Source organism: Toxotes jaculatrix, chromosome 12 (assembly GCF_017976425.1).
Source record: "Toxotes jaculatrix isolate fToxJac2 chromosome 12, fToxJac2.pri, whole genome shotgun sequence".
NCBI classification, from domain to species: Eukaryota; Metazoa; Chordata; class Actinopteri; family Toxotidae; genus Toxotes; species Toxotes jaculatrix.
In genome coordinates, this window is record NC_054405.1 from 13501525 (window position 1) to 13572189 (window position 70665).

Below are 70665 nucleotides of genomic sequence, written 5' to 3' on the forward strand. Positions count from 1 at the left end.
ATATGATAAGCCACTACTGAGCATTGCTTAGATGTGACAAGCCTAATTCAACAAAACAGCTATGTCCAGAGAAGCACAGACGACTACCATTCTGCCACATCCACTCTGACCTGCCCCTCTCGCTTTAACATCCAAACATATTTGTAAAATATACTTTTAAGTTCAAGGTTGTTACAAATGTATCCAAAAAAGACTTGTTTCGGCTTCTGAGGGGTTTCAGAAAAAGTCTGACAACCACTGCAATAAACTGTCCAAGGAACAGAAGAGCAGCAGATAAAGGCATGTGATGACTGCAAATAAGAAAAAAAAAAAAGAAGTAAATCAACATTTAAACATAATGGACTCACCAGAGAAAACAATCTAAGGGGGTTGCAGGGGTTGCTATTTTTTAATCAGACTTTAGCCTATCTTTGAGCTTGTGTGAGGTCAATAAATTTCAGTTGCAGGTAAATACAAAGTTTTAATTTTTTGTTTGTTTTTTCCTTCTTATTTTGTTGTCGGAAAAAAAAAACAGTTTTAGACACTTTAAATGTTACGGTTCTTATCCATCACACAATGCCATCAGAATCTGCATCTGAATGTTCCCAAATTCATTCTGCAGCATGAGACAAGAGTCCCAAACATACAGCCAGAAACTATCTTCAGCAACAAGAAGAACAAGGAGTTCTGCAACAGTCTGGCCCCAACAGGGCCCCATCTCGACATCATGGAGTCAGTGTGGGATTACAAGAAAAAGACCGAAGACATTGTGACTTACTAAATCCTCATAAGAACTCTTGCAACTTCTCCATTATGCTTGGAACAATCTACCTGCCAAGTTGTAAACTTGTGTGTAAGTGTTGCCAGGATAACTGCTGTCGTTTTAAAGGCAAAGATCACAGGAAATATTGATTTTATTTTGGGGTTTTTTTCTGTTTACTGTACTTTGTATGAAGTCACTTGATCAATGAAATCTAGTCATGGCATTTTGAAAAAGAAAAACATCCTCCCTTGACTTTTAATGTCTAAGATCTGCACATGACTGTATGTAATTGTGATGGTCTGATAAGTTTTAAATTAAAGAGGAAAAGACCCTCCCCATTACGTCAGTGCATACGGCCAATCAGCGCCATGGGAATCTCTCTCTCTCGCTTAATCGCGCTCCGTGCCTGCGCTCGTGCGTGTGTCTGTGTCAACTAGTTGTTAGCTAGGGCTAGCTGCTCAGATAGCTAGCTTGTTGAAACATTTTCATATAGGCACTGTGTGTGCTAAGAAACAGCTGTCGTTCATCATGAGAGAGGACCTCCGCTTCCGCTGTATGTCCGGCAGCCTCTGATGCCAAAGAGGATGAGGAACTGTCTGAAAACAATGATAAGTTAGCCAACGCCAACAGAAAGTGAAGCTACTGTTTTTGGACAGACGATTGCTTCGCTCGCTAGCATCCAGAGAAGGAAACCTCTGAGATTTTTTTTTCGCAAGGACTGGATGCGGAAGGAGGATATAAGGCAAGCTGGATAGCTAATGCTAACTGTAAGCGATGCTGGCATCCAAGTGTAGAAAACATTTCACTGTGAGCACAATTATCAAATCCATCAAGCTAACGTTAGCCAGTGACAAACTAAACTAACGCTCACCTAGCGACCAGCGGTTAAGCTAACTTGTGGTTGTAGGCTGGTGTTAGTCACCCAGCTAACGACAGGGACATTACCCAGGTTGAAATGCTGATCTATGCGGCCTAGCATTAGCCGGTGACTAGCGTCAAGCAATCTAATGATGTTTAACGTTTGTCAGCTAGTCTGCAGTGGTGTACCGCTGCTATCGATTATGTTTTCATATTCACCGAGGTGATTGAAGGCGTTGGCGTTTAAGCAGATCTTATTTTATCGATCAGAAACGCACAGATATATTCGTAAGCTAGGCTAAATTGTGTGTTAGCTTGCTAATGTCAGTGAGAAAACTTAATCTAGCTGGCACAGCACTGGCCTGGACGTTAAAAGATTGAGTTTTAAGCTCTGTCTTCGTGTCCGAGACCTGTAAAAACTTAAAAACTATGTTATGTAGCTTTTCTGTTTTTTTGTTTTGTTTAGAAGACATCTATTGACAAACGTTACAGTCATTTTAATCATTGTAATGCGTGCCAGTCTCAGCTTATGTCAGTCTCACATTTCCTTTTAGTGAACAAGTAAAAACACTCTACAACTCCACCTTACCAGCTGGTCAAATGATTATTACTAATGTAGAAATTTTGAATGATAAATGATCAAGTTTTATGTTTGAGTGTTTTGATCTTTTGCTAAGTGTATGCAAGACCAACTGGAAACAAAGATGAATTTATATAGTTCCATAAACAGGTGGAATTTAAGGAAGTAATTAAAGTGAAACAGACTAGAAAGACATGTGAAGGTGCTCATCTCCACAGCTGATCTGTACATGTGGACAGCTGACAGATTTTTACAACAGTTAAACATGTTCTGTGATTTTTCAGTGTAATTTCATGAATGGGTTATTGCTTGGCATTCGTTTTTCCCCCACTGAATGCGATGTTTGCAACATAGCTTCATATAAGGAAACAAACCAGTTTTGATCTTTCTTGCAGATGAATGTTCTTTCATACATTCAGTGGGTTACCAATGTGCCAAAAAGTCACTCTCCTGATTACCCAACAAGGATTAGGCTAGAGTGTGGCAACATCGGTGCAGGGAGGGAGCACATACTGGCACAAGAATATGCAAGGATTCTTGACCTCAACTGAAATATACATATCCAAGACACAGAACTATTGTCCTTGATGAAACAGTCTTGGTTGACCTGCCATCCCCAATGGAAGTGCCATCGTAGACAAAAGATACTGTGGCTCGAACTGCTGCACAGTTTTTTGAGCTACAGCCTTGGAGGAAGCATTTCAGCTTTTGGTTGAACCGGAAGGTGGAGATGGGTTCCCAGGCTCTTCAGATATTGCGGCAGGGTGTGTGGGCTTCACTCACAGGAGGCTGGTATGTGGACCCCCATCAGAGCACGTTCTCCAACTGCTTCCACCTCTACCTTTGGATATTTCTTCTGGCCTTCCCCTTTCTGCTGTACATGGTAAGCACATTAGCATCAGCAGGTTATGATAAAATAAATAATAAATTAAGGAACCACTAAATTCTGGCATATATTCCTATAAACAATGTTATTGAGCAGAATTGATGAGACCTGGGTTGCAGCTGTACCTTTGGACTTCAGTGGACAATTTCTGTATTTAGTCTCATTTGCTTTCATTGTGTTTTCACTACCTCTTAGGCTCTTCCTCCTAGCTTGGTGGTAGCAGGCGTCTACTCTGCTGTGGTGGCAGTCTTTTTCACAGCCATTAAGGTGGTGAACTACCGGCTTCATGCTATGTTTGACCTTGGGGAGATTGTAGAGAAGAAGCAAGCCTCACTCACAGCTGAAGCCCCAAGGACAGAAGAAGGAGATGAAGGTTCAGGTGTTCACGATGGGAATCAACACAGGTAAGAGGACATTTTCTGACTACTTTTGGAGAAAACGTATGAAATCACAACACTGTGAAATGCTGAATCCTTTTAATTTTATGTTTAACTTCTTCACAGGGATAGTCATGTTGGTGTAGAGATGACAGTTTTTCGGAAGGTCAACTCAACACCCCCGGTGCGCTGTAGCTCCCAGCACTCGCTGTTTGGATTAAACCAGGTGTCGGTGAGGCTTACCATATTTTAGAGTTGCATACAGTCTTCTTTCTTCTCCCTCCATTATTACACCAGTTCCACTTGTTAGTGAAAATGTTTAATTTTTTGAGTTCCCCCGCCTGTCTGCTGGGCAAAAGTTTTCATTAGATCCAAATGTTGTAATGGAATTTTAAACATATGCTGACGTTGGTTAGCCTTGTGCTGGTGGTTAGTGGGTATATATTTTGATTAACTGCATTTTCCAAATTTGTTTTATTTATTTTTTTTGTTCTTATTTTTCAGGAGTTCTTGCCCCAGCTGGAAGATACGGGGCGCACTAAGGGTAAATAAATGAATTCTGTGCCACCACTGCATATCAGAATTGACAGGTTTTTATTTTAAACAGTACTATATGCAGTCTTTGTGTATACTTTCCTTACACAGTTAAATATGTGTGCCAGATCACTGTGAGTTGAATATGCACTTTTGCTTTTTATCGTGACTTCTTTCTTTTTACCTCAGATATCAGAGAGCTAATGCGGGAACAAGGAAGCAATAATGTGATTGTTACATCAGCTCACCGTGAGATCCTACGCCAGAGTTCCCAGGACACCATTAGTAAGTCTGCTCCTGATCACTGACCAGAAACAAGCATCATGCAAACTAAACGTCTAATGCCTGTCTGTATGAAAACTCACGTTCAGTAGCCCAGGCAATAAGCATACCAATACTTTACACATTCCATTGGAGGCTGTTAGCTCTTACTTCTGTCTGTTGGGATGAATGGGAGTGCATACATCCAAAATTTATAATAAAGAGGTAAAACTGTTGGTCCTTAGAAGCAGAATTTAAAACGTATCTGTTACAGTCTGCCAAAGTGATTGTCAATTTTGTGTTGGTCTGTCTTACTGTACAGGGGCCCCCAGTGTGGTCCAGTCCTGCATTGCAGCCGGTCTGGGAGGTGATTTCCCAGGTCTTATGGGAGTATCTGGAGTGTCAGCTGGGTTTGGAGAACCTGGAGACTGCTTGTCTATCCCACCTTCACCCTCCAGTCAAGAAGATGGAGGTGAGAAAGAACAGGTGCAGGAAGTGGAGGAGTTACCAGAACAGATGTCTCAACGGAGTCCTGAGGACAATGGGCTGGGGGCTTATTCTCCCCTTGGCCCCTCTGCTGAATCTGAGAGCTTGGGGGATACTCCCCTTAGCCCCCTTATAAAGAGCAGCTTAAGCGAGGAGCTGAGTGAAAATCTCTTGGGTTTGGGCCTTGACCCCGTGGCGTTTGCACCTGGGACTGAGCACCCGGGCAGCCGCAGTGGGGTGGCACTAGCTGCCGGATCCACGGACAGCTGTTTCAGTGCAGGTGGAGCCACCACAGACCGTGAGACACTGAGTACTGTTAGCAGTTATCGCAGTGAAAAAACTGATTCCACTCAGCTGGAAAGCCCTTCATTCAGCCAGCCACGGCCTACAGATGGACAGTCGTCTGCCTCAGCAAAAGCGACAGGCTCTAACGTCCCTGAGCCCACAGAGGATCCAGCAGAACAGGGTGGCAGTGATACAGACAACCTGTCAGACAGTGTGTTACTGCGCTCCCCTTCCAAAGAGTTCTCCCTCAGCCAAGGGCTAGACAGGACACTTGTTGAAGGAGAGGATTTACCCCTTGTACCTTCTGAAATTGCACAGCCCCCTCCTCTCCAGAACTCTTCCCCTTCAAGTAGTGGCCACTCAGATGTTTGTGATTTAGACAGAAGTGTCCCAGTTCCTCCTCTACCCCCACCTCGGCAGGCCAATTCAGTGCCCTCAGGGCTGGCCCTGGGTCTAGTGTGTTCTGAGCCTGCTTTGCCCATATCCTCTACCCCCTTCTTACTGTCTGACCAGCCTGCTCTGCAAGCCCAGCAGGTTGTGCGCCCTAAAGACTTAAAGCTGCTGCGGGCCAGCGGCAGTAGTGTGGGGCACAGGCCAGGCCGACGGAAAGCTCCACGAAGGCGAGTGGGAGCAGGAAGCAGTAGTTTTGACTGTGGCTCTTACAGGCGTCATCACAATCATAGACAACACAGAGATTACATCCCAGTGCGCAACCGACTGGGTGCCAAGGCATACAGTGAAAGCTTATTTGAGGATTCTAGCGACGAGGATGATGGCAGCGACATGAGCGCCGGTTCTAGTCTGGGCTCTCAGCGCCGGTACAGCTCTGACGACGACGACGACGACGATGATGACGACTCAAGTTCCTCTACCTCCTGCTACTCCCCAGACCTCGCTAACACTGGCATTACATCCCCACTGCCCCCTGCTGCTCAACTGCCCACTCCAAGAGAAGGGGATTTACCTGAAACTGCTGGCCCTTCTCATTCTCGTGCTGCTCAGCGCTCCTCTAGCACAGCTAGTGCTAAGACTCATGCGAGAGTGCTAAGTATGGATGGGGCAGGTGGAAGCCAGAGCAACACGGCAGCTCTGCCTTCTACTCTGCTTACAATGCCCTCCACCTCCACCCCTGCACCTCGGACTCTCACCATCTCTAAGTCTGATCTGGAAGCCCGCACTATTCATACAGATGGCTTCCCTGGAACTCACCATCATCGGCTGGACTCTCTTGGAGGCTCTTGGACTGGCAACCAGATGGGCTGGAGGGCAGGAGAGCTGGTTGAAGAGGGAGCTGTGGGAGGAGGTGAGTTGGTGTAATAATCAGTTGTGCAGAATTTGTATTTTAGCCATATCCTGTTCTAGTTTTCAGTGCAGGTGGTGGGAGAATCTTGGTATGCAGCATTGTTTTCAATATGTTTCGGAGTCTCCATCTGATTAAGAAAAATAGCCAGCCAGGAGAACCTCGGATATGAAGCCAAGTTGTAAGGCATCCACAGGCATCCACTGATTTAAAAAAAAAAAAAAAATATGTTACCTGGTATTTTATTTAATCTACACACAAGTTAATGCCATAGAAAACAAGTCCCTTATTTTAGCAGTATTTTACCATATTATGAATTGTCAAAAAAGGTTAGCAACTTAAGCTTTCTCTTGAACACTTTATGAATCGCACTACCTCTGTTTCCAGTGTACCCTTGTCATCAGCATTATTTCGAAAAAATAAAGGGTTAGATGGTGAATATATATCAAAAATTGGCAAAATTACCTTCATTTAAATTGGAAGGCATACATTTGAAAATTATATACAACTTCCAAACTGAAAAGTATGTTTTTGTAATTTAATCTACGAAATGATAAGATAGTGTCAACTAAGGAAGGATAACATTTACTGAAGTTGTGAACAGTATTTACATATAATCGTATTGTATCATATTGAAATTCGCTCCCTGGCAAACCTCAACTCTGAACAAATATAATTGTTTGAAAGAATGTGATTTACAGTCACTGTCTTTTCAAGGTTAATCTGAGTCACTAATGTGAAAGTAAACCCCTCATTTAATGACCGCAGATCAGTGCTTACCTCTATATTTGTGACTCAGCCTTGTAGTTTAGAAACCATGAAATAAATTCAGAAATCATGATCAAGACAAAGAGCTGCCTTGCTACTCCAGACATTACTCATATTTCGTTATGTGTTGGCATCAGACAAACGTGAGTAATAACCTTAAATTAAAAAAAAAAAATGAGTGAAAACCTAGGAAGGAAAATAGATCATTGGGGGAAAGCAACAAGTTACGGTAAATAGAAGAGACAACACAATATATATTGGTGTCAGGGTATCCTGCCTTGTGTTATAGTGTAGACGCCTTTACTCATATCAGAATTAATACACTTTGATGAAAAATGAAATTATTCTTAAAGGGCAGTCTCACCGACCACCTTCAGTAACCAGTTTCCTGGGCTACCTGAAATATATTGATTAAAATCTTTGGCTAATGTACTTTAACAACTAATTATTTGAGACAAACACTAATGGAGCTTATTCTTTTTACACTACAAATGATCACCAACATTAATGCCTCATTAAGCTTCATTCTTGTTTTTAACAGGAACTCTGTGGGGTTTTCCATGCCTGGATAAATGCAGAAGAAACAGAGTTTGATTAATTGTTAAGCTTTGTTCACTTTAAGACATAACATTTCAGTTTCAGTAGTAGTTCAGTGTATTTGACCATTTCTGGTTTGCAGAACTATATAAAGGTAACAGGAAAATTCAGTGACAGGCTAATGTTACATATTGGAGTCCATTTTTGATGCAAATGGTGCCTTGCGTGGTGTACACTGACACTGTAAGGTAAACCGTGGCATTGATGTAACTGATAACCCTTCGACAGCCATGGCTCCCGAGGATGGGGGCAAACACGACTCAGTCAGCAGTGTAAAGAGGACCCAGGCCATCCGCAGGAGACACAATGCTGGGAGCAACCCTACACCACCCCCATCCACCATGGGATCCCCTCCCAGGTTAGTCGAGTAAACACACCTGGGTGAAGGCTGTAGCTGATGCCTTGCCTCAACTGTGCCTTTAATTTCTCCAATATCTGATCAAAGTTCACGGCAAGTTTACAGTCTAATGAATGTAAGAATTAATGATCCTAATAAAAATTGCTGTTTGGGGAAATATTTCTGGGGATTTGCCATAAAATTAATATTCTGAGCAAGTTTCAGAGAAATTAATGATAACACATTAATTATTTGAAACGACCACTCAGGGAACATACCAGCTTCAGTAGAACTGATTGACCTTAGGCTTAACACTGCCAAAATTACATGTTAAAGCTGATGTTTGACAATATTTTTCAGCATTTTTTTTTTTGTTCCTATAGCCTGCAGGACCTTCAGCGGGCTCGGACCTCCTCTCATTCACGGACTCGCACGCTTCCCTCAGCCTTACAGTTTGCCTCCTCGCTCCTACTGCCCCGCAGCGGCATCCACGAGGCCTCCACCTTTGACGACACGTCAGAGGGAGCGGTGCACTATTTCTATGATGAGAGTGGTGAGTCAGGGGCTTTAAAGGAGTTGTTCAGCATTTTGGGGAATATAGTTAGTTGCTTTCATGTTGAGAGTTAAATGTTTTGTTTTGAATTAATGGAGTTAAAATAATGCACCAATGTATCATCTGTTAGTTCCTCTGCTTTGTCTACGGGTTATTCCCTGTTGAAAGTATTCCATTTCATTCCTCTTTCTGTTGTGTAACAGGAGTGAAGAGGTCCTACACGTTTGGACCTGCTGGAGGCGGCTATGAGGACCCCGTTCAGTAAGTTCTAAAGTTTTATATCCCTTTTTTTTAAGACTATAAGAGTTCATTTGCTATTAGAAAGCCATGACTAAAAGTTCCAATTAATGTTGTGAAATTTCACGCTTGCAGGGAAAGGGAGAGGCAGTCCCAGTCCTCAAGCTTCACCTCCACTGAGGTCCAGGAAGGCGCACCAGTCTTGACCATGCTCCAGCCCAGACCTGTGGTTTTACAGGGCATGCAGGTGCGCAGGGTGCCTCTGGAAATGCCTGAGGTTAGCAGTCTTTGATGTTTGTTGTGGCAGATTATCTTAGGTTGAATGTCATACAAAGAAATCTGGACTGTACCTCAGAGTAAACTATCACAGATTGTCCTTTTTCAATTCCTCCTCTGAATTCATCACCTGTTTCTCACCTCATCTTTAGTTTGATCTGGATCACGAGTCTCTACAAGAGTCCCAGGAAAACACTCTGATGATTGAGGAGAAAGCCAAACCCAAACAGTATTATCGCTTTTGGGTGCTGCCCGGGAAGTGGCTGAGGGTTCGATATGATCGACTGGCTCTTCTGGCCTTATTGGACAGGTAAGCCAGGCTGTTGGAGCAGACGAGGGATGATAGCCTGTTTGTTCTACCTCGTTCTTCAAACCAAAGCAAAGTCTTTTGTACTCAGCTGTCCACGACATGAGTGACTGACATGCAATGAATAATGTATGTGTGCATTTGTGTGTTTAATCTTATTTTCCCCATTTTTTTCTATCTTTTGTGCATCTTTGTGTCATTTCATAAAAAAAAACTCCAGGCTAGAAAGGGAACTATCAGTGGTGCATTTCAAGTAAATATTTGAAGTGTGTGCAAAGCAAGCAGCAAGTCATTTTCTGTGAAACAGGTGCACAAAGACTGTTCCAAATCCAAACCAGTCACATGGTCATGCACGACTATTCGTTTCATGGTTTTGACTTCACAGTGCAATTGAAACCACAGTGCTTCTGAGAACAGGCAGCCGATCATTGATGCTAAAGTGGTTATCTGTGATGAGACACAGCTGTTTATCAAGAACTCTTGAAGATAAAGGCAGAAAACAGAAACGGGATTACGATAATGTTTACTCTTGTAAATATAACATTTTCTTCTGCAGGATGCATTTTAATACTCTGGTTTGGATGTGGCTTTGTGATTCTACAGCACAGTACAATTGTGCAGCACCAATGTTTTACTAATTAAACAAAGCCCAGAGTCCCTTTATTACCATGTGCCTGATGCCCAACAGTATAATGGCTTATTTTAATCAAGGTGTGTTAAAAACATATTACACGCCCCAGTAGTTTTCATTTCACGTTAATTACCTTTATCAAGTAGCATGATATGTATATAGAGGGCAATGAGACAGTGGAGTGAAGACATGATTGACAAGTTTTCCAAATGTTGATTTTCTCTGAATTCTGTTGCCAGGAACCGCCGCGTGGGAGAGAACGTGTTTGCTGTGGTGCTGGCCAGTCTGGTGGCCTTCCTGGGGTTCCTACTGTTGCTCCAGGGCTTTTTCAGGGACATCTGGGTCTTCCAGTTCTGCCTGGTCATTGCTAGCTGCCAGTACTCCTTACTGAAGGTACCTCACCTTCGATTTCATTAGCAAAATGGGTTTCGCTTTTCATTTTCGTTTGTTGTTGTTTTGTTTTTTAAATTGAATATTTATTGATCTTGTTTCTGTTACAAATATCTTTAGATGGCCAGTTTCAGTCGCCTTTTGTCCACGACCAAAACACTCAACCTCCATGCTCACACTGTACAGTTTGATCGACCGGCCAAAACGAGGGATGCTCACTCTGAACTAAACAAAAGAACCCAAATCAATTTTGATTTTCAATCGTGACAATGACAGTAATGTTTTATTCCAACAAGATGTCTGCATCCTCCAAAATATTGACAAATTAGAGACAGACACTGCCACTTTGTGCTATTCTACTTTGAATGGGAAGCGAGAAGAAAAAAAACAAAACAGACCTACAGATGGCTGCGAAGATGTCTGGAGACAATGTTGGCTTTCTGTTTTCGAAATGAAGTTCTGCTTTATTTGTATCACAGCACAGCCTCTGTGAAGGATACAGTAGCAACACGATGTAAAATACTGCTCTAATAATATTAAGACCAGCTCATTTTGGTTTACAACCCATCGTTTAACAGCAGCCATGTGGGAAATCTGGTCGCGGAACTGCTCAGACCACAAGAGAGCTGACCAAAATTTCAGATATGCCAGAAATCCATCTGATCATTCAGCAGCCAGATTGTTGATCTTCCTGGCAATTAATCAGGCACTGCGACACCCCCGTCACACTGAACATGAAACTAGAACCCGTCTGGCAAAAATTCTGCTCAGTTCTGGTTTGGGAAGATGGATTTAGGTTAAAAAATCAGGCTTAATTCATAGTTTTAAAGTGTTAAATGTATCTTTTCCATGCAGTATTTAAGCCACAGTTTTTTTTGGGGGGGTTTACAGCGTACAGTGCAGTATAAGAATCAAATTATCTTATTATCTCATTTCTGTGTTTTATGCAAAATATATGTAAAACCTGTGAAGCCTAAATTCCCTCTCCTTTGTTTTTTCTTCGTTTTATTTAGAGTGTACAACCAGATGCAGCTTCTCCCATGCACGTGAGTACTGGTTTCATCTTTGTATGACATTTCTCCTCGTTCTCATCGTGGAAGTGTGACTTTTGTGACTGTGTCTTTTTGTCTGTTATTTTAAAGGGCCATAACTGGATCATTGTGTACAGTCGGCCGGTCTACTTCTGCTTGTGCTGTGTGATGATCTGGATCTTTGACCTATCTGGGCGCTCTGGAAGCCTGCAACCCTTCTCCCTCTATGGTGTCACCTTCTTCTCTGGACACTTCCTGCTCTGTGTCAGGGATATGCTCATTGGTTAGTTTTTATACATGACTGGTTACATCAGCATTGTACAAGGTGCCCAGGTTACCACTCACACTAGGATTGTGAACACCCTGTGTCTGTTTTTATACTGAAGTGGTAATTTAATAAGAGAATAGCCATAAATCAGTCATACATGTTCATAATGAATGGGATGGATTCATGGGTTTAAACTTGGTAGAGAAAATTCTAAAGGTTCACCAAGTTAATAAACATTCATGTGTCTTGTTTTGTGTCTGTGGTTTATGTCCACCATCTTCACATTTTCCTGAACATGTTTTCCTCTTTTGTCCGACAGTGTTTGCCTTGTGTTTCCCGGTCATTTTCCTGTTTGGGTTGCTACCTCAGGTCAATACCTTTGTGATGTGTCTGCTGGAGCAGATCGACATGCACATTTTTGGTGGAACTGGTAAGAACATGTCTACACAAACAGGATGATGATGTAATACCTCGTCAAGAAAATAAGGAAGTGTTAAAACATCTGACCACTTTAGAAACATGATTAGCTGTGTTTTGGTTCTTCCTGATTTTCTCTCACTGTGTCTCTTTCCTCAGCCACTACCAGCCCCCTCTCATCTCTGTTCAGCCTCATACGCAGCATGTTGGTGGCTGCTCTGCTGTATGGATTTTGTCTTGGTGCTATCAACGTAAGTGGAACAGAGGCACTGTACATGAAAGTAGGGGTGCTTTGGTGTTTCAGGTTTAGAGCTTCTGGTCAGAGTAGGATTTTATATGGACAGACCTTAATTTAATATTGTTTTGTTTACTCTTTTTCTTTTTTTTATTCTTTCTTTCTTTTTCATCAGGCACCGTGGGGGGATGCCCATGTGCCAGTACTGTTCTCTGTGTTTTGTGGCCTACTTCTGGCCTTGTCCTACCACCTCAGCCGCCAAAGCAGTGATCCCACCATCCTGTGGTTAGTATATGGCTTCACATTATCAATCATGGCCTAAGATGTCATTGAACGTCTTCAACGTGACATGCAGTGTATATTTTTATTTTTGCACATTTTGCAAAAAAAGAAATTCTCATTAAAATGTTTAGTGTTAGACCTGTTCTTGTTTTAATTATTTTTTTCCCCTTACTTTTGAAATAGCGTCTCATGTTTTCTCTACACAGGAAGCATTTCAGATGAGGTTTTCAGACAGTTGGTCTGACAAAATAACTATTTTAATCAGCACTACTGTTTACGTAGGCTGTGCAACTTGTTGTCTTTTACTTGTGCTTTACACATGTAAGTGTTACCTGAAGTGCAATTTTAGGCTCTAAGTCTGTTTTCTGCTGTTTTACATATATAACTAAACAGATTGTGTTTTGTGTTCTGAGTACTGCCAAAACACAAGTAACCTACACACAGGAGAGAGCATGAATGCATCCTGCGTAGATAGTGATGAGAGGTCACTGCTGACATACTGCTTTCACTACGCTGCCTCATCCTTCTTTTTGTACGTTCTTTTTTATTTTACCGCTTACATCAGGTCACTGGTCCGGTCTAAATTATTCCCTGAGCTGGAGAACCGAACACCAGAAGAACCCCCTGTGGAGATCAAGGACCCTCTTCCTGACAAGCTTCGTAACTCTGTGGTAAAGATCACACCACACTTTCCTGCACAGACTGGCAAGTTGACTTTTGATTTCAGTGTCATTAATATTAAAGTCATACCCCTGTGCTTTCTCACTTTGTCTTTGTAGAAAGAGATTCTTCATTCAGACCTCGTCATGTGTCCCCTCATGGCTGTGATTACCTTTGCCATCAGTGCCAGCACAGTTTTCATCGCTCTACAAGTTAGTTGGAGCGGGGTTTATTATCCTATTCTTACAACACATTTCTCACAGGATTTCACTGACAAATGGCCGTATACATTTCATGCTAATTTTGCTCTTTTCGCTCTTGATCCACAGCCTGCTCTTAGCTTTGTCTTGTACATCCTGGCCGGAGTCGTAGGCTTCATTACACACTATCTCCTGCCGCAGCTCCGCAAACAGCTGCCGTGGTTCTGCCTGGCTCACCCTGTTCTTCGCTCCAGAGAGTACAGTCAGTTTGAGGTCCGAGGTGAGTGTCTGATTTCTCTTTTATGTTTGCTCATATAAACAGAAACATGTACGTGGAAGAAAGAAGAAAACCTACTATGAATTGGCACATTATAAGTATCCCCACTGGAAAAAGCTGCATGGGGTAAATGAAAAACAGTAAGATCTCTAGTTGAAGTGCTCTTGTAGCGTTCAAACGCTAAACCTCAAACATCTCCTTAGGAGCTTTATAGAGTGCAACATTACTAAACTGTGTAATTATTTTTAAACAATTAAAAAGGTGAGTATTCGGAGTAACACTGACAGACTAAGAATCAATAAATCAGCACTACTGCTTAAGTAGCTGAATTAAAACTGAACAAGCAACAATAGAATTTTATTTCCTCCATCTTAAGGCAGGTTTGGCAGTGTAAAGTAACTTCACACTGCATACATGATGGTGCAGCCTGCGCCCTCCTGTACATCTTCCTTCCAGGCATCATATATCATCCTGAGCAGATCCATTTCCAGTATTTGATAACTGTTATGGATGTTAGAAATAGTACACCACACCACCCATTGTGTAAACATCTTTTCAACTTTTTTTTTTCAGTTTAAATAATTTTCTGCCAGATTTCTTTCACAGCCGCAAAAAGCTTTAGGGAGAAAACTAGAGTTTGGGCTGTGGATTTTCACAAGAAGTGTGTAAGATCTTTTTTTTTTCTTCTTCTTTCTGTTTGCCCCAGATGCTGCTCAGTTAATGTGGTTTGAGAAGCTGTATGCGTGGCTCCAGTGCGTGGAGAAGTATTTCATCTACCCAGCTGTGGTGCTTAACTCCCTAACGACAGAAGCTCGAACTGTGGGCCAGAACCACAAAGAGCTGGACATCTAGTAAGCCTTTCCTCATTCTGTCTCCTACACTATTTCACGTCCATACATTACAGTGTTCTCCAGCTCTGCTCCCTGGAGATATGTACTGTTAGCTGTGTGTTGGAACTGTAGAACATAAAATTAATAGACATGCCAAACCACCCCCAGGCGTATTGCTTTCTGCAAGGTGTGCTCAGTAGCACAGGATACAGAAAATATATTCCCTCAAGCCCCCCCCCCCCCCCCCCCTTTTTTTTCTCTTCTTCAACCTGTAAACCAGCCAGTCTGTGCAGTAGTCTTTGTAAAGGTGAATACATTTTCAGTTGAATTGTAGCACATGCAGACAACTGCTTGCATCTGGGTTTGGAGGTCTCATAACATTCCTTTACTTCATGGTGTTAGCCGTGTATGTCAGTGTGTGACACTGATTCTCTCTCTCTCTCTGTCTTTCTTGACGTCTCCAGCAGCCGAGCTCTCTTCATCTCAGTAGCAGGCATGAAGCTACTGCGTTCGGCCTTCTGCGCCCCGTCGCAGCAGTACGTCACGCTGTGCTTCACCACACTCTTCTTCCACTTTGACTATCCACACTTCTCAGAGACCTTCCTAATCGACTACTACTTCATGTCCATTCTCTTCAGCAAGGTCAGAACACGCTGTATCAGCTTCGAAGTTTGGTCACAAATAATATCAGTTTGTTTCACTTTATTCTACTTGACATGCAGTTTGTTAGCCTCGGTGGACATGTGTTGTGCCTCTGTAGTATCATGAATACTGCTGGTGACATGTTTTCTCAGTGGGATTTTGTTTTCTCCTGTGAATTCTCAGATGTGGGACCTGCTGTACAAGCTTCGCTTTGTGTTGACTTACATCGCCCCCTGGCAGATCACCTGGGGCTCAGCCTTCCACGCCTTCGCTCAACCCTTCGCCGTGCCCCGTATCCTTCAGTTTGTTTAATGTTCTCACTGCAATGTAAATGTAAATTCTAATTCAAGTCAAATCCAGATAACTTTCCACAACAAGTTATCTGGATTTGACTTTGATCATATGAAGGACATTTCACCAGTAGCTATGTTGTTGATGACAAATCCTTAACTTTTGTTACTTCAGACTCTGCTGTGCTGTTTGTCCAAGCCATCTTTTCTGCCATATTTTCCACCCCTCTCAATCCTGTCCTGGGCAGTGCTGTGTTTGTCACCTCATACACCAGACCTGTAAAATTCTGGGAGCGCGACTACAAGTATGTTTTTGATCAATTTCTCAATGCAAGTGTGAAACTGCTTTTTGTACAAACCAAATATAAGGTATTTCGGCTGAGTTGTAATGCCGGTCTGTCGTGTTTGCAGCACCAAGCGGGTTGATCATTCTAACACCAGACTTGCCACTCAGTTAGACCGCAACCCAGGTAATGCCATAATGTTCACCATCGCATCATCTCTAACTGACTCCTGTTTATTTGTGCTCTGTAGCTATGGTGACGGTCTTTTCTTTTCTTAAAGGTGCCGACGACAACAACCTGAATTCGATTTTCTACGAGCACCTGACACGATCTCTGCAGCACAGCCTGTGTGGAGACCTGCTGCTGGGCCGCTGGGGCAACTACAGCACAGGCGACTGCTTCATCCTCGCCTCGGACTACCTCAACGCTCTGGTGCACATCATCGAGATCGGCAACGGCCTGGTCACCTTCCAGCTGAGGGGTCTAGAGTTCAGAGGTGAGCAGCAGGGGATGATGGGGTTGACAATCTTAGGGGCTTGTAGAATGAGCTCAGTTTAATTGCTGTTGTTTACCTGCTGGTTTGAACATGTCATTTGAGTATTTGTTTTCACAGAGTAGCATTTATTTATAGAGACTGGGCCGCTGTAGCTCAATCAGTAGTGGCAGCTGACAAGGTCAAGCTACTGTGCACATTGAAAAACATTGCAAGATTTAACAAGCTGAGTGGTACAAGCTGAATGGTACTGATCATCTGTACCCAAATAAACCTAAATATCATAATCTAAAATGACAAAATCTGAGTTATTTTAAGATATTTAGATTTTTAAACACACAGAGAGGATGTTTATTGTAGTCCATTAAAATGATAGTTTAATTAAATTATATTAATTCAGGTTAATTATACATTTTATCAATTTGTCACAGATACTTTATGACTATATATAGGAAAGTACTTGTGCAACTGATCCTCATCTGCTTCACATCTGTCCAGGCACCTACTGTCAGCAGAGGGAGGTAGAGGCCATCACAGAGGGGGTGGAGGAGGACGAGGGGTGCTGCTGCTGTGAACCTGGACATCTGCCCCACATGTTGTCATTCAACGCAGCATTTGGACAGCGCTGGCTGGCGTGGGAGGTGGCCGCCACCAAGTATGTACTAGAGGGGTACAGCATCAGCGACAACAATGCAGCCTCCATGTTGCAAGTGTTCGACCTTCGGAAGATCCTCATCACGTACTATGTCAAGGTAAGCCACTGATCAGAGGAGTTCTTTTTTGCTTCCTGTTCTTAGATCATGCTTTCTGCTTGAGATGATGACTTGCATCTTTTTTCCCCGCTGAAGACTGTTTTATGAGCCTGCTTTTCTGTATGTCTACAGAAATCATTTGAATCGTGTTTGTTCCTTCAAACAGAGTATCATCTACTATGTGAGTCGATCCTCTAAGCTGGACGAGTGGCTGACCAATGAGACCATTCAGGAGGCTCTGCGGCCTTGTCTCGGGCCCAACTACGTAGACAGTGACCCCACCTTCAACCTGAACATCGATGAGGACTATGACCACAGGGCCTCCGGCATTACCCCCTCCTCATTCTGCATGGTTTACCTGGACTGGATTCAGTATTGCAACAGCAGGCGTCAAACGGTTAGACCCTCTCCAACATTTACACCACAATCTCACTTGGATCGTGGTTGTTTTTTTTGTCTTTTCCTCTTTCTTTTTTTTTTTTTTTTTCTTCTACAGCTATCCACATCCTCATCCTTGCCTGAGCTGTAACCAAATGTAGCATGCCCACATTTGTCCAAACATACAAGTAAAACCACTTGCAACATTACTTTGCAAATCAAGAAATTAGTGCCACCCTTTTGAAACTGAATACAGAAATGTGAAAATGTGGAAAGTTGATGAGATGGGGTTCTGCATTTCTCTACATCTGGTGATGAAACTTTATGAAATTAATTCAGGAGCTGCTTGTTTTGTCTGGAAATGTTACTCCTTTCAGCCCTACACATCTTTAATATGACAGCTAGTGCCATCCCTTTCCATGCCTAGTCTTTGGGGTTTTTGTTCTTCATGGTGTACAAAATAAAAATTCTAAAAAAAAAAGTCATTAAACATGCAATATTTAATAATTAATCTTAACTTTTCTATTGTGTTGTAGCCGGTTACTTGTGAAAAAGATTCCCCACTTGTCAACCTCTGTTTTGGGTTGTGTATCCTGGGAAGAAGAGCTCTGGGCACAGCCTCCCACAGCATGTCAGCAAGGTAAGACCACCAGGCTGTAATACCTCATCTCATACTGTGACTAATAGCACCCGTCACTGCCCACATATGTGCCAGCAATATGCAAGAGTTATAGTTGTTTATCTGTCTGACAGCTTGGAGCCGTTTCTCTATGGCCTCCACGCACTCTTCAAGGGAGACTTTCGCATCACGTCTCCAAGGGATGAATGGGTGTTTGCAGACATGGACCTGCTGAATCGAGTCGTGGCTCCAGGAGTGCGGATGTCGCTCAAACTGCATCAGGTGGCATTTCTCACACGACAATAACAAAAAAAAAAAAAAAAAAAAAAAGCAGCCCTGAGCCTAAAACTAGCTCTAGCCCTGTCTTTGTCACTGAACTGAGACCAACACTGTAACCTGTGTTCCCCTCCAGGATCACTTTACATCTCCGGACGAGTATGAGGATCCGATGGTCCTTTATGACGCCATCACTGCCAACGAGGAGAAGATGTTGATATCACACGAGGGTGACCCCGTGTGGCGCAGCGCTATTCTAGCAAACATGCCTTCACTGCTGGCACTGCGCCACATCATGGACGACGGCAGCGACGAGTACAAGATCATCATGCTTAACAAGCGGTTCCTCAGCTTCAGAGTCATCAAGGTGACATCTCTTCCTGTGTATTACTTGGTGTCTTGTTATTTCTGGCTTGTTTTATCACTGTCTTATTTAACTTGTTGTCGTATTAATTTATTGATTATTTAAACTTATTTTTCTGTAAAATTGAACTACTTTATGCTCAGGATTGTTTTCACACTCTTAACTGGATAATGGTTACGTTATTTATATTCAGCCTGCCCGCCTCTGCGCTCCACTCCTGACCTGTCTTTGTGCTGCCCCCCACAGGTGAACAGAGAGTGTGTGCGTGGGCTGTGGGCGGGGCAACAGCAGGAGCTGGTTTTCCTGCGTAATCGTAACCCAGAGCGTGGCAGCATTCAAAACGCCAAACAGGCCCTGAGGAATATGATTAACTCTTCATGCGACCAGCCCATTGGCTACCCCATCTATGTGTCCCCCCTCACCACCTCGTACGCAGGGGGGCACAGCCAGCTCCGGTCTGTGTGGGGAGGACCCGTCAGCCCACACAACATTTACACCTGGCTTATCAGTAGCTGGGACAGGTACATGGTCTGAACTTTATGTGATACACACACAAATCTTTCAGTGACGGCAATGCTGCTGGGAACATCTTAACTCTAATACATGCCTCCCTGCAGGTTACAGAAAGGGTGTGGTGCTGGCTGTAATAGTGGAGGAAACATCGAAGACTCAGACTGTGGAGGCGGCTCCACTTCCATCTCCACCAACCCAGCCGTTCACACCACCCAGAGTACACCAGCCTCCAGCCTTCCCCAACCGCACATCACCACTGTCCAGCCCTCCATGGGTGAGATCTGAGAGAAACTACTGCTGTCCTCAGCCTGCTGAAAAGCTACAGCTGCACATTTTTTTATATAGAGTTTTTATGTAAAATGTATACATGAAATGGGTTTACTTGCATTTCAGGTACAGACAACCCTGTAGGTCCAACCCAGAACTGGCCTCACCACCCCCAACCTCTTCCATTAGCTTTGCTCAGTCAATCTGAGGGCAGGATGGAGGCAGGCCTTCTCACATCCCTACAGCGTACGTCCTCCATCCAGGGGCTCCTGGGCCAGCAGCTGTCCAGCTCCCAGCTCTCCTTCAGCAGCACTGTGGCCCCGCCTCCTCTACCAGGCCCCGAACGCTTCTGCCCGGCCAGCCTCTTGGAGAACTCGGGGCACAGAGTGGGCCAGCGGGCTGGCCTCGGCCAGGGCAGTGGACTACACTATGAGAGCCACTTTGGCAAATGGAGTTTTTCAGGCAGGAAGGGCTTTAATGGACCAGCTGCTGTGGAGGGGGAAGGAGGAACAGTTCAGACCATACGCACACAGGTGAGGAGACTGTCAGTATGTTTACTGTTGACACATATGTAACTCTAGTCAGGTTCATGTTCTCCCCAGAGAATGGTCTGTTCTTTTTTGTAAAACACCTGAGAGAGTTCAAGCTCTGGCTACTTTCTCACCTTGACACAACTGTCCAATCACAGCGTGAGGTGAGTGTGAATGTCAGGTTGTCTGCGGACAGACAGTGTCAGTTTGTGGTGTTGGTGGGGGACCATTCTGTGTTTTTTCCAAGTCCTGTTTTTGTCTCTTATCCAACAAAGAAAATCCAGCTTCACGGTATTAGTAGGTGGATTAAACAGAAATGGGAATTAGTTGCAGCCCTACTAGGATGCTGTAGTTATGTGTCATTAACAGAATTTTGTTCGCAGTCTAGGGCGGGACCATGACCAGCATTACAGATCTTTTACCTGCTTACTGGATTCATGTTGCAAGCTTTATTACAGCAAGTGGTTGTTTTTTTGTTTGTTTGTTTAAAAAAAAAGATGCTATTTCTGATTTTCTGGGATGAAGATTTTTTGTTTTTGTTTTATTTTTTTTCATCTGTCTTATCTTTTACAGCCTACTCCTCCTGCACCCCTACAAGAGGTCAGTCCAACACAAGATCCTCTGGGAGCCACTCAAACGATGGATCCAACGCTGCTGAGTGCAGCGGACCCCCCCACCTCCCGAGAGGAATCCACAGAGCTGCCTTTACTTGAGCACCTGCGCTGAGTCTGCACTGGGAGAGACCCCCCAAGTGACATTCTCTGCAGCGAAAGCACACCGCGGTTGAATCTGGACCGGGCCTTGCCCCGCTTCGAGACCGGACTCATTCCAGCCTTCGGCACTCCATTCCATCAACCCCTGTTCAAATGGCTCAGTTCAGCCGCAATTTGCAAATCCTCCAGTGGCCCTCTGCAATACTGGATAGATTTGGTTGTATACACATCACCCCTCTCCTACCCAGCCAAAGGAGTTAAACGTATGCTGAGCTGATGCAAGTCAGATCATTAAATGATTTCAGCCAAAGTCAGCTTTCATCAAGACTCATAAGGCCTGATGATGTACTCGTTCTTAACAAAGGCACTCGGTGTCTCTATGGACAACCTTTTGGCTGTAACAGTAGTGACAGGCCAGAAAGGCCAGTGCAATTATAAGGGATATTTTGCTTGAGGATTGTTTATTTTTCTATACTGGAGAATAGAGGATCACCTCTGACTTTCTCTCACTTGACATCTGCACCAGCAGGGTTTTTTTTTTGTTGGTTTTTTTTTTTTTTTTTTGCATAACCAATCAAAAAAAAAAAAGATTATTATGTTGCTGTATGTGCAGGTGAAGGATATGTGGAAACCGTGATAAGCCTTGTTTTGTCCCCCACCCTGCCGCCACACTCACCGGACCTACAGTCGTGTGTCAAAATAATATTTATCAGTACATATTGAACAGTTTCAGGAGCCTCCACTTCTTCTCCCCTGCACATTACACATATTCAACAAGGAAAAAAAAAACATACACACACATCCCACCAAAATGTCATCTTTTCTGTCCTCTGGCCTGTTTCCTACAGAGGTGCCTGACAACATCAACACTCAACAGTTCTGTCTTGGAGCAAGTTTCAGGGACAAAAACAAAGAAAAAAAAAAAAAACATAGCACTCCCCTCCATCCCAGCCAACATGTGGTGCTTTTACCGCTAGTTTACAGTCTATTTAGGCTTGTACACGAGTCCTGAATCTGACTAGCAGCACAGAGATGTGGGATGACTTCGGACAGAGCTGGTGCCCATGGATCAGGATCAAGCGGAGGGTGATTCCAATCTGTGAAAATTGTGTTGATCACAAACCTACAAACTGGGAGTGTTAGAAACTTTAAAGCCTTTTTTTTTTTTTTTTGGTGGAATGTCCTTTTTTGGTTCTTTTTTTACTTTACTTGAAGAATCACACGTTCCTCAGTGTTCAAGGGGCACTGAGTCTGTTTTCTTTGGAATGACGATCAATAACGCCCTCTCCGATCAGATCCAGTCAGCTGACGGCTTTCTCAATAGCAGGGACCCAGGCTGCTTTGTGTGGGGAGCTCTGTTTTCTTTGCCTGCAGTACGGCCCCTCCCATTACTATACTACTGCTTCTGCATCTCCTGCTACTACTAATATACCCACTACTACTGCTGTTTCTACAACAGTTGAATCCAGCGTTTTAGTTGGAAATAAACAAAGCTGAATAAATACTGAAAGCAAAGGTGGAATATTTATTTGATTAATATTGTCTTACAGATATCTTTAATGGGGTTTGTCTTTATGGTGTGCTGATATATCGAATTGGAAATCTGCCTTCTGTCAACTGTACTCCCACCCCTCCCTCAATTTGTTTGGTGTCATCACATTTGTATCATCTCAGCAATGGCTGTCTTTTTTCTTTTTTTTTTTTTTAATTTAATATGAACTGGAAGTGTTCCTGAGAAGTCACTTTAGGTTTGTTTCTTTCCCACTCTTGCACTCTTTGTTCCACCACTGTGAAAAGCAAATGAAAACACTGATTGAGGATTGAAGTGCATCACGTAACGAGAAAAAGAAGCTGACGGTCCGACCAAATTCAGCCCCTTAAATTTTTCTCCATTTCCAGTGGCTTTGTCCCTGTGTGCCCAGCTGTGTGCAGTGGTTTAAAGATTCTGAAATAACCATGTGCCATGCCATTTACCGTCGTATCCGAAGATACGCTTCATGTGCTAGTTTTCTCACCAAATAATCTCGCAGAAGCGGCGTTCCCCCTGTAGGAAACTTGAATGGAGGGCAGCGTTCTCAGGGTCTGTAATGGAAAAGAAGCTGACGTCTTCTGCAGGACGACTTTTTGTCCAAAGGGAGAAAACGGCCCCCTTTTTTTTAAGTTAGTAACATCCTCAACTCAGGAAAAACAGACTTTCTGATCAGTGCTGGTTTCTGTTTTTCTTTTCTCCTCATTCATCATGTATCCAAAGTAACAGGGAGTTTGTTTTTGTTTTTTTTCTTTTCTTTTTTTTTTATTATTATTTTTGCTTTGCTAGGAGTGAGGAAAGCACAAGTTAACGGACAGACCTGGGTGTCAGTAAAAAAGGGATTTTTTAATCTCTGAAATTATGTACAGCATGTTTCGTATATAAATATATATTTAAAATATAAATCTATTTTATTATTATTGGATTTTGGGTTCTTTTACATTGAAGACACTATGTTGAGGTTAAGGGGAGGGACTCTTGTGTTTACCCATCAGAGGGCAGAGCTGAGTGGAGAGAGGCACTCTTCACACCGAAATGTGCAGTTTTGGAAGAATCAGTTAATACTTCTTTTGCACAAAATGTATCATACACCATCCCACTTTGTTATCGTTTTATTATTTTAGCTATTTTGGGAGGGGGGTCTTTTATTTAAGAACTTTAAGGCAGTGTTTAATGTTCTGTACAGTTTTTTATGTGATTTTTTTTCCCCTCCTATTTAAATTAAAGGTTTTTGTGTCTTTGTTTGCAAATCAACTGCTCTGAGTGATTTAATTTTCCTTTTTACTTTGTCCAGTTGGTTGGCTATGTTTTTTTGTTTTTTTTTTTTTTTGCCTTAATTTGAGCCTTTAGCCTTAATTTTACTTATGTTTAACCTTTAAATGTTAAAACAAAGGGTGTAGAGCTACAGTGCAAAGTCAGATATACATTAGAACTTTGCAGTTAATCAGTTAAATAGAGCGTCGTTTTCAGCCACAGCAGGCTGCTTTTTTCTTCTTTTTTTTTTTTAACTGAAACAAAGACAAAGTTAGCAGCTACCTGCAAAACATAATAGAGTATTTAGCAGCTGAAGATCCAAACATTTCCCTCAGGAGTTGATGGACACAAAAACAGCTAAAAGAAAAGTGAATACTAAGCTCTTAGACATGTGGACACAACTGCGACTCCAGATTAATGCTATTGTTCCTCTTTAACTACTGGATGTGTAGAAACCGTGTTTCCACTGCACCCAAGTGAAAAAGACTGCAGGTTTAAATGTTTAAAGCACCCTACACACTCATAGTCCACCCATGCAGGTGTTCTCACTAAGGTTGCCTTATGAAACCGCTGTGTGTGTTTGATTGACAGCTCCCTAACTCTTCTGTCTTTGCTGTCCTTGTGGGGTGGGACAATTTACACACTGTCATTGCTGTTCTTATTAGGTAACTCTGACATCACAGTAGCAAAAGCACAGGTTTGAATGATAAAACTAACTGAATTTCATTCAGCTACTTCACTGCCTCACTGTCACAAGTTAATGTGACACTTGAATAGAAAAGAAACATTATCAGTGTTTATTAATAATACCTCTGCTTTTCCTTCTATCCCAAGTCAAAATGTCTGCTGTGAAAAGAGCCTCCTCCCTGCAGAGCTCCAGAAAAATCTATGAAGTTATGGCAATAAATAATTTACAACTAAACAGTTGAATCTCACCTCTTCAGGTGAGATTATACAGTGAGGTTAGGACAGTAGTACGTTGCTTGTTCAAAGACAGAGATCATGTTGGTCAGGGAAGCCTGAGTGCCCCATTTTTATCATGTAGTTTTAACAGTCTCCTAGTTTTGAAGGAACTGGGGAACATGTTGAAAGTGTGTCATATGCAGCACAACTGCAGCTCCTCTATGTAAATAAAATACCACACCTATCAGAACTAGGGCATTTATTTCAGAATTTGTGATGCTGTACAGCAGGGAGCATTCTCTAGAATCCAAAATCTAGATGAAACAAAGAGTCCTGAAAGTCTTTTGTTTGACACCTGTGTTGGAACATTGTTTCTTTTTTCTTTTTTAATTCCAGTTGATGTTGAGAAATCAAACAAACGAGCGCTTCATCAGAGACGGAGTGTATCGGATCTCGTTGTAACACCCCTCCTCCTCTTCCTTCCCCTCCCTCCACCTCCCGTCCTGCCCCGTGCGATGGAGCCACAGCACGAGCACCAGCAACGCCAGCAACACCAGGCTCATCGACAAGGTCAGCAGCACACCCTGCAGGATGCCTGAGGAACTGTCTGGGGCTGCAGGGGAGGACACAACAGGAGAAGATGGCAAGGGTTTGACAAATCGAAAGAAAATCATTTAAGTGGCTGCCATGAGAGGAGTCAGTGAGGGATGATGGGTGAAAAAAAGAGGCACTCACTGCTGTAGATGGACAGATTGACATAGCAGTTCTCAGTTCCCAGGAGGTTCGTGGCATAGCAGCGATACAGGCCGGACGTCTGAGAGGACACATTGACAATTTGGACGGAGCCTGACAGATCCCCTGGGAGAGAGAAAGAGAGGACATTCACTTCAATGGCACTGAGCTAATGAGAAGAGAAAGACTTTGAAGGAGAACAGATGTATGAGAGCATCATGGGAAGTGTAGGATCCTGCGATCTTTTTTTTTTTTTTTTAGCTTAACCCAAACTAGGGAATAAAAATCAGGCTTCTGCTGCTTTGATTTTGACCACTCAAAATCACAGGACTGTGAATCTCCCAAATTTATGAAAGCTCCCATCTTAGATGATTATTCTGCCAAAGGGTCATTTGAACTGAAAACGTGTGTGTGGCTCTGACCCTCCATGTTGATGGGAAGTGAGATTTCCTCTGGATTCAGTTTATCCCAGCGGATCTCTGGAGTGGGGATGCCCTCTGCCACTGAGCAGGACAACGTGACACTTCCTCCCATATCAATATCTCCATCCCACTGGCACACAGGCAGCGAAGGTGGCGCTACAACAAAAAAAACAGTCCACTCTTTCAGGAATTTTTCTTGTTACGTGTTTCAAACTGAAACTAACCTAACAGAGGATCTACCAGAAGCTTTGAATACTGTAAGTCAGTGACGTCTGAAAATCAAAGCTGATTGATGAGACTGACAGCAATTGAGACTAAAGCATGTAAGATATTATTTGCCCTTTTGAGCAAACTTACCCAGGACACTGAGCACCAGTTCTCCTATGCCAGGATCTGCTGTCTCAGGTGGGTTATTGACCATGCAGCGGTAAATACCCGCATCGGATACTTGTGTGTCATTCAGGATAATATCCGCACTCCAGGGAATACCTGCAAGCATGAAAGGGGTTTGGCTTGCATGAAATAATTATGTTGTTGAGGAATTTAAAAAAAATACGAAGTTAACATGCAAGACACAAGTATTCACAAAATTTTAAAGTAAAAAAAATAAAATAAAAAAAGTTGATACAACTTGATTCAGTTAAAAGGGGTTTTCAATTATTTTTCAATTATACCTGTAAAACCCACCCTGCCAGTGAGGGAGGGGTCTTCAATCACCTGTCCATGGTCATACACAATCACCTGGAAGTGAGAGCAGCCGTTAACACACACTAAGTAGTTTCAGACCTTAAAAGTAAGAACAGGCTTACTGTGTTTGATAGAAGGTTTTTTTTTACTGTGACTGTGGGTTTAATGTGGACATTTGCATCAGAGTCATCAAAATTTCCCTTTGGATATTGGTTTTAAAATCATCAGAACGATTTTAAAAATACATAAAAGTGAAAGAACGAACAACTTTCAGAAGAACTTTCACCGTTATTCTCCCTGCAGCAGGTTACATTTTTCATGATGATATTTCACCAGCTCATACTCTACACTCATGGTGGTTATCATGAAATTCCTGATATATATCTGAAATATCTGATCGGTCTGTAAGGCTGCAGGTTATTGCTGCATGAGAGGTGTTTGTGGTGGGATTCAGACCTGTATCGGGGTTTCTGGGTTGGAGAAGGGAGCCAGAGTCCAGATAACGTTGAGCCTGGAGAGAGGGCTGGAGGTGAAGAAGGAGCAGGGCAGGATGACAAAATCCCCTCGGACCACCTCCAGACTGGCTTCCCTCATGGTTACCCTGAGTGCAACTGTGTCAAATGACAAGAAAGAAGAGTACAAAAAAAGAGAGACGAGTTAAATCTGTCACGTAATATGCAAGGCCTTAGAGTTATCTCTTAAATTTCTCCATGTTTTTTTGTTATTTCAAATTTTTCACTTCCCTAGTTTCTATGCTGACGTGCAGACTGCACCGTTCGCCCCCTCTCTTCCTTCATTATTGAAATAATGAACCCTTCCCCCTTCCTCCCTGTCATCCCCAGGCCTTTTGTGTGTGTGTGTGTGTGTATGTGTGTATGGGAATTCAGCGTGCATATTAGTTGTTAATTACACTTGACAGCTCTGAGGTTGAGCCAAACCGATCACAGACTGAGTGGAACAACAGCTCACTTCACTGGGAAGAGTTCATGAAAACATGCTGTCAATTCACGGCATTGTTTCCATGTAGATCACCAGTTTCTAAAATGTCAGTCTATTGACAATCTTTAAAATTTAAGACAATTCAAGAAACATAGGTTTAATAGGATATAACTATAATATGAATAAGGGGATGTGTTTCAGGTGCTATTTTGGAGTCAAGCAATTAAGAAAAAGTGCAATGAGTGCAAATAAACTTCTCAGCTCATAAAGTTTGATGAAGCTCTTAACTCTTATAAATGATTAAAAACAATTTTCCTTTTCTAGTCAGAAATAAAAGTCTTTCAAAAAATAAATTGTTAATTTTTTTTGCAGACAGTTTTAGTATATTTAGTACAAGGAATTTGTAACCTCACACACAAACAGATCTAACACTGTGGGTCTTACACTCAGTAGATTAAGATCTGTCATCCTTGTATTTCCGAGAGAACAATAAAATGAACAAATCCCAAAATCCACGTGAAGAAGTACAGAAAAGAAGGAGAGAATCTTGTAGCTTTGCAAAATCCCTCAAAACACTTGAACTCTGTGAAAAAATATTGTTGATCTTGTTTTGCTGTATTTGTATCAAAAGCTTAAAGACAGCAGACAAGCATACTCACCACTCTCCAGAGCGGTGAAACACACACACAGGATCCAGAGCATCCATCTTCCAGAAGAACCCATAGCTGAGAGGAAACACAGAGAGGCAGCTCTCTCTCCCCTGTGCACAAGCTGGTGCTGGCCAAAAAAACTAGGCATGCATGATTAATCTATTGAGCGATGCAACCAACCCCACCCTCCTTTTATTTTCACTCTCACTTTATTATCTCTGTCTCATCCTGTCTCGTTGTCTGTTTGGAGAATCAAATCTTCTCCAAACTGTTGTGGAACAGTTCATCTAAAGTTGTCAGATGAGTGATTACAGGAGGATTTTTTAAAAGTCCTATTAAGTGCTAATGTTTGAAGTTCTAGCAGTGGCAGCTATAGGGGTCAGCTTGTAGTCTAATCAGTGTAACATAAAGAACTGCAGCTGCTCTATTAAAAAAAAAACACATATTAGGCACAAGACATTTTTCCATAGGGCAACATACAGTATGTGATGTAGAGCAACTTTTGTTGCCATGGATGCAGAAATTTGCTCTGCAGGTTTTCTCCATAAACTGTATACTGCATCATGTGACTGTACTGATATGTTTCTGTCTGACTGACAAGGTGATGATCCAATCAGCTGAAACATTTTCATGCTGCTAAGATTTTCTGATAGTCACTGAAACATTTATCTGTCTTTGCTATTTCTAGGCTATTGCATCAGTGCATTAGTATGTGGAAGCACATTATGCAGTTGTGATCCGGACACAACTGTATATGTGTGGAAGCCCATCAGCAGGTAGTGTTGGAAGCACAGGCTGTATTGTATACTTTAGTATTGTCAGGCTTAGTTGTGGGTATTTGTCACTATATGGATGGCACTGGGGTCAGTGTGGGTTTAGTGTGTGTGAGTCATAGTTGGTGCTTGATGTAGAATAAAACTTATGCATGCATTAATGTCTCATTGTTTCTTTCTGGGTGTGGCTGCTTCTGGCTGAGCGGCGATCCAACTTTGAGGCCATGGGCAATGTGGAGCTCAGGTAAGGCCCCTGCTGCAGCTGGAAGTGAAGCAAATTATTACAAGTTCAACAACTGACTTGATTAGTATCCACACCGCAGCTGTTGTGTGTTGTCAGAGCTCTTTGTGGTAAGTGGATAAAAAAAAAGACATCAAGGACCATTTCAAAGGTGGTTTGTGTGCTGATGCTTCCTGTTTGTGTTTCTCTTGCAGGATGGCAGAGCTTATTTGGAGGGCCATGAGAGACCAGGTGAGACGTTGCCTGATGATAACATTGTTTAGTGTTTCTACACATATGCATGCATTAATTTCTGTGTGTGTGTGTGTGTGTGTGGGTGTGTCTCTGAGCGTGCGTGCGTTGGAAGTGCAGGCTTGTCTTCAACTCAGTTTAGATGGGCTTTGTTCTGTATCCAGGTACATTGAAGTTTGGGTCTGGCTGAGTATTGTCAAGGCTCAGTTGTGGATGGATTCAGTGCAGTTGTGATCCGGACACAGCTGTGTATATGTGGAAGCCTATGGGCAGATAGTGTTGGATGTGCTGTCTGTGAATTGTGGAGCTGAGTGTTGTCATGCTTAGTTGTGGTTATTTGTCAGTGTAGGTTTTGTGTGTGTGTGTTAGATGTAGTTGGCTCTTGATGTAGTGGCTGTCAATAGTTGTATGTTGTTCATGGAGCTGTGTGGCTAGGTGTTTAAGTGCTGCGCTTAGGCCTGTAGGTGTGAGGCTGTGTTTAGCAGGTTGAAGATTGACATGAAGGTCATGGAGGAGCTCAGAGTCAAAGTGGATCTCAGGTAGGCCTCCTGCTGCATCTGAAGGTTTTGCAAAATGCAAGGTTAGACTTTTTCTTTCTTCCTGTGGCTCATGTTTAGTTTCTTTGTGCATTGTGCAGGATGGAGCAGCTGATCAAGAGGACCCTTAAGACAAGGTAAGAGCAAGCATGTTGGTCAACATTGCTCAGTCTTGGGTTTTTTTTCTTTTTTTTTTTTACATTTGAGGGTTGATTTATGTCTCACTGTCTACATTTCTGTCTTCAATTCAGGAAGCGTTGGATCAGAGGCAGTTGGTGTGGGTCCTGGGCCATGAAGAGGAAGATTTGTATAGAGCTTTGTCTCCTGTTGGGGTTGTGGAGGATGTGTTTGCAAATAAATGCTTGATTTGTACCCAATGGCAGTTGTCTGTGCTTATTTTGTGATGCACAAACTGATTTCAAGGCTGCATGGAGTTTGGAGAATTTGCCATGTTTAAACTTAGTGACTGGCTCCACACTTTAGGTGAACATTTCAACCTTAGGTTTAGGACTTTTAGTTAATTCTTTGTTTACATGGCTAGAGTCATCTGTGAGAACTGTCAGAGTATAAATGTAGTTCTAAAATTTTGAGTTGTAGGTAACAGAAAATTTTTAGACAAATAGTTAATATGCAGATGAAACAGCGCAAGCTGTGCTGTGTAGATGCAAGATTCTCAGGCTTTAAACTGAAATGTCATAAAAAACGTCATAGTATAGTAAGGAGTCAAAATCGGCCAAAAAAAGTCATTTTTTATTTTGACCTCAAAATGTCATAAGAATGGTCATAGTATAGTAAGGTGTCAAAATCAGGCAAAAAGTCATATTTTAGTAAGACCTCAAAATGTCCAAAAAAACGTCATAGTACAGTAAGGCGTCAAAATGTGCCAAAAAAGTCATATTTTAGTAAAACCTCAACATGTCATAAAAAACGTCATAGTACAGTAAGGCATCAAAATATGCCAAAAAAAGGTCATATTTTAATAAGAACTCAAAATGTCATTAAAAACGTCATAATATAGTAAGGTGTCAAAATATGCCAAAAAAATTCATATTTTAGTAAGACCTCAAAATGTTATAAAAATGGTCATAATATAGTACGGCGTCAAAATATGCCAAAAAAAGTCATATTTTAGTAAGACCTCAAAATGTCAAAAAACGTCATACGGGGATAAGGCGGCAAAATATGCCAAAAATAGTGATATTTTAGTAAGATCTCAAAATGTCAAAATACGTCTTGGTATTGTAAGGTGTCAAAATATGCCAAAAAAGTCATATTTTAGTAAGACCTCAAAATGTAATAAAAAACGTCATAGTATAATAAGGCGTAAAAATTGGCCAAAAAAAGTCAAAATTTTTTTGTACTCAAAATGTCATAAAAATGGTCATAGTATAGTAAGACGTCAAAATCGGCCAAAAATAGTCAAAAAAATTTTTGACCTCAAAATGTCATAAAAAACGTAATAGTGTAGTAAGGAGTCAAAATGGGCAATAAAAAGTGATATTTTAGTAAGACCTCAAAATGTCATAAAAAACGTCATAGTATGATAAGGCGTCAAAATCGGCCAAAAAAAATCAAAAAAATGTTTGACCTCAAAATGTCCTTACTATACCTTACTATACTATGATGTTTTTTATGACATTTTGAGGTCAAACATTTTTTTGACTTATTTTGGCCGATTTTGACGCCTTACTATACTATGACATTTTTTATGACATTTTGAGGTCAAAAAAAATTTTGACTTTTTTTGGCCGAAAAAAACGCTTTACTATACTATGACGTTTTTTATGACATTTTGAGGTCAAAAAAAATTTTGACTTTTTTTGGCTGAAAAAAACGCTTTACTATACTATGACGTTTTTTATGACATTTTGAGGTCAAAAATTTTTGTAACTTTTTTTGGCCGATTTTGATGCCTTACTATACTATGACGTTTTTTATGACATTTTGAGGTAAAAAAAAATGTTGACTTTTTTTGGCCGATTTTGACGCCTTGCTATACTATGACGTTTTTTATGACATTTTGAGGTCAAAAAATAATTTGACTTTTTTTGGCCGAAAAAAACGCCTTACTATACTATGACGTTTTTTTATGACATTTTGAGGTCAAAAATTTTTTTAAACTTTTTCTGGCCGATTTTGGCGCCTTACTATACTATGACGTTTTTTATGACATTTTGAGGTCAAAAAAAATTTTGACTTTTTTTGGCTGAAAAAAACGCTTTACTATACTATGACGTTTTTTATGACATTTTGAGGTCAAAAAAAATTTTTGACTTTTTTTGGCCGATTTTGACGCCTTACTATACTATGACGTTTTTTATGACATTTTGAGGTCAAAAATTTTTTTGACTTTTTTTGGCCGATTTTGACGCCTTACTATACTATGACGTTTTTTATGACATTTTGAGGTCAAAAAAAATTTTGACTTTTTTTGGCCGATTTTCACGCCTTACTATACTTTGACGTTTTTTATGACATTTTGAGGTCAAAAAAATTATATACCAAAATGTCATAGTATAGTAAGGCGTCAAAATCGGCCAAAAAAAGTCAAAAATTTTTTTGACCTCAAAATGTCATAAAAAAAGTCATAGTATAGTAAGGCGTTTTTTTCGGCCAAAAAAAGTCAAAAAATTTTTTTGACCTCAAAATGTCATAAAAAACGTCATAGTATAGTAAGGCGTCAAAATCGGCCAAAAAAAGTCACAATTTTTTTGACCTCAAAATGTCATAAAAAACGTCATAGTATAGTAAGGCGTCAAAATCGGCCAAAAAAAGTCAAAAAATTTTTTGACCTCAAAATGTCATAAAAAACGTCATAGTATAGTAAGGCGTCAAAATCGGCCAAAAAAACTCAAAAATTTTTTTGACCTCAAAATGTCATAAAAAATGTCATAGTATAGTAAGGCGTCAAAATCGGCCAAAAAAAGTCAAAAAAAAATTTGACCTCAAAATGTCATAAAAAACGTCATAGTATAGTAAGGCGTTTTTTTCGACCAAAAAAAGTCACAATTTTTTTTGACCTCAAAATGTCATAAAAAACGTCATAGTATAGTAAGGCGTCAAAATCGGCCAAAAAAACTCAAAAATTTTTTTGACCTCAAAATGTCATAAAAAATGTCATAGTATAGTAAGGCGTCAAAATCGGCCAAAAAAAGTCAAAAAAAAATTTGACCTCAAAATGTCATAAAAAACGTCATAGTATAGTAAGGCGTTTTTTTCGACCAAAAAAAGTCACAATTTTTTTTTACCTCAAAATGTCATAAAAAACGTCATAGTATAGTAAGGCGTTTTTTTCGGCCAAAAAAAGTCAAAAAAAAATTTGACCTCAAAATGTCATAAAAAACGTCATAGTATAGTAAGGCGTCAAAATCGGCCAAAAAAAGTCACAATTTTTTTTGACCTCAAAATGTCATAAAAAAACGTCATAGTATAGTAAGGCGTCAAAATCGGCCAAAAAAAGTCAAAATTTTTTTTGACCTCAAAATGTCATAAAAAACGTCATAGTATAGTAAGGCGTCAAAATCGGCCAAAAAAACTCAAAATTTTTTTTGACCTCAAAATGTCATAAAAAACGTCATAGTATAGTAAGGCGTTTTTTTCGGCCAAAAAAAGTCAAAATTTTTTTTGACCTAAAAATGTCATAAAAAACGTCATAGTATAGTAAGGCGTCAAAATCGGCCAAAAAAAGTCAAAATTTTTTTTGACCTCAAAATGTCATAAAAAACGTCATAGTATAGTAAGGCGTCAAAATCGGCCAAAAAAAGTCAAAAAAAAATTTGACCTCAAAATGTCATAAAAAACGTCATAGTATAGTAAGGCGTTTTTTTCGGCCAAAAAAAGTCAACATTTTTTTTGACCTCAAAATGTCATAAAAAACGTCATAGTATAGTAAGGCGTCAAAATCGGCCAAAAAAAGTCAAAATTTTTTTTGACCTCAAAATGTCATAAAAAACGTCATAGTATAGTAAGGCGTCAAAATCGGCCAAAAAAAGTCAAAAAAAATTTGACCTCAAAATGTCATAAAAAACGTCATAGTATAGTAAGGCGTCAAAATCGGCCAAAAAAAGTCAAAAAATTTTTTGACCTCAAAATGTCATAAAAAACGTCATAGTATAGTAAGGCGTCAAAATCGGCCAAAAGAAGTCAAAAAATTTTTTGACCTCAAAATGTCATAAAAAACGTCATAGTATAGTAAGGCGTCAAAATCGGCCAAAAAAAGTCAAAAAATTTTTTTGACCTCAAAATGTCATAAAAAACGTCATAGTATAGTAAGGCGTCAAAATCGGCCAAAAAAAGTCAAAAAATTTTTTTGACCTCAAAATGTCATAAAAAACGTCATAGTATAGTAAGGCGTTTTTTTCGGCCAAAAAAAGTCAAAAAATTTTTTGACCTCAAAATGTCATAAAAAACGTCATAGTATAGTAAGGCGTCAAAATCGGCCAAAAAAAGTCAAAAAAATGTTTGACCTCAAAATGTCATAAAAAACGTCATAGTATAGTAAGGCGTTTTTTTTGGCCAAAAAAAGTCAAAAAATTTTTTGACCTCAAAATGTCATAAAAAACGTCATAGTATAGTAAGGCGTCAAAATCGGCCAAAAAAAGTCAAAAATTTTTTTGACCTCAAAATGTCATAAAAAACGTCATAGTATAGTAAGGCGTTTTTTTCGGCCAAAAAAAGTCAAAAAAATGTTTGACCTCAAAATGTCATAAAAAACGTCATAGTATAGTAAGGCGTCAAAATCGGCCAAAAAAAGTCAAAAAATTTTTTGACCTCAAAATGTCATAAAAAACGTCATAGTATAGTAAGGCGTCAAAATCGGCCAAAAAAAGTAAAAAAAAATTTGACCTCAAAATGTCATAAAAAACGTCATAGTATAGTAAGGCGTCAAAATCGGCCAAAAAAAGTCAAAAAATTTTTTGACCTCAAAATGTCATAAAAAACGTCATAGTATAGTAAGGCGTCAAAATCGGTCAAAAGAAGTCAAAAAAATTTTTGACCTCAAAATGTCATAAAAAACGTCATAGTATAGTAAGGCGTCAAAATCGGCCAAAAAAAGTCACAAAAATGTTTGACCTCAAAATGTCATAAAAAACGTCATAGTATAGTAAGGCGTCAAAATCGGCCAAAAAAAGTCAACATTTTTTTTGACCTCAAAATGTCATAAAAAACGTCATAGTGTAGTAAGGCGTCAAAATCGGCCAAAAGAAGTCAAAAATTTTTTTGACCTCAAAATGTCATAAAAAACGTCATAGTATAGTAAGGCGTCAAAATCGGCCAAAGAAAGTCAAAATTTTTTTTGACCTCAAAATGTCATAAAAAACGTCATAGTATAGTAAGGCGTCAAAATCGGCCAAAATAAGTCAAAAAAAATTTTGACCTCAAAATGTCATAAAAAACGTCATAGTATAGTAAGGCGTCAAAATCGGCCAAAAAAAGTCAAAATTTTTTTTGACCTCAAAATGTCATAAAAAACGTCATAGTATAGTAAGGCGTCAAAATCGGCCAAAAAAAGTCAACATTTTTTTTGACCTCAAAATGTCATAAAAAACGTCATAGTATAGTAAGGCGTTTTTTTCGGCCAAAAAAAGTCAAAATTTTTTTTGACCTCAAAATGTCATAAAAAACGTCATAGTATAGTAAGGCGTCAAAATCGGCCAAAAAAAGTCACAAAAATGTTTGACCTCAAAATGTCATAAAAAACGTCATAGTATAGTAAGGCGTCAAAATCGGCCAAAAAAAGTCAAAATTTTTTTTGACCTCAAAATGTCATAAAAAACGTCATAGTATAGTAAGGCGTCAAAATCGGCCAAAAAAAGTCAACATTTTTTTTGACCTCAAAATGTCATAAAAAACGTCATAGTATAGTAAGGCGTCAAAATCGGCCAAAGAAAGTCAAAAAAATTTTTGACCTCAAAATGTCATAAAAAACGTCATAGTATAGTAAGGCGTCAAAATCGGCCAAAAGAAGTCAAAAAAATTTTTGACCTCAAAATGTCATAAAAAACGTCATAGTATAGTAAGGCGTCAAAATCGGCCAAAAGAAGTCAAAAAAATTTTTGACCTCAAAATGTCATAAAAAACGTCATAGTATAGTAAGGCGTCAAAATCGGCCAAAAAAAGTCAAAAAATTTTTTGACCTCAAAATGTCATAAAAAACGTCATAGTATAGTAAGGCGTTTTTTTCGGCCAAAAAAAGTCAAAAATTTTTTTGACCTCAAAATGTAAAAAAAAAAGTCATAGTATAGTAAGGCGTTTTTTTCGGCCAAAAAAAGTCACAATTTTTTTGACCTCAAAATGTCATAAAAAACGTCATAGTATAGTAAGGCGTCAAAATCGGCCAAAAAAAGTCAAAAATTTTTTTGACCTCAAAATGTCATAAAAAACGTCATAGTATAGTAAGGCGTTTTTTTCGGCCAAAAAAAGTCAAAAAAATTTTTGACCTCAAAATGTCATAAAAAACGTCATAGTATAGTAAGGCGTCAAAATCGGCCAAAAAAAGTAAAAAAAAATTTGACCTCAAAATGTCATAAAAAACGTCATAGTATAGTAAGGCGTCAAAATCGGACAAAAAAAGTCAAAAAATTTTTTGACCTCAAAATGTCATAAAAAACGTCATAGTATAGTAAGGCGTCAAAATCGGTCAAAAGAAGTCAAAAAAATTTTTGACCTCAAAATGTCATAAAAAACGTCATAGTATAGTAAGGCGTCAAAATCGGCCAAAAAAAGTCAAAAATTTTTTTGACCTCAAAATGTCATAAAAAACGTCATAGTATAGTAAGGCGTCAAAATCGGCCAAAAAAAGTCAAAATTTTTTTTGACCTCAAAATGTCATAAAAAACGTCATAGTATAGTAAGGCGTCAAAATCGGCCAAAAAAAGTCAACATTTTTTTTGACCTCAAAATGTCATAAAAAACGTCATAGTATAGTAAGGCGTTTTTTTCGGCCAAAAAAAGTCAAAATTTTTTTTGACCTCAAAATGTCATAAAAAACGTCATAGTATAGTAAGGCGTCAAAATCGGCCAAAAAAAGTCAACATTTTTTTTGACCTCAAAATGTCATAAAAAACGTCATAGTATAGTAAGGCGTCAAAATCGGCCAAAAAAAGTCAACATTTTTTTTGACCTCAAAATGTCATAAAAAACGTCATAGTATAGTAAGGCGTTTTTTTCGGCCAAAAAAAGTCAAAAAATTTTTTGACCTCAAAATGTCATAAAAAACGTCATAGTATAGTAAGGCGTCAAAATCGGCCAAAGAAAGTCAAAAAAATTTTTGACCTCAAAATGTCATAAAAAACGTCATAGTATAGTAAGGCGTCAAAATCGGCCAAAAGAAGTCAAAAAAATTTTTGACCTCAAAATGTCATAAAAAACGTCATAGTATAGTAAGGCGTCAAAATCGGCCAAAAGAAGTCAAAAAAATTTTTGACCTCAAAATGTCATAAAAAACGTCATAGTATAGTAAGGCGTCAAAATCGGCCAAAAAAAGTCAAAAAATTTTTTGACCTCAAAATGTCATAAAAAACGTCATAGTATAGTAAGGCGTTTTTTTTCGGCCAAAAAAAGTCAAAAATTTTTTTGACCTCAAAATGTAAAAAAAAAAGTCATAGTATAGTAAGGCGTTTTTTTCGGCCAAAAAAAGTCACAATTTTTTTGACCTCAAAATGTCATAAAAAACGTCATAGTATAGTAAGGCGTCAAAATCGGCCAAAAAAAGTCAAAAATTTTTTTGACCTCAAAATGTCATAAAAAACGTCATAGTATAGTAAGGCGTTTTTTTCGGCCAAAAAAAGTCAAAAAAATTTTTGACCTCAAAATGTCATAAAAAACGTCATAATATAGTAAGGCGTCAAAATCGGCCAAAAAAAGTAAAAAAAAATTTGACCTCAAAATGTCATAAAAAACGTCATAGTATAGTAAGGCGTCAAAATCGGACAAAAAAAGTCAAAAAAATTTTTGACCTCAAAATGTCATAAAAAACGTCATAGTATAGTAAGGCGTCAAAATCGGTCAAAAGAAGTCAAAAAAATTTTTGACCTCAAAATGTCATAAAAAACGTCATAGTATAGTAAGGCGTCAAAATCGGCCAAAAAAAGTCAAAAATTTTTTTGACCTCAAAATGTCATAAAAAACGTCATAGTATAGTAAGGCGTCAAAATCAGCCAAAATAAGTCAAAAAAAATTTTGACCTCAAAATGTCATAAAAAACGTCATAGTATAGTAAGGCGTCAAAATCGGCCAAAAAAAGTCAAAATTTTTTTTGACCTCAAAATGTCATAAAAAACGTCATAGTATATATAGTAAGGCGTCAAAATCGGCCAAAAAAAGTCAACATTTTTTTTGACCTCAAAATGTCATAAAAAACGTCATAGTATAGTAAGGCGTTTTTTTCGGCCAAAAAAAGTCAAAATTTTTTTTGACCTCAAAATGTCATAAAAAACGTCATAGTATAGTAAGGCGTCAAAATCGGCCAAAAAAAGTCACAAAAATGTTTGACCTCAAAATGTCATAAAAAACGTCATAGTATAGTAAGGCGTCAAAATCGGCCAAAAAAAGTCAACATTTTTTTTGACCTCAAAATGTTATAAAAAACGTCATAGTATAGTAAGGCGTCAAAATCGGCCAAAAAAAGTCAAAATTTTTTTTGACCTCAAAATGTCATAAAAAACGTCATAGTATAGTAAGGCGTCAAAATCGGCCAAAAAAAGTCAACATTTTTTTTGACCTCAAAATGTCATAAAAAACGTCATAGTATAGTAAGGCGTCAAAATCGGCCAAAAAAAGTCAAAAAATTTTTTGACCTCAAAATGTCATAAAAAACGTCATAGTATAGTAAGGCTTTTTTTTCGGCCAAAAAAAGTCAAAAAAATTTTTGACCTCAAAATGTCATAAAAAACGTCATAGTATAGTAAGGCGTCAAAATCGGCCAAAAAAAGTCAAAAATTTTTTTGACCTCAAAATGTCATAAAAAACGTCATAGTATAGTAAAGCGTTTTTTTCGGCCAAAAAAAGTCAAAATTTTTTTTGACCTCAAAATGTCATAAAAAACGTCATAGTATAGTAAGGCGTCAAAATCGGCCAAAAAAAGTTAAAAAAAATTTTGACCTCAAAATGTCATAAAAAACGTCATAGTATAGTAAGGCGTCAAAATCGGCCAAAGAAAGTCAAAATTTTTTTTGACCTCAAAATGTCATAAAAAACGTCATAGTATAGTAAGGCGTCAAAATCAGCCAAAATAAGTCAAAAAAAATTTTGACCTCAAAATGTCATAAAAAACGTCATAGTATAGTAAGGCGTCAAAATCGGCCAAAAAAAGTCAAAATTTTTTTTGACCTCAAAATGTCATAAAAAACGTCATAGTATAGTAAGGCGTCAAAATCGGCCAAAAAAAGTCAACATTTTTTTTGACCTCAAAATGTCATAAAAAACGTCATAGTATATTAAGGCGTTTTTTTCGGCCAAAAAAAGTCAACATTTTTTTTGACCTCAAAATGTCATAAAAAACGTCATAGTATAGTAAGGCGTTTTTTTCGGCCAAAAAAAGTCAACATTTTTTTTTACCTCAAAATGTCATAAAAAACGTCATAGTATAGTAAGGCGTCAAAATCGGCCAAAAAAAGTCAAAAAAAATTTTGACCTCAAAATGTCATAAAAAACGTCATAGTATAGTAAGGCGTTTTTTTCGGCCAAAAAAAGTCAAAAATTTTTTTGACCTCAAAATGTCATAAAAAACGTCATAGTATAGTAAGGCGTCAAAATCGGCCAAAAAAAGTCAAAATTTTTTTTGACCTCAAAATGTCATAAAAAACGTCATAGTATAGTAAGGCATTTTTTTCGGCCAAAAAAAGTCAAAAATTTTTTTGACCTCAAAATGTCATAAAAAACGTCATAGTATAGTAAGGCGTCAAAATCGGCCAAAAAAAGTCAAAAAAAAATTTGACCTCAAAATGTCATAAAAAACGTCATAGTATAGTAAGGCGTTTTTTTCGGCCAAAAAAAGTCAAAATTTTTTTTGACCTCAAAATGTCATAAAAAACGTCATAGTATAGTAAGGCGTCAAAATCGGCCAAAAAAAGTCAAAATTTTTTTTTACCTCAAAATGTCATAAAAAACGTCATAGTATAGTAAGGCATCAAAATCGGCCAAAAAAAGTCAAAAAAAAATTTGACCTCAAAATGTCATAAAAAACGTGATAGTATAGTAAGACGTCAAAATCGGCCAAAAAAAGTCAAAAATTTTTTTGACCTCAAAATGTCATAAAAAACGTCATAGTATAGTAAGGCGTCAAAATCGGCCAAAGAAAGTCAAAATTTTTTTTGACCTCAAAATGTCATAAAAAACGTCATAGTATAGTAAGGCGTTTTTTTCGGCCAAAAAAAGTCAAAAAAATTTTTGACCTCAAAATGTCATAAAAAACGTCATAGTATAGTAAGGCGTCAAAATCGGCCAAAAAAAGTAAAAAAAAATTTGACCTCAAAATGTCATAAAAAACGTCATAGTATAGTAAGGCGTCAAAATCGGACAAAAAAAGTCAAAAAATTTTTTGACCTCAAAATGTCATAAAAAACGTCATAGTATAGTAAGGCGTCAAAATCGGCCAAAAAAAGTCAAAATTTTTTTTTACCTCAAAATGTCATAAAAAACGTCATAGTATAGTAAGGCATCAAAATCGGCCAAAAAAAGTCAAAAAAAAATTTGACCTCAAAATTTCATAAAAAACGTGATAGTATAGTAAGACGTCAAAATCGGCCAAAAAAAGTCAAAAATTTTTTTGACCTCAAAATGTCATAAAAAACGTCATAGTATAGTAAGGCGTCAAAATCGGCCAAAGAAAGTCAAAATTTTTTTTGACCTCAAAATGTCATAAAAAACGTCATAGTATAGTAAGGCGTTTTTTTCGGCCAAAAAAAGTCAAAATTTTTTTTGACCTCAAAATGTCATAAAAAACGTCATAGTATAGTAAGGCGTCAAAATCGGCCAAAAAAAGTCAACATTTTTTTTGACCTCAAAATGTCATAAAAAACGTCATAGTATAGTAAGGCGTCAAAATCGGCCAAAAAAAGTCAACATTTTTTTTGACCTCAAAATGTCATAAAAAACGTCATAGTATAGTAAGGCGTTTTTTTCGGCCAAAAAAAGTCAAAAAATTTTTTGACCTCAAAATGTCATAAAAAACGTCATAGTATAGTAAGGCGTCAAAATCGGCCAAAGAAAGTCAAAAAAATTTTTGACCTCAAAATGTCATAAAAAACGTCATAGTATAGTAAGGCGTCAAAATCGGCCAAAAGAAGTCAAAAAAATTTTTGACCTCAAAATGTCATAAAAAACGTCATAGTATAGTAAGGCGTCAAAATCGGCCAAAAGAAGTCAAAAAAATTTTTGACCTCAAAATGTCATAAAAAACGTCATAGTATAGTAAGGCGTCAAAATCGGCCAAAAAAAGTCAAAAAATTTTTTGACCTCAAAATGTCATAAAAAACGTCATAGTATAGTAAGGCGTTTTTTTCGGCCAAAAAAAGTCAAAAATTTTTTTGACCTCAAAATGTAAAAAAAAAAGTCATAGTATAGTAAGGCGTTTTTTTCGGCCAAAAAAAGTCACAATTTTTTTGACCTCAAAATGTCATAAAAAACGTCATAGTATAGTAAGGCGTCAAAATCGGCCAAAAAAAGTCAAAAATTTTTTTGACCTCAAAATGTCATAAAAAACGTCATAGTATAGTAAGGCGTTTTTTTCGGCCAAAAAAAGTCAAAAAAATTTTTGACCTCAAAATGTCATAAAAAACGTCATAGTATAGTAAGGCGTCAAAATCGGCCAAAAAAAGTAAAAAAAAATTTGACCTCAAAATGTCATAAAAAACGTCATAGTATAGTAAGGCGTCAAAATCGGACAAAAAAAGTCAAAAAATTTTTTGACCTCAAAATGTCATAAAAAACGTCATAGTATAGTAAGGCGTCAAAATCGGTCAAAAGAAGTCAAAAAAATTTTTGACCTCAAAATGTCATAAAAAACGTCATAGTATAGTAAGGCGTCAAAATCGGCCAAAAAAAGTCAAAAATTTTTTTGACCTCAAAATGTCATAAAAAACGTCATAGTATAGTAAGGCGTCAAAATCAGCCAAAATAAGTCAAAAAAAATTTTGACCTCAAAATGTCATAAAAAACGTCATAGTATAGTAAGGCGTCAAAATCGGCCAAAAAAAGTCAAAATTTTTTTTGACCTCAAAATGTCATAAAAAACGTCATAGTATATATAGTAAGGCGTCAAAATCGGCCAAAAAAAGTCAACATTTTTTTTGACCTCAAAATGTCATAAAAAACGTCATAGTATAGTAAGGCGTTTTTTTCGGCCAAAAAAAGTCAAAATTTTTTTTGACCTCAAAATGTCATAAAAAACGTCATAGTATAGTAAGGCGTCAAAATCGGCCAAAAAAAGTCACAAAAATGTTTGACCTCAAAATGTCATAAAAAACGTCATAGTATAGTAAGGCGTCAAAATCGGCCAAAAAAAGTCAACATTTTTTTTGACCTCAAAATGTTATAAAAAACGTCATAGTATAGTAAGGCGTCAAAATCGGCCAAAAAAAGTCAAAATTTTTTTTGACCTCAAAATGTCATAAAAAACGTCATAGTATAGTAAGGCGTCAAAATCGGCCAAAAAAAGTCAACATTTTTTTTGACCTCAAAATGTCATAAAAAACGTCATAGTATAGTAAGGCGTTTTTTTCGGCCAAAAAAAGTCAAAAATTTTTTTGACCTCAAAATGTCATAAAAAACGTCATAGTATAGTAAGGCTTTTTTTTCGGCCAAAAAAAGTCAAAAAAATTTTTGACCTCAAAATGTCATAAAAAACGTCATAGTATAGTAAGGCGTCAAAATCGGCCAAAAAAAGTCAAAAATTTTTTTGACCTCAAAATGTCATAAAAAACGTCATAGTATAGTAAAGCGTTTTTTTCGGCCAAAAAAAGTCAAAATTTTTTTTGACCTCAAAATGTCATAAAAAACGTCATAGTATAGTAAGGCGTCAAAATCGGCCAAAAAAAGTTAAAAAAAATTTTGACCTCAAAATGTCATAAAAAACGTCATAGTATAGTAAGGCGTCAAAATCGGCCAAAGAAAGTCAAAATTTTTTTTGACCTCAAAATGTCATAAAAAACGTCATAGTATAGTAAGGCGTCAAAATCAGCCAAAATAAGTCAAAAAAAATTTTGACCTCAAAATGTCATAAAAAACGTCATAGTATAGTAAGGCGTCAAAATCGGTCAAAAGAAGTCAAAAAAATTTTTGACCTCAAAATGTCATAAAAAACGTCATAGTATAGTAAGGCGTCAAAATCGGCCAAAAAAAGTCAAAAATTTTTTTGACCTCAAAATGTCATAAAAAACGTCATAGTATAGTAAGGCGTCAAAATCGGCCAAAAAAAGTCAAAATTTTTTTTGACCTCAAAATGTCATAAAAAACGTCATAGTATAGTAAGGCGTCAAAATCGGCCAAAAAAAGTCAACATTTTTTTTGACCTCAAAATGTCATAAAAAACGTCATAGTATAGTAAGGCGTTTTTTTCGGCCAAAAAAAGTCAAAATTTTTTTTGACCTCAAAATGTCATAAAAAACGTCATAGTATATTAAGGCGTTTTTTTCGGCCAAAAAAAGTCAACATTTTTTTTGACCTCAAAATGTCATAAAAAACGTCATAGTATAGTAAGGCGTTTTTTTCGGCCAAAAAAAGTCAACATTTTTTTTTACCTCAAAATGTCATAAAAAACGTCATAGTATAGTAAGGCGTCAAAATCGGCCAAAAAAAGTCAAAAAAAATTTTGACCTCAAAATGTCATAAAAAACGTCATAGTATAGTAAGGCGTTTTTTTCGGCCAAAAAAAGTCAAAAATTTTTTTGACCTCAAAATGTCATAAAAAACGTCATAGTATAGTAAGGCGTCAAAATCGGCCAAAAAAAGTCAAAATTTTTTTTGACCTCAAAATGTCATAAAAAACGTCATAGTATAGTAAGGCATTTTTTTCGGCCAAAAAAAGTCAAAAATTTTTTTGACCTCAAAATGTCATAAAAAACGTCATAGTATAGTAAGGCGTCAAAATCGGCCAAAAAAAGTCAAAAAAAAATTTGACCTCAAAATGTCATAAAAAACATCATAGTATAGTAAGGCGTTTTTTTCGGCCAAAAAAAGTCAAAATTTTTTTTGACCTCAAAATGTCATAAAAAACGTCATAGTATAGTAAGGCGTCAAAATCGGCCAAAAAAAGTCAAAATTTTTTTTTACCTCAAAATGTCATAAAAAACGTCATAGTATAGTAAGGCATCAAAATCGGCCAAAAAAAGTCAAAAAAAAATTTGACCTCAAAATGTCATAAAAAACGTGATAGTATAGTAAGACGTCAAAATCGGCCAAAAAAAGTCAAAAATTTTTTTGACCTCAAAATGTCATAAAAAACGTCATAGTATAGTAAGGCGTCAAAATCGGCCAAAGAAAGTCAAAATTTTTTTTGACCTCAAAATGTCATAAAAAACGTCATAGTATAGTAAGGCGTTTTTTTCGGCCAAAAAAAGTCAAAAAAATTTTTGACCTCAAAATGTCATAAAAAACGTCATAGTATAGTAAGGCGTCAAAATCGGCCAAAAAAAGTAAAAAAAAATTTGACCTCAAAATGTCATAAAAAACGTCATAGTATAGTAAGGCGTCAAAATCGGACAAAAAAAGTCAAAAAATTTTTTGACCTCAAAATGTCATAAAAAACGTCATAGTATAGTAAGGCGTCAAAATCGGCCAAAAAAAGTCAAAATTTTTTTTTACCTCAAAATGTCATAAAAAACGTCATAGTATAGTAAGGCATCAAAATCGGCCAAAAAAAGTCAAAAAAAAATTTGACCTCAAAATTTCATAAAAAACGTGATAGTATAGTAAGACGTCAAAATCGGCCAAAAAAAGTCAAAAATTTTTTTGACCTCAAAATGTCATAAAAAACGTCATAGTATAGTAAGGCGTCAAAATCGGCCAAAGAAAGTCAAAATTTTTTTTGACCTCAAAATGTCATAAAAAACGTCATAGTATAGTAAGGCGTTTTTTTCGGCCAAAAAAAGTCAAAAAAATTTTTGACCTCAAAATGTCATAAAAAACGTCATAGTATAGTAAGGCGTCAAAATCGGCCAAAAAAAGTAAAAAAAAATTTGACCTCAAAATGTCATAAAAAACGTCATAGTATAGTAAGGCGTCAAAATCGGACAAAAAAAGTCAAAAAATTTTTTGACCTCAAAATGTCATAAAAAACGTCATAGTATAGTAAGGCGTCAAAATCGGTCAAAAGAAGTCAAAAAAATTTTTGACCTCAAAATGTCATAAAAAACGTCATAGTATAGTAAGGCGTCAAAATCGGCCAAAAAAAGTCAAAAATTTTTTTGACCTCAAAATGTCATAAAAAACGTCATAGTATAGTAAGGCGTCAAAATCGGCCAAAAAAAGTCAAAATTTTTTTTGACCTCAAAATGTCATAAAAAACGTCATAGTATAGTAAGGCGTCAAAATCGGCCAAAAAAAGTCAACATTTTTTTTGACCTCAAAATGTCATAAAAAACGTCATAGTATAGTAAGGCGTTTTTTTCGGCCAAAAAAAGTCAAAATTTTTTTTGACCTCAAAATGTCATAAAAAACGTCATAGTATAGTAAGGCGTCAAAATCGGCCAAAAAAAGTCAACATTTTTTTTGACCTCAAAATGTCATAAAAAACGTCATAGTATAGTAAGGCGTCAAAATCGGCCAAAAAAAGTCAACATTTTTTTTGACCTCAAAATGTCATAAAAAACGTCATAGTATAGTAAGGCGTTTTTTTTCGGCCAAAAAAAGTCAAAAAATTTTTTGACCTCAAAATGTCATAAAAAACGTCATAGTATAGTAAGGCGTCAAAATCGGCCAAAGAAAGTCAAAAAAATTTTTGACCTCAAAATGTCATAAAAAACGTCATAGTATAGTAAGGCGTCAAAATCGGCCAAAAGAAGTCAAAAAAATTTTTGACCTCAAAATGTCATAAAAAACGTCATAGTATAGTAAGGCGTCAAAATCGGCCAAAAGAAGTCAAAAAAATTTTTGACCTCAAAATGTCATAAAAAACGTCATAGTATAGTAAGGCGTCAAAATCGGCCAAAAAAAGTCAAAAAATTTTTTGACCTCAAAATGTCATAAAAAACGTCATAGTATAGTAAGGCGTTTTTTTCGGCCAAAAAAAGTCAAAAATTTTTTTGACCTCAAAATGTAAAAAAAAAAGTCATAGTATAGTAAGGCGTTTTTTTCGGCCAAAAAAAGTCACAATTTTTTTGACCTCAAAATGTCATAAAAAACGTCATAGTATAGTAAGGCGTCAAAATCGGCCAAAAAAAGTCAAAAATTTTTTTGACCTCAAAATGTCATAAAAAACGTCATAGTATAGTAAGGCGTTTTTTTCGGCCAAAAAAAAGTCAAAAAAATTTTTGACCTCAAAATGTCATAAAAAACGTCATAGTATAGTAAGGCGTCAAAATCGGCCAAAAAAAGTAAAAAAAAATTTGACCTCAAAATGTCATAAAAAACGTCATAGTATAGTAAGGCGTCAAAATCGGACAAAAAAAGTCAAAAAATTTTTTGACCTCAAAATGTCATAAAAAACGTCATAGTATAGTAAGGCGTCAAAATCGGTCAAAAGAAGTCAAAAAAATTTTTGACCTCAAAATGTCATAAAAAACGTCATAGTATAGTAAGGCGTCAAAATCGGCCAAAAAAAGTCAAAAATTTTTTTGACCTCAAAATGTCATAAAAAACGTCATAGTATAGTAAGGCGTCAAAATCAGCCAAAATAAGTCAAAAAAAATTTTGACCTCAAAATGTCATAAAAAACGTCATAGTATAGTAAGGCGTCAAAATCGGCCAAAAAAAGTCAAAATTTTTTTTGACCTCAAAATGTCATAAAAAACGTCATAGTATATATAGTAAGGCGTCAAAATCGGCCAAAAAAAGTCAACATTTTTTTTGACCTCAAAATGTCATAAAAAACGTCATAGTATAGTAAGGCGTTTTTTTCGGCCAAAAAAAGTCAAAATTTTTTTTGACCTCAAAATGTCATAAAAAACGTCATAGTATAGTAAGGCGTCAAAATCGGCCAAAAAAAGTCACAAAAATGTTTGACCTCAAAATGTCATAAAAAACGTCATAGTATAGTAAGGCGTCAAAATCGGCCAAAAAAAGTCAACATTTTTTTTGACCTCAAAATGTTATAAAAAACGTCATAGTATAGTAAGGCGTCAAAATCGGCCAAAAAAAGTCAAAATTTTTTTTGACCTCAAAATGTCATAAAAAACGTCATAGTATAGTAAGGCGTCAAAATCGGCCAAAAAAAGTCAACATTTTTTTTGACCTCAAAATGTCATAAAAAACGTCATAGTATAGTAAGGCGTTTTTTTCGGCCAAAAAAAGTCAAAAATTTTTTTGACCTCAAAATGTCATAAAAAACGTCATAGTATAGTAAGGCTTTTTTTTCGGCCAAAAAAAGTCAAAAAAATTTTTGACCTCAAAATGTCATAAAAAACGTCATAGTATAGTAAGGCGTCAAAATCGGCCAAAAAAAGTCAAAAATTTTTTTGACCTCAAAATGTCATAAAAAACGTCATAGTATAGTAAAGCGTTTTTTTCGGCCAAAAAAAGTCAAAATTTTTTTTGACCTCAAAATGTCATAAAAAACGTCATAGTATAGTAAGGCGTCAAAATCGGCCAAAAAAAGTTAAAAAAAATTTTGACCTCAAAATGTCATAAAAAACGTCATAGTATAGTAAGGCGTCAAAATCGGCCAAAGAAAGTCAAAATTTTTTTTGACCTCAAAATGTCATAAAAAACGTCATAGTATAGTAAGGCGTCAAAATCAGCCAAAATAAGTCAAAAAAAATTTTGACCTCAAAATGTCATAAAAAACGTCATAGTATAGTAAGGCGTCAAAATCGGCCAAAAAAAGTCAAAATTTTTTTTGACCTCAAAATGTCATAAAAAACGTCATAGTATAGTAAGGCGTCAAAATCGGCCAAAAAAAGTCAACATTTTTTTTGACCTCAAAATGTCATAAAAAACGTCATAGTATATTAAGGCGTTTTTTTCGGCCAAAAAAAGTCAACATTTTTTTTGACCTCAAAATGTCATAAAAAACGTCATAGTATAGTAAGGCGTTTTTTTTCGGCCAAAAAAAGTCAACATTTTTTTTTACCTCAAAATGTCATAAAAAACGTCATAGTATAGTAAGGCGTCAAAATCGGCCAAAAAAAGTCAAAAAAAATTTTGACCTCAAAATGTCATAAAAAACGTCATAGTATAGTAAGGCGTTTTTTTCGGCCAAAAAAAGTCAAAAATTTTTTTGACCTCAAAATGTCATAAAAAACGTCATAGTATAGTAAGGCGTCAAAATCGGCCAAAAAAAGTCAAAATTTTTTTTGACCTCAAAATGTCATAAAAAACGTCATAGTATAGTAAGGCATTTTTTTCGGCCAAAAAAAGTCAAAAATTTTTTTGACCTCAAAATGTCATAAAAAACGTCATAGTATAGTAAGGCGTCAAAATCGGCCAAAAAAAGTCAAAAAAAAATTTGACCTCAAAATGTCATAAAAAACGTCATAGTATAGTAAGGCGTTTTTTTCGGCCAAAAAAAGTCAAAATTTTTTTTGACCTCAAAATGTCATAAAAAACGTCATAGTATAGTAAGGCGTCAAAATCGGCCAAAAAAAGTCAAAATTTTTTTTTACCTCAAAATGTCATAAAAAACGTCATAGTATAGTAAGGCGTCAAAATCGGCCAAAAAAAGTCAAAAAAAAATTTGACCTCAAAATGTCATAAAAAACGTGATAGTATAGTAAGACGTCAAAATCGGCCAAAAAAAGTCAAAAATTTTTTTGACCTCAAAATGTCATAAAAAACGTCATAGTATAGTAAGGCGTCAAAATCGGCCAAAAAAAGTAAAAAAAAATTTGACCTCAAAATGTCATAAAAAACGTCATAGTATAGTAAGGCGTCAAAATCGGACAAAAAAAGTCAAAAAATTTTTTGACCTCAAAATGTCATAAAAAACGTCATAGTATAGTAAGGCGTCAAAATCGGCCAAAAAAAGTCAAAATTTTTTTTTACCTCAAAATGTCATAAAAAACGTCATAGTATAGTAAGGCATCAAAATCGGCCAAAAAAAGTCAAAAAAAAATTTGACCTCAAAATTTCATAAAAAACGTGATAGTATAGTAAGACGTCAAAATCGGCCAAAAAAAGTCAAAAATTTTTTTGACCTCAAAATGTCATAAAAAACGTCATAGTATAGTAAGGCGTCAAAATCGGCCAAAGAAAGTCAAAATTTTTTTTGACCTCAAAATGTCATAAAAAACGTCATAGTATAGTAAGGCGTTTTTTTCGGCCAAAAAAAGTCAAAAAAATTTTTGACCTCAAAATGTCATAAAAAACGTCATAGTATAGTAAGGCGTCAAAATCGGCCAAAAAAAGTAAAAAAAAATTTGACCTCAAAATGTCATAAAAAACGTCATAGTATAGTAAGGCGTCAAAATCGGACAAAAAAAGTCAAAAAATTTTTTGACCTCAAAATGTCATAAAAAACGTCATAGTATAGTAAGGCGTCAAAATCGGTCAAAAGAAGTCAAAAAAATTTTTGACCTCAAAATGTCATAAAAAACGTCATAGTATAGTAAGGCGTCAAAATCGGCCAAAAAAAGTCAAAAATTTTTTTGACCTCAAAATGTCATAAAAAACGTCATAGTATAGTAAGGCGTCAAAATCGGCCAAAAAAAGTCAAAATTTTTTTTGACCTCAAAATGTCATAAAAAACGTCATAGTATAGTAAGGCGTCAAAATCGGCCAAAAAAAGTCAACATTTTTTTTGACCTCAAAATGTCATAAAAAACGTCATAGTATAGTAAGGCGTTTTTTTCGGCCAAAAAAAGTCAAAATTTTTTTTGACCTCAAAATGTCATAAAAAACGTCATAGTATAGTAAGGCGTCAAAATCGGCCAAAAAAAGTCAACATTTTTTTTGACCTCAAAATGTCATAAAAAACGTCATAGTATAGTAAGGCGTCAAAATCGGCCAAAAAAAGTCAACATTTTTTTTGACCTCAAAATGTCATAAAAAACGTCATAGTATAGTAAGGCGTTTTTTTCGGCCAAAAAAAGTCAAAAAATTTTTTGACCTCAAAATGTCATAAAAAACGTCATAGTATAGTAAGGCGTCAAAATCGGCCAAAGAAAGTCAAAAAAATTTTTGACCTCAAAATGTCATAAAAAACGTCATAGTATAGTAAGGCGTCAAAATCGGCCAAAAGAAGTCAAAAAAATTTTTGACCTCAAAATGTCATAAAAAACGTCATAGTATAGTAAGGCGTCAAAATCGGCCAAAAGAAGTCAAAAAAATTTTTGACCTCAAAATGTCATAAAAAACGTCATAGTATAGTAAGGCGTCAAAATCGGCCAAAAAAAGTCAAAAAATTTTTTGACCTCAAAATGTCATAAAAAACGTCATAGTATAGTAAGGCGTTTTTTTCGGCCAAAAAAAGTCAAAAATTTTTTTGACCTCAAAATGTAAAAAAAAAAGTCATAGTATAGTAAGGCGTTTTTTTCGGCCAAAAAAAGTCACAATTTTTTTGACCTCAAAATGTCATAAAAAACGTCATAGTATAGTAAGGCGTCAAAATCGGCCAAAAAAAGTCAAAAATTTTTTTGACCTCAAAATGTCATAAAAAACGTCATAGTATAGTAAGGCGTTTTTTTCGGCCAAAAAAAGTCAAAAAAATTTTTGACCTCAAAATGTCATAAAAAACGTCATAGTATAGTAAGGCGTCAAAATCGGCCAAAAAAAGTAAAAAAAAATTTGACCTCAAAATGTCATAAAAAACGTCATAGTATAGTAAGGCGTCAAAATCGGCCAAAAAAAGTCAAAATTTTTTTTGACCTCAAAATGTCATAAAAAACGTCATAGTATAGTAAGGCGTCAAAATCGGCCAAAAAAAGTCAACATTTTTTTTGACCTCAAAATGTCATAAAAAACGTCATAGTATAGTAAGGCGTTTTTTTCGGCCAAAAAAAGTCAAAAATTTTTTTGACCTCAAAATGTCATAAAAAACGTCATAGTATAGTAAGGCTTTTTTTTCGGCCAAAAAAAGTCAAAAAAATTTTTGACCTCAAAATGTCATAAAAAACGTCATAGTATAGTAAGGCGTCAAAATCGGCCAAAAAAAGTCAAAAATTTTTTTGACCTCAAAATGTCATAAAAAACGTCATAGTATAGTAAAGCGTTTTTTTCGGCCAAAAAAAGTCAAAATTTTTTTTGACCTCAAAATGTCATAAAAAACGTCATAGTATAGTAAGGCGTCAAAATCGGCCAAAAAAAGTTAAAAAAAATTTTGACCTCAAAATGTCATAAAAAACGTCATAGTATAGTAAGGCGTCAAAATCGGCCAAAGAAAGTCAAAATTTTTTTTGACCTCAAAATGTCATAAAAAACGTCATAGTATAGTAAGGCGTCAAAATCAGCCAAAATAAGTCAAAAAAAATTTTGACCTCAAAATGTCATAAAAAACGTCATAGTATAGTAAGGCGTCAAAATCGGCCAAAAAAAGTCAAAATTTTTTTTGACCTCAAAATGTCATAAAAAACGTCATAGTATAGTAAGGCGTCAAAATCGGCCAAAAAAAGTCAACATTTTTTTTGACCTCAAAATGTCATAAAAAACGTCATAGTATATTAAGGCGTTTTTTTCGGCCAAAAAAAGTCAACATTTTTTTTGACCTCAAAATGTCATAAAAAACGTCATAGTATAGTAAGGCGTTTTTTTCGGCCAAAAAAAGTCAACATTTTTTTTTACCTCAAAATGTCATAAAAAACGTCATAGTATAGTAAGGCGTCAAAATCGGCCAAAAAAAGTCAAAAAAAATTTTGACCTCAAAATGTCATAAAAAACGTCATAGTATAGTAAGGCGTTTTTTTCGGCCAAAAAAAGTCAAAAATTTTTTTGACCTCAAAATGTCATAAAAAACGTCATAGTATAGTAAGGCGTCAAAATCGGCCAAAAAAAGTCAAAATTTTTTTTGACCTCAAAATGTCATAAAAAACGTCATAGTATAGTAAGGCGTTTTTTTCGGCCAAAAAAAGTCAAAATTTTTTTTGACCTCAAAATGTCATAAAAAACGTCATAGTATAGTAAGGCGTCAAAATCGGCCAAAAAAAGTCAAAAAAAAATTTGACCTCAAAATGTCATAAAAAACGTCATAGTATAGTAAGGCGTTTTTTTCGGCCAAAAAAAGTCAAAATTTTTTTTGACCTCAAAATGTCATAAAAAACGTCATAGTATAGTAAGGCGTCAAAATCGGCCAAAAAAAGTCAAAAAAAAATTTGACCTCAAAATGTCATAAAAAACGTCATAGTATAGTAAGGCGTTTTTTTCGGCCAAAAAAAGTCAAAAATTTTTTTGACCTCAAAATGTCATAAAAAACTTCATAGTATAGTAAGGCGTTTTTTTCGGCCAAAAAAAGTCAACATTTTTTTTGACCTCAAAATGTCATAAAAAACGTCATAGTATAGTAAGGCGTCAAAATCGGCCAAAAAAAGTTAAAAAAAATTTTGACCTCAAAATGTCATAAAAAACGTCATAGTATAGTAAGGCGTCAAAATCGGCCAAAAAAAGTCAAAAAAAAATTTGACCTCAAAATGTCATAAAAAACGTCATAGTATAGTAAGGCGTTTTTTTCGGCCAAAAAAAGTCAAAATTTTTTTTGACCTCAAAATGTCATAAAAAACGTCATAGTATAGTAAGGCGTCAAAATCGGCCAAAAAAAGTCAAAATTTTTTTTTACCTCAAAATGTCATAAAAAACGTCATAGTATAGTAAGGCATCAAAATCGGCCAAAAAAAGTCAAAAAAAAATTTGACCTCAAAATGTCATAAAAAACGTGATAGTATAGTAAGGCGTTTTTTTCGGCCAAAAAAAGTCAAAAATTTTTTTGACCTCAAAATGTCATAAAAAACTTCATAGTATAGTAAGGCGTTTTTTTCGGCCAAAAAAAGTCAACATTTTTTTTGACCTCAAAATGTCATAAAAAACGTCATAGTATAGTAAGGCGTCAAAATCGGCCAAAGAAAGTCAAAATTTTTTTTGACCTCAAAATGTCATAAAAAACGTCATAGTATAGTAAGGCGTTTTTTTCGGCCAAAAAAAGTCAAAATTTTTTTTGACCTCAAAATGTCATAAAAAACGTCATAGTATAGTAAGGCGTCAAAATCGGCCAAAAAAAGTCAAAATTTTTTTTGACCTCAAAATGTCATAAAAAACGTCATAGTATAGTAAGGCGTCAAAATCGGCCAAAAAAAGTCAAAAAAATTTTTGACCTCAAAATGTCATAAAAAACGTCATAGTATAGTAAGGCGTCAAAATTGGCCAAAAAAAGTTAAAAAAAAATTTGACTTTTTTTGGCCGATTTTGACGCCTTACTATACTATGACGTTTTTTATGACATTTTGAGGTCAAAAAAATTTTTGACTTTTTTTGGCCGATTTTGACGCCTTACTATACTATGACGTTTTTTATGACATTTTGAGGTCAAAAAAAATTTTGACTTTTTTTGGCCGAAAAAAACGCCTTACTATACTATGACGTTTTTTATGACATTTTGAGGTCAAAAAAAATGTTGACTTTTTTTGGCCGATTTTGACGCCTTACTATACTATGACGTTTTTTATGACATTTTGAGGTAAAAAAAAATGTTGACTTTTTTTGGCCGAAAAAAACGCCTTACTATACTATGAAGTTTTTTATGACATTTTGAGGTGAAAAAAAATTTTGACTTTTTTTGGCCGATTTTGACGCCTTACTATACTATGACGTTTTTTATGACATTTTGAGGTCAAAAAAAATTTTGACTTTTTTTGGCCTAAAAAAACGCCTTACTATACTATGACGTTTTTTATGACATTTTGAGGTCAAATTTTTTTTTGACTTTTTTTGGCCGATTTTGACGCCTTACTATACTATGACGTTTTTTATGACATTTTGAGGTCAAAAAAAATGTTGACTTTTTTTGGCCGATTTTGACGCCTTACTATACTATGACGTTTTTTATGACATTTTGAGGTCAAAAAAAAAATTGACTTTTTTTGGCCGATTTTGACGCCTTACTATACTATGACGTTTTTTATGACATTTTGAGGTCAAAAAAATTTTTGACTTTTTTTGGCCGAAAAAAACGCCTTACTATACTATGACTTTTTTTATTACATTTTGAGGTCAAAAAAATTTTTGACTTTTTTTGGCCGAAAAAAACGCCTTACTATACTATGACGTTTTTTATGACATTTTGAGGTCAAAAAATTTTTTGACTTTTTTTGGCCGATTTTGACGCCTTACTATACTATGACGTTTTTTATGACATTTTGAGGTCAAAAATTTTTTTGACTTCTTTTGGCCGATTTTGACGCCTTACTATACTATGACGTTTTTTATGACATTTTGAGGTCAAAAAATTTTTTGACTTTTTTTGGCCGATTTTGACGCCTTACTATACTATGACGTTTTTTATGACATTTTGAGGTAAAAAAAAATGTTGACTTTTTTTGGCCGAAAAAAACGCCTTACTATACTATGAAGTTTTTTATGACATTTTGAGGTCAAAAAATTTTTTGACTTTTTTTGGCCGATTTTGACGCCTTACTATACTATGACGTTTTTTATGACATTTTGAGGTCAAAAAAAATTTTGACTTTTTTTGGCCGATTTTGACGCCTTACTATACTATGACGTTTTTTATGACATTTTGAGGTCAAAAATTTTTTTGACTTTTTTTGGCCGAAAAAAACGCCTTACTATACTATGACGTTTTTTATGACATTTTGAGGTCAAAAAAAATGTTGACTTTTTTTGGCCGAAAAAAACGCCTTACTATACTATGAAGTTTTTTATGACATTTTGAGGTCAAAAAATTTTTTGACTTTTTTTGGCCGAAAAAAACGCCTTACTATACTATGACGTTTTTTATGACATTTTGAGGTCAAATTTTTTTTTGACTTTTTTTGGCCGATTTTGACGCCTTACTATACTATGACGTTTTTTATGACATTTTGAGGTCAAAAAAAATTTTGACTTTTTTTGGCCGAAAAAAAACGCCTTACTATACTATGACGTTTTTTATGACATTTTGAGGTCAAATTTTTTTTTGACTTTTTTTGGCCGATTTTGACGCCTTACTATACTATGACGTTTTTTATGACATTTTGAGGTCAAAAAAAATTTTGACTTTTTTTGGCCGATTTTGACGCCTTACTATACTATGACGTTTTTTATGACATTTTGAGGTCAAAAAAAATTTTGACTTTTTTTGGCCGATTTTGACGCCTTACTATACTATGACGTTTTTTATGACATTTTGAGGTCAAAAAATTTTTTGACTTTTTTTGGCCTAAAAAAACGCCTTACTATACTATGACGTTTTTTATGACATTTTGAGGTCAAAAAAAATTTTGACTTTTTTTGGCCGATTTTGACGCCTTACTATACTATGACGTTTTTTATGACATTTTGAGGTCAAAAAAATTTTTGACTTTTTTTGGCCGATTTTGACGCCTTACTATACTATGACGTTTTTTATGACATTTTGAGGTCAAAAATTTTTTTGACTTCTTTTGACCGATTTTGACGCCTTACTATACTATGACGTTTTTTATGACATTTTGAGGTCAAAATTTTTTTTGACTTATTTTGGCTGATTTTGACGCCTTACTATACTATGACGTTTTTTATGACATTTTGAGGTCAAAAAAAATTTTGACTTTCTTTGGCCGATTTTGACGCCTTACTATACTATGACGTTTTTTATGACATTTTGAGGTCAAAATTTTTTTTAACTTTTTTTGGCCGATTTTGACGCCTTACTATACTATGACGTTTTTTATGACATTTTGAGGTCAAAAAAAATTTTGACTTTTTTTGGCCGAAAAAAACGCTTTACTATACTATGACGTTTTTTATGACATTTTGAGGTCAAAAAAATTTTTGACTTTTTTTGGCCGATTTTGACGCCTTACTATACTATGACGTTTTTTATGACATTTTGAGGTCAAAAATTTTTTTGACTTTTTTTGGCCGAAAAAAAAGCCTTACTATACTATGACGTTTTTTATGACATTTTGAGGTCAAAAAAATTTTTGACTTTTTTTGGCCGAAAAAAACGCCTTACTATACTATGACGTTTTTTATGACATTTTGAGGTCAAAAAAAATGTTGACTTTTTTTGGCCGATTTTGACGCCTTACTATACTATGACGTTTTTTATGACATTTTGAGGTCAAAAAAAATTTTGACTTTTTTTGGCCGATTTTGACGCCTTACTATACTATGACGTTTTTTATGACATTTTGAGGTCAAAAATTTTTTTGACTTTTTTTGGCCGATTTTGACGCCTTACTATACTATGATGTTTTTTATGACATTTTGAGGTCAAAAATTTTTTTGACTTTTTTTGGCCGATTTTGACGCCTTACTATACTATGACGTTTTTTATGACATTTTGAGGTCAAAAAAATTTTTGACTTTTTTTGGCCGATTTTGACGCCTTACTATACTATGACGTTTTTTATGACATCTTGAGGTCAAAAAAAATTTTGACTTTTTTTGGCCGAAAAAAACGCCTTACTATACTATGACGTTTTTTATGACATTTTGAGGTCAAAAAATTTTTTGACTTTTTTTGGCCTAAAAAAAACGCCTTACTATACTATGACGTTTTTTATGACATTTTGAGGTCAAATTTTTTTTTGACTTTTTTTGGCCGATTTTGACGCCTTACTATACTATGACGTTTTTTATGACATTTTGAGGTCAAAAAAAATTTTGACTTTTTTTGGCCGATTTTGACGCATTACTATACTATGACGTTTTTTATGACATTTTGAGGTCAAAAATTTTTTTGACTTTTTTTGGCCGAAAAAAACGCCTTACTATACTATGACGTTTTTTATGACATTTTGAGGTCAAAAAAAATGTTGACTTTTTTTGGCCGATTTTGACGCCTTACTATACTATGACGTTTTTTATGACATTTTGAGGTCAAAAATTTTTTTGACTTTTTTTGGCCGATTTTGACGCCTTACTATACTATGATGTTTTTTATGACATTTTGAGGTCAAAAATTTTTTTGACTTTTTTTGGCCGATTTTGACGCCTTACTATACTATGACGTTTTTTATGACATTTTGAGGTCAAAAAAATTTTTGACTTTTTTTGGCCGATTTTGACGCCTTACTATACTATGACGTTTTTTATGACATCTTGAGGTCAAAAAAAATTTTGACTTTTTTTGGCCGAAAAAAACGCCTTACTATACTATGACGTTTTTTATGACATTTTGAGGTCAAAAAATTTTTTGACTTTTTTTGGCCTAAAAAAACGCCTTACTATACTATGACGTTTTTTATGACATTTTGAGGTCAAATTTTTTTTTGACTTTTTTTGGCCGATTTTGACGCCTTACTATACTATGACGTTTTTTATGACATTTTGAGGTCAAAAAAAATTTTGACTTTTTTTGGCCGATTTTGACGCATTACTATACTATGACGTTTTTTATGACATTTTGAGGTCAAAAATTTTTTTGACTTTTTTTGGCCGAAAAAAACGCCTTACTATACTATGACGTTTTTTATGACATTTTGAGGTCAAATTTTTTTTTGACTTTTTTTGGCCGATTTTGACGCCTTACTATACTATGACGTTTTTTATGACATTTTGAGGTCAAAAAAAATTTTGACTTTTTTTGGCCGATTTTGACGCCTTACTATACTATGACGTTTTTTATGACATTTTGAGGTCAAAAAATTTTTTGACTTTTTTTGGCCTAAAAAAACGCCTTACTATACTATGACGTTTTTTATGACATTTTGAGGTCAAATTTTTTTTTGACTTTTTTTGGCCGATTTTGACGCCTTACTATACTATGACGTTTTTTATGACATTTTGAGGTCAAAAAAATTTTTGACTTTTTTTGGCCGAAAAAAACGCCTTACTATACTATGACTTTTTTTATTACATTTTGAGGTCAAAAAAATTTTTGACTTTTTTTGGCCGAAAAAAACGCCTTACTATACTATGACGTTTTTTATGACATTTTGAGGTCAAAAAATTTTTTGACTTTTTTTGGCCGATTTTGACGCCTTACTATACTATGACGTTTTTTATGACATTTTGAGGTCAAAAATTTTTTTGACTTCTTTTGGCCGATTTTGACGCCTTACTATACTATGACGTTTTTTATGACATTTTGAGGTCAAAAAATTTTTTGACTTTTTTTGGCCGATTTTGACGCCTTACTATACTATGACGTTTTTTATGACATTTTGAGGTAAAAAAAAATGTTGACTTTTTTTGGCCGAAAAAAACGCCTTACTATACTATGAAGTTTTTTATGACATTTTGAGGTCAAAAAATTTTTTGACTTTTTTTGGCCGATTTTGACGCCTTACTATACTATGACGTTTTTTATGACATTTTGAGGTCAAAAATTTTTTTGACTTTTTTTGGCCGAAAAAAACGCCTTACTATACTATGACGTTTTTTATGACATTTTGAGGTAAAAAAAAATGTTGACTTTTTTTGGCCGAAAAAAACGCCTTACTATACTATGAAGTTTTTTATGACATTTTGAGGTCAAAAAAATTTTTGACTTTTTTTGGCCGAAAAAAACGCCTTACTATACTATGACGTTTTTTATGACATTTTGAGGTCAAATTTTTTTTTTGACTTTTTTTGGCCGATTTTGACGCCTTACTATACTATGACGTTTTTTATGACATTTTGAGGTCAAAAAAAATTTTGACTTTTTTTGGCCGAAAAAAACGCCTTACTATACTATGACGTTTTTTATGACATTTTGAGGTCAAAAATTTTTTTGACTTCTTTTGACCGATTTTGACGCCTTACTATACTATGACGTTTTTTATGACATTTTGAGGTCAAAAAAAATTTTGACTTTTTTTGGCCGATTTTGACGCCTTACTATACTATGACGTTTTTTATGACATTTTGAGGTCAAAAAAAATGTTGACTTTTTTTGGCCGATTTTGACGCCTTACTATACTATGACGTTTTTTATGACATTTTGAGGTCAAAAAAAATTTTTGACTTTTTTTGGCCGATTTTGACGCCTTACTATACTATGACGTTTTTTATGACATTTTGAGGTAAAAAAAAATGTTGACTTTTTTTGGCCGAAAAAAACGCCTTACTATACTATGACGTTTTTTATGACATTTTGAGGTCAAAAAAAATTTTGACTTTTTTTGGCCTTAAAAAACGCCTTACTATACTATGACGTTTTTTATGACATTTTGAGGTCAAATTTTTTTTTGACTTTTTTTGGCCGATTTTGACGCCTTACTATACTATGACGTTTTTTATGACATTTTGAGGTCAAAAAAAATGTTGACTTTTTTTGGCCGATTTTGACGCCTTACTATACTATGACGTTTTTTATGACATTTTGAGGTAAAAAAAAATTTTTGACTTTTTTTGGCCGATTTTGACGCCTTACTATACTATGACGTTTTTTATGACATTTTGAGGTAAAAAAAAATGTTGACTTTTTTTGGCCGAAAAAAACGCCTTACTATACTATGACGTTTTTTATGACATTTTGAGGTCAAAAAAAATTTTGACTTTTTTTGGCCGATTTTGACGCCTTACTATACTATGACGTTTTTTATGACATTTTGAGGTCAAAAATTTTTTTGACTTTTTTTGGCCGATTTTGACGCCTTACTATACTATGACGTTTTTTATGACATTTTGAGGTCAAATTTTTTTTTAACTTTTTTTGGCCGATTTTGACGCCTTACTATACTATGACGTTTTTTATGACATTTTGAGGTCAAAAAAAATTTTGACTTTTTTTGGCCGAAAAAAACGCCTTACTATACTATGACGTTTTTTATGACATTTTGAGGTCAAAAATGTTTTTGACTTTTTTTGGCCGAAAAAAACGCCTTACTATACTATGATGTTTTTTATGACATTTTGAGGTCAAAAATTTTTTTGACTTTTTTTGGCCGAAAAAAACGCCTTACTATACTATGACGTTTTTTATGACATTTTGAGGTCAAAAAAAATTTTGACTTTTTTTGGCCGATTTTGACGCCTTACTATACTATGACGTTTTTTATGACATTTTGAGGTCAAAAATTTTTTTGACTTTTTTTGGCCGATTTTGACGCCTTACTATACTATGACGTTTTTTTGACATTTTGAGGTCAAAAAAAAATTGACTTTTTTTGGCCGATTTTGACACCTTACTATACTATGACGTTTTTTATGACATTTTGAGGTCAAAAAAAATTTTGACTTTTTTTGGCCGAAAAAAACGCCTTACTATACTATGATGTTTTTTATGACATTTTGAGGTCAAAAATTTTTTTGACTTTTTTTGGCCGAAAAAAACGCCTTACTATACTATAACGTTTTTTATGACATTTTGAGGTCAAAAAATTTTTTGACTTTTTTTGGCCGATTTTGACGTCTTACTATACTATGACGTTTTTTATGACATTTTGAGGTCAAAATTTTTTTTGACTTTTTTTGGCCGATTTTGACGCCTTACTATACTATGATGTTTTTTATGACATTTTGAGGTCAAAAAAAATTTTGACTTTTTTTGGCCGAAAAAAACGCCTTACTATACTATGACGTTTTTTATGACATTTTGAGGTAAAAAAAAATTGACTTTTTTTGGCCGATTTTGACACCTTACTATACTATGACGTTTTTTATGACATTTTGAGGTCAAAAATTTTTTTGACTTTTTTTGGCCGAAAAAAACGCCTTACTATACTATGATGTTTTTTATGAAATTTTGAGGTCAAAAAAAAAATTGACTTTTTTTGGCCGATTTTGACGCCTTAATATACTATGACGTTTTTTATGACATTTTGAGGTCAAAATTTTTTTTGACTTTTTTTGGCCGATTTTGACGCCTTACTATACTATGACGTTTTTTATGACATTTTGAGGTCAAAAAAAATGTTGACTTTTTTTGGCCGATTTTGACGCCTTACTATACTATGACGTTTTTTATGACATTTTGAGGTCAAATTTTTTTTTGACTTTTTTTGGCCGAAAAAAACGCCTTACTATACTATGACGTTTTTTATGACATTTTGAGGTCAAAAAAAATTTTGACTTTTTTTGGCCGAAAAAAACGCCTTACTATACTATGACGTTTTTCATGACATTTTGAGGTCAAAAAAAATTTTGACTTTTTTTGGCCGATTTTGACGCCTTACTATACTATGACGTTTTTTATGACATTTTGAGGTCAAAAAAAATTTTGACTTTTTTTGGCCGATTTTGACGCCTTACTATACTATGACGTTTTTTATGACATTTTGAGGTCAAAAAAAATGTTGACTTTTTTTGGCCGATTTTGACGCCTTACTATACTATGACGTTTTTTATGACATTTTGAGGTCAAAAAAAATTTTGACTTTTTTTGGCCGAAAAAAACGCCTTACTATACTATGACGTTTTTTATGACATTTTGAGGTCAAAAAAAATGTTGACTTTTTTTGGCCGATTTTGACGCCTTACTATACTATGACGTTTTTTATGACATTTTGAGGTCAAAAATTTTTTTGACTTCTTTTGACCGATTTTGACGCCTTACTATACTATGACGTTTTTTATGACATTTTGAGGTCAAAAAAAATTTTGACTTTTTTTGGCCGATTTTGACGCCTTACTATACTATGACGTTTTTTATGACATTTTGAGGTCAAAAAATTTTTTGACTTTTTTTGGCCTAAAAAAACGCCTTACTATACTATGACGTTTTTTATGACATTTTGAGGTCAAATTTTTTTTTGACTTTTTTTGGCCGATTTTGACGCCTTACTATACTATGACGTTTTTTATGACATTTTGAGGTCAAAAAAAATTTTGACTTTTTTTGGCCGATTTTGACGCCTTACTATACTATGACGTTTTTTATGACATTTTGAGGTCAAAAAAAATGTTGACTTTTTTTGGCCGATTTTGACGCCTTACTATACTATGACGTTTTTTATGACATTTTGAGGTCAAAAAAAATTTTGACTTTTTTTGGCCGAAAAAAACGCCTTACTATACTATGATGTTTTTTATGACATTTTGAGGTCAAAAATTTTTTTGACTTTTTTTGGCCGAAAAAAACGCCTTACTATACTATGACGTTTTTTATGACATTTTGAGGTCAAAAAAAATTTTGATTTTTTTTGGCCGATTTTGACGCCTTACTATACTATGACGTTTTTTATGACATTTTGAGGTCAAAAAATTTTTTGACTTTTTTTGGCCTGAAAAAACGCCTTACTATACTATGACGTTTTTTATGACATTTTGAGGTCAAATTTTTTTTTGACTTTTTTTGGCCGATTTTGACGCCTTACTATACTATGACGTTTTTTATGACATTTTGAGGTCAAAAAAAATTTTGACTTTTTTTGGCCGATTTTGACGCCTTACTATACTATGACGTTTTTTATGACATTTTGAGGTCAAAAAAAATGTTGACTTTTTTTGGCCGATTTTGACGCCTTACTATACTATGACGTTTTTTATGACATTTTGAGGTCAAAAAAAATGTTGACTTTTTTTGGCCGAAAAAAACGCCTTACTATACTATGAAGTTTTTTATGACATTTTGAGGTCAAAAAAAATTTTGACTTTTTTTGGCCGATTTTGACGCCTTACTATACTATGACGTTTTTTATGACATTTTGAGGTCAAAAATTTTTTTGACTTTTTTTGGCCGATTTTGACGCCTTACTATACTATGACGTTTTTTATGACATTTTGAGGTCAAATTTTTTTTTGACTTTTTTTGGCCGATTTTGACGCCTTACTATACTATGACGTTTTTTATGACATTTTGAGGTCAAAAAAAATTTTGACTTTTTTTGGCCGAAAAAAACGCCTTACTATACTATGATGTTTTTTATGACATTTTGAGGTCAAAAATTTTTTTGACTTTTTTTGGCCGATTTTGACGCCTTACTATACTATGACGTTTTTTATGACATTTTGAGGTCAAAAAAAATTTTGACTTTTTTTGGCCGATTTTGACGCCTTACTATACTATGACGTTTTTTATGACATTTTGAGGTCAAAAATTTTTTTGACTTTTTTTGGCCGATTTTGACGCCTTACTATACTATGACGTTTTTTTGACATTTTGAGGTCAAAAAAAAATTGACTTTTTTTGGCCGATTTTGACACCTTACTATACTATGACGTTTTTTATGACATTTCGAGGTCAAAAAAAATTTTGACTTTTTTTGGCCGAAAAAAACGCCTTACTATACTATGATGTTTTTTATGACATTTTGAGGTCAAAAATTTTTTTGACTTTTTTTGGCCGATTTTGACGCCTTACTATACTATGATGTTTTTTATGACATTTTGAGGTCAAAAATTTTTTTGACTTTTTTTGGCCGAAAAAAACGCCTTACTATACTATGACGTTTTTTATGACATTTTGAGGTCAAAAAAAATTTTGATTTTTTTTGGCTGATTTTGACGCCTTACTATACTATGACGTTTTTTATGACATTTTGAGGTCAAAAAAATTTTTGACTTTTTTTGGCCGATTTTGACGTCTTACTATACTATGACGTTTTTTATGACATTTTGAGGTCAAAAATTTTTTTGACTTTTTTTGGCCGAAAAAAACGCCTTACTATACTATGATGTTTTTTATGAAATTTTGAGGTCAAAAAAAAAATTGACTTTTTTTGGCCGATTTTGACGCCTTAATATACTATGACGTTTTTTATGACATTTTGAGGTCAAAATTTTTTTTGACTTTTTTTGGCCGATTTTGACGCCTTACTATACTATGACGTTTTTTATGACATTTTGAGGTCAAAAAAAATGTTGACTTTTTTTGGCCGATTTTGACGCCTTACTATACTATGACGTTTTTTATGACATTTTGAGGTCAAATTTTTTTTTGACTTTTTTTGGCCGAAAAAAACGCCTTACTATACTATGACGTTTTTTATGACATTTTGAGGTCAAAAAAAATTTTGACTTTTTTTGGCCGAAAAAAACGCCTTACTATACTATGACGTTTTTTATGACATTTTGAGGTCCAAAAAAATTTTGACTTTTTTTGGCCGATTTTGACGCCTTACTATACTATGACGTTTTTTATGACATTTTGAGGTCAAAAAAAATTTTGACTTTTTTTGGCCGATTTTGACGCCTTACTATACTATGACGTTTTTTATGACATTTTGAGGTCAAAAATTTTTTTGACTTTTTTTGGCCGAAAAAAACGCCTTACTATACTATGACGTTTTTTATGACATTTTGAGGTCAAATTTTTTTTTGACTTTTTTTGGCCGATTTTGACGCCTTACTATACTATGACGTTTTTTATGACATTTTGAGGTCAAAAAAAATTTTGACTTATTTTGGCCGATTTTGACGCCTTACTATACTATGACGTTTTTTATGACATTTTGAGGTCAAAAAAAATTTTGACTTTTTTTGGCCGATTTTGACGCCTTACTATACGATGACGTTTTTTATGACATTTTGAGGTCAAAAAATTTTTTGACTTTTTTTGGCCTAAAAAAACGCCTTACTATACTATGACGTTTTTTATGACATTTTGAGGTCAAATTTTTTTTTGACTTTTTTTGGCCGATTTTGACGCCTTACTATACTATGACGTTTTTTATGACATTTTGAGGTCAAAAAAAATTTTGACTTATTTTGGCCGATTTTGACGCCTTACTATACTATGACGTTTTTTATGACATTTTGAGGTCAAAAAAAATTTTGACTTTTTTTGGCCGATTTTGACGCCTTACTATACTATGACGTTTTTTATGACATTTTGAGGTCAAAAAAAATGTTGACTTTTTTTGGCCGATTTTGACGCCTTACTATACTATGACGTTTTTTATGACATTTTGAGGTCAAAAATTTTTTTGACTTTTTTTGGCCGAATAAAAAAAGGCCTTACTATACTATGATGTTTTTTATGACATTTTGAGGTCAAAAATTTTTTTGACTTTTTTTGGCCGATTTTGACGCCTTACTATACTATGACGTTTTTTATGACATTTTGAGGTCAAAAAAAATGTTGACTTTTTTTGGCCGATTTTGACGCCTTACTATACTATGACGTTTTTTATGACATTTTGAGGTCAAAAAAAATTTTGACTTTTTTTGGCCGAAAAAAACGCCTTACTATACTATGACGTTTTTTATGACATTTTGAGGTCAAAAAAAATGTTGACTTTTTTTGGCCGATTTTGACGCCTTACTATACTATGACGTTTTTTATGACATTTTGAGGTCAAAAAAAATTTTGACTTTTTTTGGCCGATTTTGACGCCTTACTATACTATGACGTTTTTTATGACATTTTGAGGTCAAATTTTTTTTTGACTTTTTTTGGCCGATTTTGACGCCTTACTATACTATGACGTTTTTTATGACATTTTGAGGTCAAAAAAAATTTTGACTTTTTTTGGCCGAAAAAAACGCCTTACTATACTATGACGTTTTTTATGACATTTTGAGGTAAAAAAAAATGTTGACTTTTTTTGGCCGATTTTGACGCCTTACTATACTATGACGTTTTTTATGACATTTTGAGGTCAAAAAAAATTTTGACTTTTTTTGGCCGAAAAAAACGCCTTACTATACTATGACGTTTTTTATGACATTTTGAGGTCAAATTTTTTTTTGACTTTTTTTGGCCGATTTTGACGCCTTACTATACTATGACGTTTTTTATGACATTTTGAGGTCAAAAATTTTTTTGACTTTTTTTGGCCGATTTTGACGCCTTACTATACTATGACGTTTTTTATGACATTTTGAGGTCAAAAAAAATGTTGACTTTTTTTGGCCGATTTTGACGCCTTACTATACTATGACGTTTTTTATGACATTTTGAGGTCAAAAAAAATTTTGACTTTTTTTGGCCGAAAAAAACGCCTTACTATACTATGACGTTTTTTATGACATTTTGAGGTCAAAAAAAATGTTGACTTTTTTTGGCCGATTTTGACGCCTTACTATACTATGACGTTTTTTATGACATTTTGAGGTCAAAAAAAATTTTGACTTTTTTTGGCCGATTTTGACGCCTTACTATACTATGACGTTTTTTATGACATTTTGAGGTCAAATTTTTTTTTGACTTTTTTTGGCCGATTTTGACGCCTTACTATACTATGACGTTTTTTATGACATTTTGAGGTCAAAAAAAATTTTGACTTTTTTTGGCCGATTTTGACGCCTTACTATACTATGACGTTTTTTATGACATTTTGAGGTCAAAAAAAATGTTGACTTTTTTTGGCCGAAAAAAACGCCTTACTATACTATGACGTTTTTTATGACATTTTGAGGTCAAAAAAAATTTTGACTTTTTTTGGCCGATTTTGACGCCTTACTATACTATGACGTTTTTTATGACATTTTGAGGTCAAATTTTTTTTTGACTTTTTTTGGCCGATTTTGACGCCTTACTATACTATGACGTTTTTTATGACATTTTGAGGTCAAAAAAAATTTTGACTTTTTTTGGCCGAAAAAAACGCCTTACTATACTATGACGTTTTTTATGACATTTTGAGGTAAAAAAAAATGTTGACTTTTTTTGGCCGATTTTGACGCCTTACTATACTATGACGTTTTTTATGACATTTTGAGGTCAAAAAAAATTTTGACTTTTTTTGGCCGAAAAAAACGCCTTACTATACTATGACGTTTTTTATGACATTTTGAGGTCAAATTTTTTTTTGACTTTTTTTGGCCGATTTTGACGCCTTACTATACTATGACGTTTTTTATGACATTTTGAGGTCAAAAATTTTTTTGACTTCTTTTGACCGATTTTGACGCCTTACTATACTATGACGTTTTTTATGACATTTTGAGGTCAAAAAAAATGTTGACTTTTTTTGGCCGATTTTGACGCCTTACTATACTATGACGTTTTTTATGACATTTTGAGGTCAAAAATTTTTTTGACTTTTTTTGGCCGAAAAAAACGCCTTACTATACTATGATGTTTTTTATGACATTTTGAGGTCAAAAATTTTTTTGACTTTTTTTGGCCGATTTTGACGCCTTACTATACTATGACGTTTTTTATGACATTTTGAGGTCAAAAATTATTTTGACTTTTTTTGGCCGATTTTGACGCCTTACTATACTATGACGTTTTTTATGACATTTTGAGGTCAAAATTTTTTTTGACTTTTTTTGGCCGATTTTGACGCCTTACTATACTATGACGTTTTTTTGACATTTTGAGGTCAAAAAAAAATTGACTTTTTTTGGCCGATTTTGACACCTTACTATACTATGACGTTTTTTATGACATTTTGAGGTCAAAAAAAATTTTGACTTTTTTTGGCCGAAAAAAACGCCTTACTATACTATGATGTTTTTTATGACATTTTGAGGTCAAAAATTTTTTTGACTTTTTTTGGCCGAAAAAAACGCCTTACTATACTATGACGTTTTTTATGACATTTTGAGGTCAAAAAATTTTTTGACTTTTTTTGGCCGATTTTGACGTCTTACTATACTATGACGTTTTTTATGACATTTTGAGGTCAAAATTTTTTTTGACTTTTTTTGGCCGATTTTGACGCCTTACTATACTATGATGTTTTTTATGACATTTTGAGGTAAAAAAAAATTTTGACTTTTTTTGGCCGAAAAAAACGCCTTACTATACTATGACGTTTTTTATGACACTTTGAGGTCAAAAAAATTTTTGACTTTTTTTGGCCGATTTTGACGCCTTACTATACTATGACGTTTTTTATGACATTTTGAGGTAAAAAAAAATTGACTTTTTTTGGCCGATTTTGACACCTTACTATACTATGACGTTTTTTATGACATTTTGAGGTCAAAAATTTTTTTGACTTTTTTTGGCCGAAAAAAACGCCTTACTATACTATGATGTTTTTTATGAAATTTTGAGGTCAAAAAAAAAATTGACTTTTTTTGGCCGATTTTGACGCCTTAATATACTATGACGTTTTTTATGACATTTTGAGGTCAAAATTTTTTTTGACTTTTTTTGGCCGATTTTGACGCCTTACTATACTATGACGTTTTTTATGACATTTTGAGGTCAAAAAAAATGTTGACTTTTTTTGGCCGATTTTGACGCCTTACTATACTATGACGTTTTTTATGACATTTTGAGGTCAAATTTTTTTTTGACTTTTTTTGGCCGAAAAAAACGCCTTACTATACTATGACGTTTTTTATGACATTTTGAGGTCAAAAAAAATTTTGACTTTTTTTGGCCGAAAAAAACGCCTTACTATACTATGACGTTTTTTATGACATTTTGAGGTCAAAAAAAATTTTGACTTTTTTTGGCCGATTTTGACGCCTTACTATACTATGACGTTTTTTATGACATTTTGAGGTCAAAAAAAATTTTGACTTTTTTTGGCCGATTTTGACGCCTTACTATACTATGACGTTTTTTATGACATTTTGAGGTCAAAAAAAATGTTGACTTTTTTTGGCCGATTTTGACGCCTTACTATACTATGACGTTTTTTATGACATTTTGAGGTCAAAAAAAATTTTGACTTTTTTTGGCCGATTTTGACGCCTTACTATACTATGACGTTTTTTATGACATTTTGAGGTCAAAAAAAATTTTGACTTTTTTTGGCCGATTTTGACGCCTTACTATACTATGACGTTTTTTATGACATTTTGAGGTGAAAAAAAATTTTGACGCCTTACTATACTATGACGTTTTTTATGACATTTTGAGGTCAAAATAAATTTTGACTTTTTTTGGCCGATTTTGACACCTTACTATACTATGACGTTTTTTATGACATTTTGAGGTCAAAATTTTTTTTGACTTTTTTTGGCCGAAAAAAACGCCTACTATACTATGACGTTTTTTATGACATTTTGAGGTCAAAAATTTTTTTGACTTTTTTTGGCCGAAAAAAACGCCTTACTATACTATGACGTTTTTTTTATGACATTTTGAGGTCAAAAAAAATTTTGACTTTTTTTGGCCGATTTTGACGCCTTACTATACTATGACGTTTTTTATGACATTTTGAGGTCAAAAATTTTTTTGACTTCTTTTGACCGATTTTGACGCCTTACTATACTATGACGTTTTTTATGACATTTTGAGGTCAAAAAAAATGTTGACTTTTTTTGGCCGATTTTGACGCCTTACTATACTATGACGTTTTTTATGACATTTTGAGGTCAAAAATTTTTTTGACTTTTTTTGGCCGAAAAAAACGCCTTACTATACTATGATGTTTTTTATGACATTTTGAGGTCAAAAATTTTTTTGACTTTTTTTGGCCGATTTTGACGCCTTACTATACTATGACGTTTTTTATGACATTTTGAGGTCAAAAAAAATTTTGACTTTTTTTGGCCGATTTTGACGCCTTACTATACTATGACGTTTTTTATGACATTTTGAGGTCAAAATTTTTTTTGACTTTTTTTGGCCGATTTTGACGCCTTACTATACTATGACATTTTTTTGACATTTTGAGGTCAAAAAAAAATTGACTTTTTTTGGCCGATTTTGACACCTTACTATACTATGACGTTTTTTATGACATTTTGAGGTCAAAAAAAATTTTGACTTTTTTTGGCCGAAAAAAACGCCTTACTATACTATGATGTTTTTTATGACATTTTGAGGTCAAAAATTTTTTTGACTTTTTTTGGCCGAAAAAAACGCCTTACTATACTATGACGTTTTTTATGACATTTTGAGGTCAAAAAATTTTTTGACTTTTTTTGGCCGATTTTGACGTCTTACTATACTATGACGTTTTTTATGACATTTTGAGGTCAAAATTTTTTTTGACTTTTTTTGGCCGATTTTGACGCCTTACTATACTATGATGTTTTTTATGACATTTTGAGGTCAAAAAAAATTTTGACTTTTTTTGGCCGAAAAAAACGCCTTACTATACTATGACGTTTTTTATGACACTTTGAGGTCAAAAAAAATTTTGACTTTTTTTGGCCGATTTTGACGCCTTACTATACTATGACGTTTTTTATGACATTTTGAGGTAAAAAAAAATTGACTTTTTTTGGCCGATTTTGACACCTTACTATACTATGACGTTTTTTATGACATTTTGAGGTCAAAAATTTTTTTGACTTTTTTTGGCCGAAAAAAACGCCTTACTATACTATGATGTTTTTTATGACATTTTGAGGTCAAAAATTTTTTTGACTTTTTTTGGCCGATTTTGACGCCTTACTATACTATGACGTTTTTTATGACATTTTGAGGTCAAAAAAATTTTTGACTTTTTTTGGCCGATTTTGACGCCTTACTATACTATGACGTTTTTTATGACATTTTGAGGTAAAAAAAAAAGTTGACTTTTTTTGGCCGAAAAAAACGCCTTACTATACTATGAAGTTTTTTATGACATTTTGAGGTCAAAAAAATTTTTGACTTTTTTTGGCCGAAAAAAACGCCTTACTATACTATGACGTTTTTTATGACATTTTGAGGTAAAATTTTTTTTTGACTTTTTTTGGCCGAAAAAAACGCCTTACTATACTATGACGTTTTTTATGACATTTTGAGGTCAAAAAAAATTTTGACTTTTTTTGGCCGAAAAAAACGCCTTACTATACTATGACGTTTTTTATGACATTTTGAGGTCAAAAAAAATTTTGACTTTTTTTGGCCGATTTTGACGCCTTACTATACTATGACGTTTTTTATGACATTTTGAGGTCAAAAAAAATTTTGACTTTTTTTGGCCGATTTTGACGCCTTACTATACTATGACGTTTTTTATGACATTTTGAGGTCAAAAAAAATGTTGACTTTTTTTGGCCGATTTTGACGCCTTACGCCTATGACGTTTTTTATGACATTTTGAGGTCAAAAAAATTTTTGACTTTTTTTGGCCGAAAAAAACGCCTTACTATACTATGACGTTTTTTATG

The 70665-nt window shown here is 35.3% G+C and overlaps 2 protein-coding genes across 5 annotated transcripts; one reads left to right on the forward strand and one right to left on the reverse strand.

The window, feature by feature from the left end:
* The first annotated feature begins 2559 nt into the window (after nt 1-2559).
* On the forward strand, nt 2560-21593 carry LOC121190553 (pecanex-like protein 3). 4 transcript variants are annotated; one of them, XM_041051375.1, is made up of 35 exons: nt 2560-3063; nt 3262-3470; nt 3570-3675; nt 3948-3987; nt 4167-4262; nt 4561-6312; nt 7903-8032; nt 8395-8564; nt 8768-8825; nt 8937-9078; nt 9230-9387; nt 10255-10408; nt 11419-11451; nt 11548-11719; nt 12024-12134; nt 12281-12372; nt 12532-12641; nt 13204-13309; nt 13418-13510; nt 13628-13778; nt 14482-14626; nt 15070-15247; nt 15431-15539; nt 15713-15842; nt 15949-16007; nt 16102-16317; nt 16813-17066; nt 17233-17463; nt 17981-18084; nt 18198-18345; nt 18476-18706; nt 18950-19224; nt 19321-19490; nt 19610-20016; nt 20587-21593. In XM_041051375.1, the coding sequence occupies exons 1-35, from the start codon at nt 2911-2913 to the stop codon at nt 20737-20739; spliced, it is 6846 nt and encodes a 2281-aa protein (XP_040907309.1). In that variant the 5' UTR covers nt 2560-2910; the 3' UTR covers nt 20740-21593. The 4 variants fall into 4 exon arrangements, with proteins under 4 accessions (XP_040907309.1, XP_040907310.1, XP_040907312.1 ...); XM_041051376.1 differs by having other exon boundaries at nt 15073-15247; XM_041051378.1 differs by having other exon boundaries at nt 8937-9048.
* A 3228-nt stretch (nt 21594-24821) lies between these two features.
* zgc:165604 (uncharacterized protein LOC792578 homolog) lies at nt 24822-27914 on the reverse strand. Its single transcript, XM_041051974.1, has 7 exons — nt 27851-27914; nt 26709-26863; nt 26240-26306; nt 25923-26054; nt 25566-25721; nt 25147-25269; nt 24822-25024 (listed from the first exon to the last, which is right to left on the reverse strand). Exons 1-7 carry the CDS (start codon nt 27912-27914, stop codon nt 24822-24824), a joined length of 900 nt encoding a protein of 299 aa, XP_040907908.1.
* Nucleotides 27915-70665: the final 42751 nt, after the last annotated feature.

Excerpts from the sequence above, each read along its gene's own strand:
- zgc:165604 (XM_041051974.1), bottom strand. The coding sequence starts at position 27,914 with ATGGGTTCTTCTGGAAGATGGATGCTCTGGATCCTGTGTGTGTGTTTC. Across the intron at positions 26,307-26,708 it reads ACCCAGAAACCCCGATACAG|GTGATTGTGTATGACCATGG; the intron begins GTCTGAATCCCA and ends TCTCACTTCCAG. Across the intron at positions 25,025-25,146 it reads CAATCTGTCCATCTACAGCA|CCCCAGACAGTTCCTCAGGC; the intron begins GTGAGTGCCTCT and ends CCTCCCCTGCAG.
- LOC121190553 (XM_041051375.1), top strand. The coding sequence starts at position 2,911 with ATGGGTTCCCAGGCTCTTCAGATATTGCGGCAGGGTGTGTGGGCTTCA. Across the intron at positions 9,388-10,254 it reads CTTCTGGCCTTATTGGACAG|GAACCGCCGCGTGGGAGAGA; the intron begins GTAAGCCAGGCT and ends TTCTGTTGCCAG. Across the intron at positions 12,135-12,280 it reads GCACATTTTTGGTGGAACTG|CCACTACCAGCCCCCTCTCA; the intron begins GTAAGAACATGT and ends CTCTTTCCTCAG.